Raw genomic sequence first — 54224 nt, 5'->3', positions numbered from 1 at the left:
CCATTTGGGGGGGCCCCCCCCCAATAAAGAAAAAAAAAAAAAAAAAAAAAAAAAAGGCCTTCTTGACAAGCCTCAGGTGATCAGCCTCCAAAAGAAGAGAACGGAGGCTAAGTGAAAGCTTTGGCAGCAAGAGAGCAAAACACAGAAAAAGGAGCGGATTTTGTGAAACTTATGTGAAATGAATAAAAAGTGAAACGTCGCCAGTTTTGGCTCAGATTTCATGTGGTGAATCCTTGCGATAAATTCTTCACTTTTATTGGTCTTGATTCTCAATTTGATCACTCTACGGTGCTCCTTCGAGATACCTACTTGGTGAGACCTGGATTTTTTCTTTTAATGCTATGCTGAAAATCCATCTTCATAGATAACAAGCATTATTGCTTAGCCAAGAATGTTGTATTTCTTGATGATTGTGAGCCTCTAATTTTATCTGGAGAGCTTTGTAAACCCATTATTGTTACTTTTATCTAGAGACTCGCAACATCTAGAAATATATGCCGTGTTTGGAATTTCCAAACGGGCCCATAATATTCTTGGAACATCAATAATGCTCATCATCTATAAAGATGGATATCCCAACACATTATAAAAAGTTTTTAAGTCTCGCCAAGTAGATATCTTGAAGAAGCACCTTAAAAACTCCAAATTGAGGGCAATATCGATAGAAGTGAAAAGCACGTCACAACGTGAAATTTGAACTAAAACCGACAATGTTTTGCCTCTTAGCTGTTTTGCACAAGTTAACAAACTCACCCCCTTTTCTTACTCTTTCTCTTCCCCCCTCGGTTTTTCCCTGATTCTTTGCTAAAGCTTCATTTTGGTCTTCCTTTTCTTTCCTGATGCTGCTCACGCTAGTCTTGTTAAGCAAGCCCCTTGCTTCCTTTTTTAATATGTTTAAAGCTAATTGGGCCTAGCCCATTTACTAGTCCAGCCAACAGATGGGAAGGACAACCTAATGACACGCTACTATGATATGCATCAGAGCATGTCTAACTTATTATGTGACACTTTGTCCAAGCGATCGATCTCCAAATGGAGAACATCTTTCCATAAAGTCAGCTGAAGCTCAACATTAAAACTTACTCGAGCCAAACAATCTTCTACAAATTTAAATCTCACAGACCAGTAACTTTGAGCAAGATTCAGTTTTTACAAGCATGACATTATACCTTATCCATGTTTGGAACAAGCTCTTGGAGTTTCTTCAATTTCCCACTTATTCTAGTTCTTCTCTCCTGTATATAAATAAGTATGAGTTATCTGAGATCAGTACAATTTTAAGCATATAACCATATGCAATAGCATGTTGAGAATAATGCCTTCCCAAAAAAAAAAGAAAAGACTTAAAACACATACAAATAAATAAATAAGTAATAGTAACAAATAAAGATTATGTCGTTCATTAGATGTCATGAACACAGAACACAATACCATGACAGCCAAAGAGAGTCTTATATCTGAAACTGTCCCTTTTATTGTCATAGATTCAAAAATGAAAAACAATTGATCCTTTCAGAAAAAGGTGATCGTATTATCTATAACATATTTACTAACCCTTTCAGCAATACTTCGTGGATGCGTTGCACAACCTCGCTTGGCTCGAATTTTGCAGGGAACAGAATCCTCAGGGATTTGAAGTAGCTTCTCCACTGCTGCCATTTCTAGAGTTGTCTGTGGAAGGCTAAACTGAAAAAAAAAAAAAAAAAGAAAAAAGGAGAGAGAGAGAGAAATGGAATAGAACTATGCAGTGAGCTTTATGTGAAAATTAAAATAAAGCTATTAGCGGAAACAAAAAATGGTTTTTAACAACGAGCAGCATCGTTTATTTTTTCAGCGAATAGTCCTGCTGGAGAAATAATATAAATGCTTGTAGCTTATCCCAATGTCATCTTTAGTTTATTCAATCTTTAAAACAGTCCAACGGATTAACACAACATCTATTAGGGACGTCCAGCAAGGTTAGAGAACTCTATAGTTTATTATAGTACCTGAGATTCTAAAACATTAAGACAGTTATAGAAGTCTCCGTCCATAGTCTTAGCTCGTTTGCCTGGTGGAGCAGAAAAGACGATAGAATTCGTATTGTCCCAGGAGTCCATTCCAAAGCTAGTTGCAAAAGAATGTGTGGCGTTATGGTGGCCATTATCGGAGTTGACGCCATCAATAACATCTTCACTTACTTCAGAAATTTGAGAAAGAGAATCTTGTCTGGTGAAGCTCAATTGAGACTTCAACCTTGACACTCCATGTCCACAATTATCGCCACCTTGGGAGCCATAACCTCCAGTTCCCCTTGTAAGTGAAAACCCCGCTGCTGTTGACATTTTCAGAAAACAGAGAAGGCATTCAACATTCATTTACAACTATAATCGTGTCATTTACAAGTCTCAAAACGTACTCAGTAGTTACATAATAAGAATTTCCAACTTAGATCAGAAGAACGAAAGAGCTACATATTCCAATTTCAGAAGAGTATTTAGCAGCTAACTGACAGATGGCCACAACTGATCATAGGGAACATTTCAGGAAACTAATTATAAAAGAAATGTTGTCAATTGGTTAAAGAAGAGGATAATGTTGGGCTTGGTGAGAAGGAAAGCTATAACACTTAGGTGGGGAAAGTAAAAAGGAAGGAGAGGTTCTTTTTTTTTTTTTTTTTAATAAGGATTTCTTCCTCAAATTCTTTCCACTTCAGAAGGATCAAGATTGTAAAGGATTTTCAATCACTCTCTCAATTCATTCTCCCTCCTACTAAAAAACAACCATAAGTTTTAAAATCCAGCCACTAATCCTCCTTTCCCTCCAACCAAATAAGGCCTGAATCCTTTTCTTTCTTCCTTTTTTTTTTTTCAAGGATCAAACAAGGGCTAAATCTTGGGACCATGTTATAAGAACTGAAAATATGTTTCTTTAGTTTGCTAATTAACGTAAGGTATATGCAAATTGCAAACACAATCCTCTCTACTGTTGGACGAAACTGGTTGATATTGCTATCCCTACTTCTATAAAAGTTTAACTTGATTATACCTGAATGTAATAAATAAATAATAGAACCTCAATCTCCAAATGTCAAATTATGCCACAAAAAAAAAAAAAAAAAAAAAAAAAAGCAAAAGCGAAAAACAAATTGATGAAAATCAAACGAGTAATTTTAATGGATATGCAATAAATAACTGATGATAGTAATTATTTTTAGGGAAAAAAAAAAGTTCAACACGTGAATATTCACGCGGTTCATTAAAAAGTCATTTATTACACCATTAAGTGAACTTAAAAGCTTAAAAGGCTCAACTGATTTAGTTAATAAATGTTACAAAAACTATCTTGAAATTCCTAAACCCAATCACTAGTTAAGAAAATAAAAGCTTTTATTATCAATAAATAAATTTCGCGAATTCCACCATTTCACAACCCAACCTCATAGTACCAAATTTAACATTAAATATTTACATTGTTTATAGCTTCTTATAACAAGTTTTTTAGAAAACAAAAAGAATAAAACTTAAACTCAAATGAAGGAAAAAAAAAAACAAAAAAAACTATTAATTCTCAGCGTTCATACAATTCAATTCAAGTGCAAGTTAGAAGTCCTATTGGACCAAAACAAGTGGCTAAGTGGTCCCCATGTCGACGTGGCAGTTTTCTTCCTCCTCATTCGGCAGGGACAAAATCGTCATACTATACGGAAAAAAATAAACGAAAAGAAAAAAGAAGAGAAAAAAAAAAAAAAAAAAAAAAAAAAAAAAGAGAAAAGGAAAATACAGCTGACTATTACCGTTCTTATCATGAGCAGCAGTGAGATGGCTGAGGAATCCCGCCGGAGAACTCCTCTGCCGGAGCAACGAAGAAGATGGAGAATCCGCCGACGACGAAGAAGAAGACGAAGATCCGATCCTCGCGGCTATCTCGTTGAGGCCGTGCGATCTGTGCAAGGCCTTGTGCTGATGCTGATGTTCGGAGGAAGAGTTGACCTTGCAGGTTGACTCCGTGGTGATCGACGACGAGTCGCCGGAGAAGTAGTTGTTGTGGCTGTGGACGTGGCCGTGGCCACCGGCGAGCAGCGAAGGTGTCGATCTGAGGACGGCACCGAACTCGCGCTCCGGTGCGATGACGGCGTCGACGGCGTTGGCTAGGAGCGAGCTCGGAGCCGAACCGTACCGAGTCAGGCCGGTCGGCTTCTGAGAGGGTGAAGATGAGGTCGAGGGGTACATCTATGGCCTCCGAGGATGACGAATCGGAGATGATGAGAGAGAGAGAGAGTGAAAGGGAAATGAAGAGAATCGGAAGTTCGTGCTGGGGGAGAGAGAGAGATGATGCTTGATGGGGAAAAGTCTAAGAGCGGTGATGCGATGACCCGCAGGTGAGGGAATATTTTAAATGTCACTCAGTTTACGATGGGAGAACCGAGCCACCGAGGACGGACGGAGGAGATTTACCCTGTACGGACTTCTTCACGTGTGGGCTTTATTCGGCGTGTTGTTTGCTTTTCTTTTACTGGAGTAAATTTTGCTTGTTCGTATTGATTAAAATTTTTTATTTAAACAGAAAAATATAAATTGTATAGTTTATATTTAATTTAAATAAAGAATAAAATTTAAAATTATATTTAGCAGATATAAAAAGTAAAGAGAGTTGATATTTTTTTACTGTTTAAAAATGGTTTAAACTGTTGAATTTTATGAGAAAGTTAAATCCTAAATTGTATAACTTAACTCAGTTTAAACGAAAAATATAATTTAAAATGCGTGCTTATTAAACATAAATTCAAATTATGATCACTATTCATTGTTATCTCTAAACTATTTATTTATTTATTTATTTTTGCATAATAATGGATCCTAAATTTTGATTCAGACAAGTTGTACCTTAAACTTTTAAAAAGTTGTATGAAATAGCCTACATTTGAAAATTATGAACGTAATTGGTCAATTTACTAATGTAGTAAAATTATTAGATCATCCATGTTTTTAGTTTTTTATCTTCCAATTTTACCCTTTTCTTACTGTTTTTTCACTCTTTCTCAATCTTCTTTTCTCTCTACTCTCTCTCTCTAACTCGTGTATATCCTAGATTTATGATTAGAATTTGTGCGGTTCTTGAAAAAATGATGTTAACTTAGTAAATCTTGGATTTACAAAGTATATTAAGGATTTACCATTAGAGTTTGTACATGTTAACTTGATAAATCTTAAATTTATTGTGTATATTTAGGATTTACCATTAGAATTTGTACGGTTCTTGCAAAAGTAATGCTAACTTGGTAAATTCTAAATTTACCGTGTATATTCATGATTTATCATTAGAGTTTGTACTTGCTAACTTAGTAAATCCTCGATATACTTGGATTTACCAAGTATATACAATATTTACCATTAGAATTTGTATTGTTCTCATTAAGTGATTTTAATTTAGTAAATCCTTAATATACCTGGATTTACCGTGTATATCCAGAATTTATTATTAAAATTTGTACAGTTCTTAAAAAAATGATGCTACCTGGATATCCTAGATTTACTGTGTATATCCAGTATTTACCATTAGAATTTGTACATGCTAACTTTTACCATTAAGGTTTGTACATGTTAACTTGGTGAATCCTAAATATTTTTGGATTTACCAAGTATATCAAAGATTTATCATTAGAGTTTGTACTATTCTTTTTCAAGTGTTTTTAATTTAATAAATCCTGAATATACCTGGATGTACTGTTAGTATTTGTACGGTTCTTAAAAAAGTGATGCTAACTTCGTAAATCCTGAATTTACCGTGTGTATCTAGGATTTATCATTAAAATGTGTACGTGCTAACTTGGTAAATCCTGGATATAATTGGATTTACCGTGTATATCTAAGATTCACCATTCGTTACAGGAAAGTATATGAGCTAGCAAAATGACCCGATGGACATAAATAGATCAAGCTCCTACAATCACGATAGGCATTTCTTTACCGACAAGCTCATCACATGATTACAAACTCTAGTGCTATTCAATTAAAAGTCTATAGCTACATTCTCAATCTATATAGTATATCTACAAAGCTCTGATTAGCTCTTGTCTATGACTTATTATATTAGGTATCATTCTCATAGGATATTCCTAATCGACTTGATGTCAAGTTCCATTTAATCTTCCCAATTATATTTATCTTATGTTCTATTATCACTCAATCAGAAAATCTACCATTTGTACCAAGATAAATAGTAAACCATTAGATAACACAAAATAGTCTAATAACCGAGTACTCGAATTTTTCAATACATGGATAATGCTATAAGAGGATATCATTGACTCTTTATAGAAGCTATAGATTCCCTGTCTTTGAATAATAATCTACGCACACAAGAGTCATATCTCTAATGTACCGGTATGTGTGTTTTTACATAATATCAAGATGTCACCCTTTAATACATCAAAAAATACAAGTCAAGTATACGGGTTTATTATTCATGTGAGAATTAAAATGATCACATACAACTCGTCAAAAGTGAATTGTTTTATTTAAATGAAATTATTAATTAAAACAATTCAACTTTAGTCCAATTCAAAATAGATTCCACCACTATGAACTATATCAATGTCTCTACCCATAAAGTCTCACTCCGATGATCAAGACAAGCCGTCTCTCTTAGAAAGTAGACAATGTAACAATCTTAACATGAATAAAGCGTCAAATTTTATTCCATCGACTGCGGATCGAATGTTTAGACTATCATCTGTAGATTCATGTATTCTACATGTTCTTCACATTACGTGCATAATCTAAAGACTTAGAACGACAGTCTCAAACTTCTAGTTTGCTTATCATATATTTAACAAATATGAACACAAAGAGGACAATACATAGATATATAAAATAATTAAACTTTATTGATATCAAAAATGTCATAAAGGCATTGTTGCATTTATTCTTAAAGACATAAACTCTAACAATAATTTGTTAGAAAATGGCATTTTGAGGCACTATTTTTTACCTTAATATTGAGCGGGACCTGCATTATCTTAATGACGGGTCGAGATGGGTTCGAGTTCTCCTCTCAGAGATCTTCATAAGGGTATATCATATACTCAAAATGATGCATGAAAAGCTTAGGGAAAAAAATGAGAATTCCTTGTCCCACATGGAAAAGGAATTGAAGTCCCTTGGTGATTATATATGCTTGCACATTTGTTGTTACATAATCTAGTAAGCAAATAGGCTTCTCACGAGCGCCTGTGTGCAGAGGGTGCAAATTCCAGACCGAAAATTGCAGAGGGACCCCTCGTTTAACACACAAAAATTTGAATCTTCTTCCTCTCTTCTTAAGGAAAGTTCTCAGAGTGTTCTATAGTTTGATAGAGTTTCAGGCTAATTTCCATAGTTTTATGGTGTGCCAACTCTACTCTTCTGCCGTTGTTCTATCTTGAGAGATAGATGCCGAAAAACCTCATGCCCTACGGTGAGGGGGTGAGTCTTATAGTGTGCTAACTCTATTCTTATGCCGCTGTTGTTCTCAAGTGTTCTAGAGTTTTTAGGTTCAGTGTGATAGAGTTTCAGGCTAATTTAATTTCATCGACGGGGTAGTCTTATGGTGTGCCAACTCTACTCTTCTGTCGTTGTTCTATCTTGAGAGATAGACGTCGAAAAACCCCATGCATTACGGTGAGGGGGTGAATCTATTTTATGGACACTGTGTGAAACACAAGTGTCGGGCTTTGATAATTCCGTTTCTAAATTTTCATTGTCGTTGTTTCATATTTACGTTTCCATAATTTGTTTGCATTACTATCAATTATATTATAATCTCTAATTTCAGTTATGCCTATTTCTGTTCGTTGTTATTTCCATATTTTTTAACATAATTTACCTACCAATATCAACTCGTTTTATCACCTTTTTAGGTTAAAAGGAAGAAAAGAGCTAGCAAATACTAGGCAATATATCCGTACCATATATCATTCATATTGATAATTGGACTTTTGAAATATTATGGAACATAATTGTTTTGGGAATAAAAAGGAGGTTATTGGTGTCATTAACCGTTTTTGTCTCTTTTGTTTACGGTAAAAATCTAGAGCCGCACCAATAAAAACAGAGAATTTGACGCAATTATACTCAATATATACAAAGCAGTAAGTGTTATTATTATAATTTTTAATTTTTTTTTAAGTTAGTACCATTCATTCTCAGTGGAGATGGGGAGCAAAATGAGTTCTCTTAGTTGTGGTTTTGTGCCTAATTGGAACTGCTTACATAACAAATCAAGCTTTCTTGGCAATTTTTTAGATCTTTATAGGTATGCTAAGGACATTTATCATTATTGGTTTTATTCAATCAAATTTCTGGCGTAATAATGAGGCTTGAGGGGTCATTGGATATTATTATATAGCTGGCTCAGTTTTCTTTAAGAGTTAACAACAAAGTAAATTTCGTTTATTTCACTGATTCGAGTTTGTTATAATAAAAAATTCTCAGAAATAGTTATATTTAATTTTTTTGTTACAGTAAAAAACTCACATAAAATCACATCTTAACTCGAATTAAAAATTTAAATCAACGAACTACACAGACCTTAAGAATGTTTTTTATATGCATATCAATGTACTTTGCCAATTGCCAGCTTGCCGCCAAACAGCAAGTGTAAGATTTGTCCCACGATGTTTAAATTAGGGCCAGCGATATGGGTCACGACACGACAACACGACTCGAAAACGACACGAATTTCGCAGGTTAGGGTTGAGAAAAAAGAGATTCGGGTCAGAATTGGGTCGACCTGAAATTGACACAAAAAACACGGGTCAATTTCGGGTTTGACCTGTATAACCCGAACACGACACGAAACTCGTAAAAAACTAAAAAATACATATATTTTTCATTACATATTTTTGATTTTATTATGAACTTGTGATATCATGATAGTTATACTCAAAATTTATACTATTATTTACTAAATTTTAATGGATGTTATTGTATTTCAGTGTTTTATGAATTTTAAGTTATTTCTAATAATTAAAAAACTAAATAAAAGTATACAATTTTCGTGTCAATTTCGGATTCACGGGTCAATTTCGTGTCACGTGTCATTTTCGTGTCGTGTCGTGTCAACCTGTAGAGTAGTCGTGTCGTGTTCGTGTTGCGATTTTTAAAAAATTTCGTGTCACGAGTCGTGTTCGGATTGACTGCAAATTAAAAAAAATGATCAAAACACAACACGAACACGATACGTGACACGAATTGCCACCCATAATTTAAATATATAGCAGTACTTGATCTCCCATCACAATAAATAAACAAAAATGTATGCGTATGGATAACATGTCTGTACATACTCAGTACCATTTTACCAGTAATTACAGCAACTGTTTTTAAAGAGAATTAAATGTTGTAGCATGGCATGCATATGAAAAACAAATACTTTATAGGTATAACATAGTTTTTAATCAACATATGAGATCACATAACGTCCTATCGGATTAAAAAAAAATTAAAAATTCAATGATAAATAAAGGTATAACGGTTAAGAATTGCGTGATCTGCAGGTTAAGAATTGTCATATTGAGAGGTATATTTCATACACCGCCAAGAATTCTCCATCATTTTAATTTGAAGTAAAAAAAATATATAAATTATGATATATGTGTTATCTTAATCATCTCATCACATTGTTTATATTTGCCAAGTAATTATAGAAAAACGAATATGTACCATTACTTTTCCACATTTACCAAATAAGGGTACCTGTTTTTTTCCCTCGAATATATCCGTGATTAAACTAACATCTTTCTAAACTCAATCTCCATTCCATCCTATTCCATTCACTACTTGGTAGTGTATATGTACGAGGCCAATAACAATAGCTTTGGACAAACCATAATCACCTTTTAGGACAAATTTTGGATTAGAACAATAGTTATGGATTAAATTTTGGACAAACTACCTTTTAAGGGCACGGGTGCTAGAAAAGCATAATCATTTTGTTAAATTTTGGACAAAACACCTTTTAGGCCCCTAATCCCGTGACAGATTATCCACCAGCACTGTCTGAATAATTTGCCACACATTCATTTGCAAAAAGAAGACCGTGAAAGTGATACAGAAAATCAACTGTCTTGACTCCGAATAACGAACTCCAGAGGAAGAATCAGAAGAAGAGGGCTTGTTCTTTTGATGTTTTTGAGTTAGGTAACTTGAGTATAGATTTTAAGTTTGAGTTATAACTTGAGTTGAAATTATAACTTGAGTTTGTGTTTAATTGTGTACATTTGAATTATGGTTTGAGATAAGAATCTTTTTTAAGTTTGTATTTGAGTAAGTCAAAACTTAAATTTATTTTTAGATAATATTTTAATAAAAACTCAATGCTGATGAAAAATTTTAATATGGTATATGGGTCTAGTTTTATTCGTCTTTTCGTTGTTAATGCATAGAAAAAAAAATCATCTCAATCAGAATTAAAACGAAAAAGTTATAGTATTTTTAAGAATAGAAAAAATATTGTTCATTAACTTGAGTTCGAGTTTCTGAACTCGAGTTGAAGGGGAAACTTGAACTCGAGTTTTAGTTCCAAACTCGAGTTCAAACTTAAAAGAACATAAATTCGAATAAAGTTGTAACTCGAATTGCCTTTTTTTGAGTTTTTCACTCAAAAACTAGCTCTCCGAACAGCCCGGAAGACACTTCAGTCCATTTTATGACCCAAGAAACTGGAGCAGCGTTAGGAACTACTCGGAGGAAGCCCATCATTTCAGATGAAGAAGAAGAAGCGTCAACCCTTGAATCAGGATCAGGAAAACGCCGCCCAAATAAGACATCAACAAGTAAATCCCAAATATTTACTCTTGATGACATCTCACCAACAAAAATGGAGAGATCGTTTTCAAGAATTCAAGGCATGGACTCTTCTTGAAGCACAACAAACTAGAGTGCAAACTAGGGATGTCCTCCTCCACCTTGTCTCACGATTTACAACTTCTTTACAAGACTGGTGGAATAGTTTGGGAGAGTATAGACAACTCCAGTTCTTGCAGGAAGAATCAGTTGACCGTGCTTTAAACCACATCTACACAGAATTTTGTGGTCAACAAGCACAGATCACTTAAAGGCTTAGAGCGGAATTCTTCAAAATGAAATGATGCTCTGTGACCAAAAAATACCTCGAGAAGCTTTTATCTCATTGGCGGAGTTGATGATCCCAACCTCAAGCAGGCGTTTCTCCCCTCAATGACGAAAAACTTTACAGACCACTACTCTGGGAGAAGTATTCCAAAGAGAAAATCCGCCGAAAATGAACCAATTGTGCTGTCGAGCTCTTTGTGTCGAGAGAGATGAGCACGCGAACAGGGATGGACGTCTTTGCTACTGCTGCTGCCATGGGAGGTCTTGTCGACAACAACGCCGCCACAACAAAGCCCGCCACCTACCAAACATCGTCACCGTTGAACCCACGCCAGCTCTGACTCGTTCCAGCCCTCTATCGTCGACGTTCGCCGTCCAAACTTGACTTTTGAACCACTACCCCCACCGGATCAAACCCCCTAATTTCGAACCCATTTGCAGTCAAGATCCCATCGACAGAGGCAGCGAAGCCATCGGCCTGGATGAGAGATGATGAACAGAATTCATTGGCATGGAGTAGAGAAAGGCGAAGATGCAAGGCGACGACAAAGGTCGTCGATTGTTGGGTTTTCCGTCAATCTGCAGTCGTGTTTGACGGCGTTCACCGAGATCTACATCGATTCCAAGGTCTCTTGGTGGTTCCCATGTGGTGTGTGTTGGTGGCTTTGGTGAATGTGGACATTGATAGAGGCGAATGAGTTTGGATGTAGGTATGAGGTGGTTGTGAATTAGTCGGTGGTGATGTGCTGGTGGTGAAGAAGGTATAGGTTACGTCAGGAAGTATGGTGTTGGTGGTGCTTCAGTAAATACGGAGATGAAGGGGCGGTGGAGAAATATCATGGTGAAGATGAAGTGGTGGTGGAGAAGGTGGTGGAGATCGAATTCGTTAGTATGCACTCCACCGTCGAGAGTTACAACCTGTAACTCTGGTAGTGTGAAATTTCACGCTTATCGGCGTCGAAGTGGCTCCAGTCACCGAAATGGTGTCGAACCTCGGTAAAGATTGAGAGCTCTGATATCAAATGATGCAACGGAATGAATAGAGATAAAATTATACAGGCCTAACCAGGACGGAGGATTCTCGAATCCACCTAAAGGAACCCCACAAGGTGAAAACCCCTAAATTGGAGTCAATTACCAATATATTCAAGTCTTCCTTTTACAATAGGCAAAGTGGCTACTTATAGCTCACATAGAAATGATAACAAAATAATAACTAAGATAAACGACATACTAATAACAAAACTAAGTTAAATTAGAAAGCTAAAAAAAGACAATAAAATATAAAAACGATTGCTTATATCTAGAACTCTCTACATCAATATTACTATAAAGTTGCAAAGTTAGGTGCAAAGCTGAGACTAACTGAGGGTGGAGCTAAAGAAATTAATCTCGGGGCGGGGACGGGGGCTTCAGGCATGACTGAACTAATTAGGAAGGAAAAATAAAGAGGTAAAATTTTAAGGGGCAAAATACCAATTTTATAAAATTTCATATATAAAATTTTTAAAATAAAATAAAAAAAGAAAAAGAAAAAAGTTCAGGTGGCGCGGCCGCCCACGCTCATCCGTGGGTGGCTCCGCGCCTCCACCCCACGCTTCAAGAGGCAACTTTAGAAATTAATCCTAAAAGTTTTTTGTTGCTTATTAGTTCGACCAATGACCTGAAGACTAGAAAACTGGATATCTTTTTTTTTTTTTCGGAAATGAAAGAGCCAAAAAGCAAGAAAATTGGTCACTTCTTCTTTGTCCCTTTTTTCTTTTTGGGCAAAAGTAGTTACTTCTTTTTTTCTGATCACGTGTAGAACAAGCTATTTACGATATTGTTTCAAAGTTAACCTTCCAAATATCATGGCATAGAAACTCACCAAATGCAGAAGAGAAGACATACAATGAAATCGAAAAGGCATGCAAATTATTGAAGCAAGAATTTGATTCATTCCATGCTTAGCTAGTTTTTTTACTCAAACATCCACCAAAACAGAAAACATAAGTCACACAAAATTGAACAACACTAGATGACCATAACTTATTTTATACACAATTCTTTAATGAATCCCCGACACCCTGGAAAAAGAAATAAGACAATACGAAATCTGCAATAAAAATACCGACAAGAGAGATGACGACGGATGAAGTTGTCGACTCACCAACACCTTTGGCTCCTCCCAAGGTGGTAACTCCCCAAGCACAGCTAACAACAGATATAATTGCACCAAACACCTGGGACTTGATCATTGCACTTATAATGTCCCATGAATTAAGAGCTCTCCGAGCTGAATCCAAGATGATGTTGATGCTCACACCGTAAACAGCATCAGCGAGAAGGGAACTCGATGCCATCCCCACTGTGAAGCACATTAGTGTCAAAAATGGCAAAGCAACACAAGAGGCAATCACCCTTGGGGTAACAAGATAATCGACAGGGTTAGTTCCGAGAACTCTCAATGTGTCGGTTTGCTCCGAGACCTGCATTGTTCCCAACTCTGCAGCGTATGCACTTCCAATACGCCCCGCGACAACAATTGATGTAACTACAGGACTCAACTCCCTTATGAAGGCCAAAGCTAGAACTCCACCAACGGATCTGCTTAAACCCAACCTGGTAAATTCTCTAACAAATTGGATGGTGAAGGCCATTCCAACAAAAGCTGAAGTTAGGAGACATACACCAATGGATTTTGGCCCGACTCTCTCCAACTGTTGGAGAGTATTCCTCCAGTGAACTTTGCCCTTTAAAGTTCTGACTACCACCTGCCCTGTAAGAACAAGAACCGATAATCCTCTCCACACGAACTGGGGAGGTGACCATTTGTGCAACAAGGTTTCCGCTTCAGAGTCGGGTGAATGGTTTGTGTTTGACTCTTCTAACTTAGAAATGGTTGGGTAACCATCATCTGCATTGGGAACTGCAAGCAATTGGTTTTTTCGCAGCGCAAATTTACAATCCTGAGGCCTTGGAACGAAGACAATGTTTTTAACTGGTTGATTTGAACATGGGATTTGCAACTTGACCCGCCCATCTGATTTTACAGTGCTTCCTCTGCATTGCATATTGAAAACATCAAAACGAACTCAGGAAATGGGAATCCGCAAAGACATAAAACGAGAGAGAGAGAGAGCGAGCGAGCGAGAGAGAGTTTAACCTGTTAGGAAAACAAAAGTACAGAGGCCTAGTAACTGATTGCATAGTTTTTTGCACCGAATACCCTTCTCTTTGCACAAATCAGCAAACTAGAATTCCAATGCTTGCACGGAGAAGTAAACGCTGCGGGCGGGATGAAAAGGCCAAAAGCTTGAATCCGAATACGAAAATGGAGAACTTGATATGATTTCATGTAATGGGTTCTCCACAAAATATAGCGCCACTGCCAAAGATACCTGAGGTCATCTGATTAAACCGGAAACACACAAGAAATTCAGATTGATGAGAATTTTTCTACTCAATTCAGGGTACCAGAAAAGCATTGTCTTCTTTCAAGATAATCCAACAAATATTAGACCATTTTAGATTTTTCTCCAATAATGCAAAAAGGCAAAAACATCACTATGTAAATACAATACAGAAGTTACAACTTAAAGTGTTTACAAAAACACACTAAAGTGGAAGCAATACGATAACCCAACATTACTCACGAATTTGTATTTTGGACTTCAAGAAAAAAGACACGAAATTGACAAAGGGTTCAAAAATCTCTGCCCAAAAAATAAAATTTCATAAGAAAAAAGAGGAAAAATATGTCGACATCTGGTTGAGAAATTTTGACAAACAGTCGGTGAGCATTGAAATAGTTGTACACCATATAACAGTTATCGACCAAAAGAAACGGTGAACATGCAAAATCTGCCATATGGGTATTCTCAAAAGAGACGAGAACAAATCAGAGCAAGAGTATTGGAATCGAATTGAAGAAACTATTGGAGCAGGAAATTGATTACCTTTTCGTTCGTGGCTTAGTACCCAATAAGTATTGAAATTGAAAGGCTTAATAGTTCCTCCATTAATCTTTCGCTCGTTTCGATTTAGCTGAAGAAACTGAATTCGGCAAATAGCCGACCAGGTACGATTTATTTTCTGTCGTAGACTTATGAGTAGTGTCGTCCGCCCTGCTCCCACCTAGGAAATATCTCCTCTTCTTCTTCCTTTTATGTCGCCTTTTACTTTTATTTCTTTTTCTTTTTTCACATCTGAAAAGTGAACAAAGAGTAAAGATGTTTCCTTTCTCTCACACCCTCACTCTGCTTTTTTTTTTTCCTTAATAAAATCATTTTGATATTTATAGTGAAATATCTCAAAGTAATATGTATTTTTAATAGCACTAAAACGGTATTACTTTAAACCCATTGCAACAAACAAAAATCAATATAAACATTCATAAATAAATACAAACGTTTATTCCATACAAATTAAATATTACATATTTAATACAATATTAATTATCGCATAATTGAAACATAAATTAATAGTCTATAAACTACTCTATAGCAATTGTTAGATTCCGAAACGATTTTGAATGCGGAAACGTGTGTTTAACGGATCGTATATAACCAAAAATTTTCATAAATCTTTAAAATACTCTATAAATTATATTAATTTATGCACGAATAAATTAATTAAATTAATTTACTTACCTAGGGGACGATTAGGACGATAATTTGAATTCTTTGACCTCGAACGTTCCTCGCTCCAACCTAGTTTAGAACACCCGAACGTTCCTCGTCAATTCCTTGAATCCACGAAGACGTGTGTGTGGGCACACTTGAAATAAAACGGGATTAGCGATTAAACACTTAATGTTTCCATGAATACCAACACATGTACGGCATGAAATTTTTGGAGAACATTTTCCTTCCCACACTCTATAGAAAACCGGCCACACTATGCTAAGGAGAGCAAAAAATGTGTTTTCTAATTTTCTGCAGTCTTCTATTTATAGAGTAGTAGTCAGACTCCAAGAAAAAGTTTAATCTTTATCTTCAAGATAAAGCTTGATAATTATCTCCAACTGCAAATTTGATTTTAAAACAAAATCTCTCTCCCTTATGCACATGTTAATTTTGACTTAAATTCAAATTTCAATTTAAGTCAAACTTAAATTAATTTGAATTTTAATTCAACAACTTATCAAATAAGTCAAATGGATAACTTAGAGAGCAAGCAACTAAATCTCATATGGATTCACACTGTAGTGTGCGTTCACATTATGTGAACACCTTTACGTGTGTGTTTCAAAATTCAATTTAAACTTAAACTTAAATAATCACATAATTTAATTTATAATTAATTCTCAATTAATTATCCTTGAGTGTTTTATTTTAGAATTTCATAATTCTAAAATTTGTATTTTGCCCTTAGTGTCTATAGAATTACAAGGATGACGCGGAGACTCATAGACCTATAATTCTGAGCTCTAATAAAATTAATAATTAATTAAACTCTTTAATTACTTAATTAATTCTATTAATTCCAAAAGTTACACCACTATAAACTTGGAATTGTACTCTTGTAATTATAAACATAAATTACTTCTAAACTGTGAAGTATCTATTTGATATAGTCATTATATATAGATCAATCATCCATTAATAATTAATAATTAGAGCCAGGTGAAATCTGTTAACCTCTCTAATTATATCTTTTTCCTTGAGTACCATTGATTCTCTAATGGACCATGATTCATAAATCAAAGCTCCTACTGGTCCAAGTACCGAATCAACCCTTAAAGGAATTATTTATCTCATTATTTCTCAAGAAGGAATGGATTTCATCTTGTATAATAACATTCACGGCTACTCACTTCATCATGTCTCTAAAATACAAAGAATATGATTCAGGATCTCAGAATCAATACTGAGTAAATCAAAAGACACAAATCCATAAGTAGGAGTCTACTAATAACTCAATATTAAGGTCATTCTATATATGACTATCGGTAGACTCAACTAAAATTTCTATACTTAACGGAAATAATTATGGAATTTTTATCGATATTCATAAAATATTCATCAATATATGCACATAAAATAATGAATAAACTCTTTTATTCAATAAATAATAAATATTTTATTACATCTCATGCTTATAAGACACAATTCCTAATAGTATTACTATCACTCGATGTCACACGCACATTACGATTGTCTTACAAGAAGCTATTACTAAATATCTCCTTTTTGGGTTTCAATTTAGGTCTTATAAGCAAATGAAATATTGGCAAGATAATTGAAAGCATTAAGCACAGTAAAAAAAATAACAATCATGAATAATAAACGTTTAGTCAACTACTTCATTGAAAACAAAAACAAATTAAATTAAATTAAAATATAATTAGTAATCTCATAGCCCTAACAAAAGAAATTTGAAACATAAAAATAAAAATAAATAAATAAATGGTTTCAGCATCTCAATTCACATAATTCTCCAAACTTAACAGTCTAATATTCAATCTTCTATTCTTAATCTTCAAAATATTTTCTTTCCTGCAAATTCCTAAAACCTAAAAATAAAAATCCCTAAAAAGTAAAAACTACGCCAAATTTCTCAAAAATAAATCCCTAAAATTTTCTCTTCAACTCTGCAATTGCCATTAGTTTTCGTTCACTTCACCAATTCGAGTTTAGAATTTAAGTTTTACTATAGTAAAAAGTTATCAGAAATAGTTATATCTAATTTTTTTATTATAGTAAAAAATTCTCATATAAAATTATATGTTAACTTAAATTATAAACTCAAATCAATAAAGTGAATAAGTCGGTATCTGCTCTGTGGAATAAATTCTCATCCAAGGGGTCTCTCTCGATTTGCGGCTCAAATGCCTTTTATAAGCCTCATTAATTCACGAATTTCCACGCCAGTAGAGAGAAAAAAGCAGCTTTAGGGCTTCTGAGGTTGCAGGCCACGTGGTGGAACAAGACTGGCGGGAAGCTGAGAAGAAACAGGCTTGGGATACTTGGCGAAGAAAGATTCGCCAAAGAAGTAGGCGCACATGAAATGGTTGTAACGCTCCGCACTAGATCGGAATTGCAACTGGGGAAGTTGACACACTCTAACGGACGCGTGCGGAAGAGAGAGTGAAACCCACTCTCGATCTGGACTGCTCTGAGCGCAACGAATAGGGCTGTTCATAAACCCGAACAACCCGTAAACCCAACTCACCCTGCTCCAATTCAAGCTGAAAAAAATAACCCGCAGCATTATTTTTAAATTTGTGGCTCATTATACCTTTGGCCCGAAGTGTTTGAGGCGGATTGCGGGTTGGGCCCATAACAACCCGCAATCTTCAACCCAACCCGCACAACATACTCCCAAACTTTCGGCCCAAGCCGAACTGCCTAAGTTCTACCCTAGGATCGCTAACATTAGGGTTCCCAATCTCATTCTCGGTCTCTCCTCCCGTGAACCCCCTCTTCTTGCCTTTTCTTTTTCAGTTTTCCTCTTCTTTTCCTCCCGTGAACCCCCTCATAACTCTCTCATCATTACTCAGTCATCTCGACTGCCGTCTTGTCCACTTTCTCTGGTGCTCTCTCGCCGGACTGATAAGGATGGTTGCTATTTCTATTTAATGATGAAGTTTGAATATTATATTGAACTTTAAGTCTTTGATTTTTTAAATGTTGAAACCGACCACCCAACCCACCCCGCACCGCCCCAACCCAACCCGAACATTGTTGGGTTGTAAAATTTTTCTAATATCGTTGGGGCCAAATATGTGCAACCCGCACCCTTTGAGACGGGAAAAAAAAGTCCTACTCTGCACCAACCCAACCCATGAACAGCCCTAGCAACGAACGGGTTCAATTGCATGTTATAGGCATGCTGCTCGCCTACATGTGGGCATGATGCTGATCCGAATTTCTTTTGATTTTAGATGCATTTTTAATCCCAATTAAATTCCAAATTGCATTTTTCACCTAATTAGGATGTTTATTTTATGTATTCGTCTCTAATTCTGAATCATGATTTATAATTCTCTACAGTAATTTTCTCTCACAAAAAATACACGAAAAATGAAAATAATTTTGAATCATGATTCTGAATTTATAAACTAAACGTATTACGCAAATAAGGATTCACAAATAGACAAAGGGAAAACTAAAATAGAAATAAAATAAAGGGTAAATCGCAAAAATAGGGAGATGTTTGGTTCATGGATTAGAATAATGAGATTCAAACCATTTTCGATTTACGTGTATTTTTTGTGAGAGAAAACACTGTAACGAACCATGAACCATGAACCATAATTTAAATCAGGGTACGAATCCCCTTACCAAACGTCACCTAAACTCTTTAGTAAGCGATAATTTAATTTTTAATATTTTTTTTAACAAAGTGACTTCTAAATTCTTTAAAAGAGTCTGTTTGATTGGAAAATTTGTATCTGATTTAAATTATGGTTCATAGTTCGTTATAATATTTTATTTCATAAAAAATACACGTAAATAAAAAATTATTCTAATCTATGAACCAAACGGTCGTAACAGTTTGGTCATTTTCATTAAATTCTGTTAAATTTTTAACAAAACATATCACGTGACCTATCAAGTGATTTTTTTAATAAAATGACTTAAATGCCCCCAGAAAAGCCTTCTTTTCTCCAAATTTCATCTCTAAAATCCAAACTGGATTTTGCCCATTCCTCCGACCAAAATTTTGCCCAAACTGGACCATATGCTCAAAAGCAATTATCATAATCCAATACTTGAGTTTCGCCGCAAATATCCGCCTCTTGGGTTTCTCCTCTGAAATCCGTGACTTGGGTTTCACTCGCAAGATCTACCATTTGGGTTTCAAATGCATCTTCAACCATCTCAGTATCATCAAGAAGCATGGTACTTTGCAACAAGTCATCCCCGTGCCCAACTTCCTCCATTCCCCCACCTAATCAAACAATTTTTTCAAGGCAAATCCGGTTTAATCGGGTCGTTGTTACCGCCATTGTCGTCGCTGAGGGAGTCCATTTCTGCACACATTCTGAAGCGAGAACAAATCCACATGAGTCAAAGAGCAACAAAGCAAGAATTTTGGGGACACAAAAAGATAAAAAAAAGCCCAAGCAAAAGACAGGCCAGCTATCAACTTCAGGAAATGTATCGATGAAGAAATAGAGATTGATCGATGAAGAGAGAGAGGGCGTGCAGAGGACGAGAGAGAGTAGATCTGAGAGGGAAATTTGGGGAAAAAAGAGAAGAAGGCTTTTCTAATGCGGACATTTAAGTCATTTTATTAAAAAAAGAGTTACGTGATGAGTCACGTTACATGTTTGGTTAAATTTAATAAAATTTGATAAAAAAGATTAAATTTTCACTTTTTAAAGAGTTCGGGAATCATTTTATTAAAAAGAATTAAAAATTAAATTATCATTTATTAAAAAATTTTAAGGACCATCTATACAATTTATCTTAAAATAAAATACACTAAACTACAGTAAAAATAAATTAAAACAACACAATACAAAATAAAATATGCTAAAAATCAAAATAAAATTCTAAAAAAAACCCTATTTAAATGTAAATAAGAGCAAAAATATCTATTTTTTTTATAGAGTTATCATGACATTCCATCAAATTTCTCAAAATGATACAGCACCTACACTAGAAAGACTATAGTTTATTCCAAAATAAAATTTTCATAATAGTAAAACTGTAACCTTTTTTAATTTAAAAATTTATTTGATAGTCCTTAAAAAAATAAATTATTAATAGTTTTTTATTTTTTAACTCTTAAATTTATATTAAAATTTATTTATACTGTATATATTTTTAAATTAACGTGACTAATAAAATCTATTAATTAAAAATTGAGAGTACCGGTAAGCTGCCAACCAACTGGAGTACATCCCTTCTAATTTAAGCTGAAAGATAAGATTTCTTTTCCATGTCCTTACTAACATTGACACGTGATCGAAGAATAACATTTTTTTTTTTGCTGAATCCAAGAATAGCAATTTTGAAACTAAAGAAAAGATATAAAACTTGTGATAACCTTATTCGTGGTCCACAACACGACAAGGTAAACGAAATACTTTCCCTTTAGATTTAGTGCGTATCTGATCTGAACTGACGTCAAGTTTATCACATTCAAAAAACAAATAAATAATAAAAAGAAAAAAGTTTATGATATTTTAGAACGGTCTTATTCTAAGAAACACCATTTATTAATAATAAAGGGATTGTTGTTTTACAATAAAATTTAAAAAAAGTTTAAACTCAAGTTATAATTTTATTTAAATTTACATTCTTTTAAGTTTAAATTTTATTCAATTTTATTCAATTTTATTCAAGTTACAACCTCAACTCAAGTTATAACTCAAATTTAACTCAAAAATTACACTCAAATTACACTTCAAAAGAACAACCTAAAAACTTTGTCGGGGAGTTTTTTTTCGGATATGACTAGAAAAAATAAATTATTAATAATTTTTTATTTTTTAATCATTAAATTTATATTAAAAATTATCTATTATATATATATATATTTTAATTTAATGTGATTTTAATTAGATCTAACGATCAAAAATTAATACTATTTTTAAAGAAACTTAATATAGAAAGTCTCAACTTTATGAACCATTTTCTTAAATGTTGTCACTTTTATTGTCAATAATAGTTTTTCCAGTAGTATGTTGTCAATAATAATACTTAAACGATATATAAAATATTTGATGAATTTGATAGCTTACAAGTAAGGGACTTTCTCCGTTAATCTCTGTAAAAATAGATTACTGATAATCTCTTATTTTTTCAGTCATCAAATCTGTATCAGAATCTATTTATTTTTCATACTTTTTAATTTTATGTGATTTTAACCAAATCTAACGTTAAAAAATTGCATACGTTGTTTTGGTTCTTTTTGACCCTTTTTTTTATTTTTACTCTAAAACTATTTATTTTTATTTTAGTCTATTTTATCCTAAAATTTATTTAATTCTTGATATTTATCCTCTTCTGACCCTTTTTATTTGTCTCAAAATTTTATTTTATTTTTCTGTTTTGGTTCTTTCTATTCTAAAATTTATTATTTTCCATTTTGGTCCATTTTGAAACCTTTTTATTTTTACCTCGAAACTTTAATTTTTTCCCTTTTACCCCCTTTTGGCCTTGAAACTTTATTTTTTTTCATTTTGGTAAATTTGAAATTTTTTTAATTTTTACAGAAAAGCTTTATTTTTTTTTCAATTTAGATCCTTTTACCTTAAACTTTTTTATTTCTTTGTTTTGATTCTTTTTTGACCCATTTTTTTTAAAATTTTTTGCTCTAAAACTTAATCTTTTCATTTCATTTTAGTCTATTTTACCCTAAAATTTATTTAATTCTCAATCTTTGTCCTTTTTGGATCCTTTTTTTGTCTTCTAATTTTATTTTTTCTTATTGGTTACTTTTGTCCTAAAACTTATTATTTTTTCATTTTGGTGAATTTTTGATACATTATTTTGATTTTACTCCTGAAATTTTTTCGTTGTGGCCCCTTTTATCCTAAAATTATTTATTTATTTATTTTAGTCCTTTTTTAAATCCTTTTATGTTTTTTTACCCTAAAATTTTAATTTTTTTTAATTTTGATTCTTTTTAGGATTCTATTTTATATCTAGATGTTATACTTTAAATAATAACAATGTAATTAAAAGTTGAAATATTTCAATTGCCTCCCAATTTTTTAAAATAGTTCAAAGCATGTCGGATATATAGAAAATAATTTAAAATATCAATTTTTCCACTTTCATCTATAGATTTGACGTGGCATAGTTTTAAAGTTTTTTATGTGATAAATTAGTATTAGGGTTAATAAAAAGTATTATTAAAGATTAATAATATGAGGCGTTTAGTTCATGGATTAGAATTATTTTTGATTTATGTGTATTTTTTGTGAGAGAAAATATTGTAGTGAACCATGAACTATGATTCAAATCATGATATGAATCACCTTACCAAACATCTCCATAATTATTGAAACAAATTATTCGTCATGTGAAAAGAGATCAAATAACTCTTTTTTCTGATCAATAATGAGAAAGCTCCCTCCTAAAAAAATATCAAAAAATAAAAAGACCCCTCAAAACAAAAATGACTCAAAACTCAAAAAAACAAATTACATATGATTCCGTTTTTCCACATGGTGAACTGAGGGAGTTTCAAATTTTACGGGCTTTTTTAATTTATTTATTTAAAATTTTAATTTAAATTGAGATATGATTTTATATGAGAATTTTTTATTATAATAAAAAAATTAAGTAAGATTGTTTTTAAAAACCTTTTAAGATCCTGTTTATTTTATCGATTTAAATTTTATTACAATAAAAAACTCTCAAAAATAATTATATCTAATAATTTTATATAATAAATTTTTTTTTATATAAAATCATATCTTAACTCAAATTAAAAATTTAAATCAACAAATTAAATGGACCTTCGTATGACAAAACTCCAATTTTAAATTCGGATTTCACCTCCATTAGCTCACTTCCCTAATCCACCTTCCTGTGTAAGCTTCCCCCCCCCCCCCCCCCATTTCCCAATCACATGGATTCTCTGCGTGTATTTCGCAGCTCCGTCGCTTCGCAAATCCTTCACCGGAAGCAATTCACATTCGCCGATCGCCGCGGAAGGTCTCCGGCGGTTCCTTTCTCCGCCGGACGAGGCAGGATTTCTTCTTTTCCTCTCCGTCTCCGTCGCTGGCTTCCGATCATCTGCGCCGCCGTTGTTTCCTCTTCCGAATCCAAGTACTTTCTCGCTCCACAATATACCTCATTTTCTGTTCATTTATTTTTCTCATTTTCTTTGGCTTTCTCGGTTGCCAAGCATATTTTCCCGTGCATACGCACGTATATGAGATTGATGATGAAAATCTCGAAGAAACGATTTTTTCTATTATTATTTTTTACATCGTAGGGCTCGACCATGGCTTTCGCAATTGAATCTTCTTCTTCTTCTTTTGCATTTTACGTTTTTCCGGTCACAAAGCATAATTTGCGGAGTACTTTTGCAAAAAAATGGAATACATTTATGTTAATTGTATATATACACATATGTGTGTTTGTTTATATGTGTTTACGTATTAGGTGTTACAGATATGTATTGGTTGATGTAAATTTTCCGGAAAGAAACTTTTTTCTATTATCGGGGAATAGTCAAAAAATAATACAGAATAAATAGGCTATTCTTCTTAAAAAAAATATCATAATTAAAGATAAACTCTAACTTATCTTAATTAAAGATAAACTTTATCTCTAATGATAAACCCTTTATCTCCTTTTTTATTTAAATTTAAATACAAACCCCTTATCTAACCGACACTCCCCTCAAGTTGGTGTAAAGATATCTATCATGCCCAACTTGTTAACTAGAAACTCAAACTTCTGCCTTAGGAGTCCCTTTGTTAGAATATTTGCAACTTGCTGTGTGGTTGGAACAAATGACGCGCAGATGACCCCCCTTCTTGAAGCTTCTCCTTTATAAAGTGTTTATCCACCTCAATGTGCTTTGTTTTGTCATGTTGAACATGATTGTGCGCGATACTGATTGCAGTCTTGTTGTCACAATATAGTTTCATAAGACTATCGTGTGGTCTTCTAAGCTCCTTGAGGACTCTCAGTAGCCATAGTACCTCATATATCCCTAGTGCCATTTATCTATACTCGGCCTCGACACTACTTCTAGTTACTACACTCTGCTTTTTGCTCCTCAACGTGACTAAATTTCCCCATAAGAATGTGCAATATCCAGAAGTTGATCTTCTATCCACTATTGATCCTACCCAGTCAGCATCCGTATAGACTTCAATTCTCCTGTGCTCACTTTTCCTGAAAAATAATCATTTTCCTAGATTTCCCTTTAAATACCTCAAGATCCGGTAAACTGCTTCAAGGTGTTCCTCGTACGGGGCGTGCATGAACTGACTAACCACACTTACTACGAATGCGATATCAGGTCTTGTATGAGGCAGGTAAATTAACTTGCCAATTAATCTCTGGTATCGGTTTGTATCAACCCGGACCTCTTTCTCTCCTTCACCAAGTTTTACGTTGAACACCATAGGGGTGTCAGCCGGTCTACATCCACTCATCCCTGTTTCTTCTAAAAGATCAAGGATATATTTACGCTGTGAGACGACAATCCCTTTCTTGGATCGATCAAATTCCATACCAAGAAAGTATCGTAATGGTCCCAGATCCTTAATCTCAAATTCAGTAGCCAAGCACTGCTTTAATTTATTCATTTCTTCGAAGTCATCTCCTGTAAAGATAATATCATCCACGTAGACAATTAAGACAACAATCTTCCCTTCAGAGGATATCTTCATGAATAGAGTATGGTCTGCTTGTCCTTGAGTAAAGCCTTGGCCTTTTAAAAACTTTGCAAATCGTTCAAACCAAGCTCTAGGACACTGCTTGAGCCCATAGAGAGACTTTTACCCTCGAACCAAACCTCTCGGAAAAACCTAGTGGAGCATCCATATACACTTCTTCTGTTAATTCTCCATTGAGGAAGGCATTTTTTACGTCTAGCTGGTGTAGGGGTCAATCAAGATTCACGGCAATCGATAGGAAAATCCTTATTGTGTTCAGTTTTGCTACTGGAGAGAAGGTTTCGGAGTAGTCAATACCGTATGTTTGTGTAGATCCCTTTGCTACCAAGCGAGCTTTATATCTTTCCAATGAGCCATCTGAGTTGTACTTCACAGTAAACACCCATTTGCAGCCAACGGTTGTTTTCCCGTGTGGCAAGTCTACTTCGTCCCATGTTTCATTTTTCTCAAGAGCCCTCATCTCTTCATAAACTGCTTCCTTCCACTCGGGAACAACTAGAGCCTCTTGTACATTTTTTGGAATGGCTACACTGGAGAGAGTTGTGAGATAAATGCATGGAAGGAGGGTGACACTTTTTCATATGACACAAAATTGGACAATGGATATTTGGTGCAAGATGTAATACCTTTTCTAAGAGCAATAGGAATTGAAGAGATTGGTTCATAATTACCTGGGACTTTATCTGACATGGGATCTAATCCACGGTTGGACTCTTGGCAGTGCTGCACGTTAGATTTCTCTGTTCCTTGTTGATGATTCCTTCTTGAGAAGACCAGCCCTTTGTACCGTTTCATACACATCTATAATTTTCCACGATTATGATCATGTGATGCCATTAAGGAAGGCTGTCCATGATTTTTAGTATCCAATACATTTGTTTCATTTGAATTTTCATTCAAAATTGTACCTACATCATTTATTTCCTCATCTGTTTCGGGTGTAAGTTCAAACATGGCTAGAACCATTTCAGTTTTTTTAAAAGCATCAATATTGACATTCGAATCTTCACAATTGTTCTCCCCCTAAAGATGAGAACTCATGTAGTAACTTTGGTTTTCAAAAAAGGTTACATCCATGGAAACAAGCAGTTTTTTTGAGAGTGGATCAAAGTACTTGTACCCTTTTTGATTTGATAGATAGCCAACAAAAATGCATTTTCTTGCTTTAGGATCTAGTTTCCCTCGTTTATTATCATAGATATGAACAAATGCAGTACATCCAAATATTTTCAAAAGGATATCACCAAAAAGTCTTGAAGTAGGAAAGCACTCTTTGAAAACATTTAAAGGGGTTTTAAATTTCAAAATTCTAGTTGGCATCCTATTGATCAAGTAAGTGGCTGTAAGGATAGCTTCCCCCATAAATATTTTGGAACATTAGTTGAAAATCTTAAGGCCCGGGCAACTTCGAGGAGGTGTTTATTCTTCCTTTCAGCCATCCCATTTTGTTGAGGTGTATTATTACAAGAGCTTTGATGCAAAATTCCTTTTTCATGAAATTTTTTTTCCAGAATGGAGTTAAAATACTCTTTTTCATTATCACTCCGAAAGATTTGAATTTTGGTTTTAAATTGTGTTTGAACCATGGTGTAAAAATTTTTAAACACTTGTTCTGCATCAGATTTTTCTTTTAGTAAAAATACCAAGAAACCCTTGTGTGATCATCAATGAAGGTGATAAACCATTTTCTACCTGAGGGGGTTGCAACTCTAGAAGGACCCCAAACATCACTATGTATTATAGTAAATGGTTTTGAGCTTTTGTAGGGTTATGGTGGAAAGGGGACACGTTGATGTTTTGCCAACTCACAAATTTCACATTGAAAAGAAGAGGGATTTTTATTGATAAATAACTTTGGAAACAAAATGTTTCAAATATTTAAAATTTGGATGACCTAATCTATAATGCCATAGCATGATTTCATTTGTATTAATAACAGAAATAGAATTGAAACAAGTCTTCCGAGCTTGCCTTCCAATTATAGATTCACCTTCAAGTATGTAGAGTCCTTCAACTTGTTTAGCACTGCCAATCATCTTCCCCGAGGTTAAATCTTGGAACTCACAATGAGAAAAAAGGAAGTTAACTTGACAATTTTGATCATGAGTTAATTTACTGACAAATAAGAGATTGCAAGACAAATTTGGGACATGGAGGACATCATTGAGAGTAAGGTGAGGAGAAATAACGATGGTTCCTTTCCCGGCTATTGCTGAGGGAACCATAAGCTATTTTGATTTTTTGATTTCCTGCACATGGTCTATAAGATGAAAATAATTGTGATAATCCGGTCATGTGATTGGTTGCATCAGAATCGATTATCCAAGAACAATTTGGATTGACACTGATAAGAGTGGCTGTGAGTAATTATCTTTTTGTGCCACAGAACAAGAAGGGTTGGAATTTACTGGGGATTGTAAGGGTGGCTGAAACATTTTGTACAGGTGGTCAATTTGTTCCTTTGTAAATAGAAGAGTTTTTGAGGAGACTTGTTGTTGCCTTGTTTCATTATTGTTGCTGGCTTGGAATGCCCGAGTGTCACCATTCTACTTCTTTTTCCAGTTTGCTAGCTTGCCGTGAATTTTCCAGCAGTTCTCACGGGTGTGCCACAGTTTTTTGCAGTGATCACACCATGGCTTATGTCTTCCATTCTTCCTCTTGCCCACTAGATCATACCCTTTTGTAGCCAGTGCTGAACTTTCAGCATCAAGGCTTGGTCGAGTGTCTTCTGCTGGTTTCATCATGACATGTCTACGAGCTTCTTCTCTGCGGACTTTGGAGAAAAACTCTCTAATTGAGGGGAGGGGTGTTCGACTCAAAATTTGACCTCGAACTTCATCTAATTCTTTGTTTAAACCTGCAAGAAATACAAACACACGGTTTCTTTCAATTTTTTTTCTTGTATCGAACACTATCACTTGGACTCTCCCATTCTTCTTCTTCGAGTAGATCAAGTTCCTGCCATAGTGTCATCATCTCATTATAATATACAGTCACTTCTCGATCTCCTTGCTGGGATCTCCACATCTTGGCATTTAATTCAAACATCTGGGAATAATTTTCCACATCAGAGTATGTATCCCGCACTGCTTCCCAAACATCTCGGGCAGTAGGGAGAAACATGAAGGGTTTCCCAATCATCGGCTCCATAGAATCCCAATCATCGGCTCCATAGAATTAATCAACCAGGCAATTACCATTGAGTTCTCTAATTTCCATCTCCTTTGCTTTGCATCATCAGTAGGTTGTTTTATTTCTCTGGTCAAGTAACCAAGCTTTCCTTTACCATCGATCACAAGTTTGACAGATTGTGACCATTCTAGATAATTTTTTCCATTCAGTTTATGAATGGTTATTTGAAGGGAATGATCGGGCATATACATAGGAGACTGATGAACAGCCTCATCAGCAACCTCGGAGGAACTCGTGCCTTTGGCGGCACCAACCATGGCTGTTTTTGTCATGGCTCTGATACCATGTAAATTTTCTAGAAAGAAACTTTTTTCTATTATTCGGGAATAGTCAAAAAATAATACAGAATAAATAGGCTAAGGAAGAAACCTTAGAAGTTGTTTGGTTGCTAGATTCATGCCATGATTCGAATAATGATTCGTGGTTCGTTACAGTATTTTCTCTCACAAAAGACACATGTAAACTGAGAATGGTTCTGAATCATGATTCTAAATCCATGAACCAAATGTTCACTTATCTTCCTAAAAGAAACTATCCTAATTAAATATAAACTCTAACCTATCCTAATTAAAGATAAGCTCTAACCCTAAAAACCTTATCTCTAATGATAAACCCTTTATCCTCTGTTTTATTTAAATTCAAATAAAAAACCCTTATCTAACCGACAGTTGATTAAAAGAATTTTGAGGGAATGAATGTCTTTTATATGTCGTAAGTGAATTGTTTTGAGTGCAATTGGGGAGTTTTACAAGCACCTTTCGTTGTTACTGCTATTATAGTACATATGAGCTATGTGGCCACAAATGAGAAGCTAATGCAATGGCTCAGGATCCTATAAGCTTAGTTCTTTGAAGCCAGGACAAGTAGTGACAAATTCTTCTGTCCCTTTTCTTTTTTCTTTTTCACCTATGTTCCTCTTTTTTTTCTTGGTAGAGTGGAGGAGAAGAAGAATAAGAAGATGAAATCAGAGTCAGGGCGTGACAAAGTGCAGTTAAGTATACGGCTGGATCACCAAGTTAAATTTGGAGAGCATGTTGTTATTTTGGGATCGACGAAAGAATTGGGTTCATGGAAGAAGAAGGTGCATTTGAATTGGACGGAGAGGGGATGGGTGTGCCAATTAGAGTTGAAAGGGGGTAACTCTATTGAGTATAAGTTCGTTATCTTGGGGAAGGATGAGAGTTTGTTATGGGAAAGTGGTGAAAATCGAGTTCTGGGGCTGCCCGAACGAGGGATTTATGGAATTGTTTGTCATTGGAACAAAACGGGGGAGGCTGTCGATTTACTGGCATTGGAGGAAGAGGATGATGTAGGTGAAAATGGGTCTTTAACTGCTGACACTGCTGCTCCTTTGGGGGTGGAGACGAGTCCTTTTGTTGGGCAATGGCAAGGAAAGGCTGCCTCCTTCATGCGGTCAAATGAGCATCGAGCTCACGAAACAGAAAGAACATGGGACAGGGACACCTCAGATCTTGAAAGACTGGCTTTAAAATTAGTTGAAGGTGACCGAAATGCAAGAAATTGGTGGAGAAAGGTATTATACTTGATCAAATTTGTACTTATTATTTATTTATTTTATGGCATATGAGTTAATGTTTATCTAAGCTAATCGTTGCATGCTCAGTTATACCACATAGATGCAAGCCTTAAAGTTTATACACATTTTAGCACTTCTATAGTCTAAATAAGGAGTTCAGTGTTCTCTTGTTACAACTTTTAAATTTAGTGGTCTGTGGATGAAATTATCAAATAGTATCTCCTACATTTTAAGAATTTTTGGGTCGTTTTGAGATCAATGCCCCTATTTTCTTACTAATCACACACCTTTCCTTGTTGAAGCTTGAAATCATACGTGAGCTAGTAGCTGAAAACTCAGAAAGTGAGGATCGGCTGGACGCGCTCATATATTCTGCCATCTACTTGAAGGTTTTCTTGACATTTTCTTTTACCTTTTATCCTTAATTGGTTCTTGCATGCACTTCTTAGATCCTCTTCTTATGCAGTGGATAAACACAGGCCAAATTCCCTGCTTAGAAGATGGAGGTCATCATCGGCCAAACAGGCATGCTGAGATTTCCCGACTTATATTTCGGGAATTGGAATGGATATATAGTAGGAAAGATACTTCACTCCAGGTTTTTTTTATTCGTTTGAATTGGACTTTTGATGGCCGTTTCTCTTTATTTTATTCTGTCATGGTGATTACAATTACAAAGAGTTGGTTATCTTGAATTTTGTTGAAAGAGGTCTTTGAGGCACTGCTTCATTAGTTTATTGTTTCACTTTAACGCCATCTATTTTCATTCTTCTGTTGTGATTCTTGTGAAGCCAACTGCTCAATTCTGTACAAATCACAGCTAGTAAATAATTAAAATGTGAAATAGTTTAAAAAGTGATAGACCTCTATATTATCTGCATTTCTTCTTATACTCTTTCTTTTTATTAGCTCTGATTAAATTGCTGCCTAGCAGTTATTCAATTTTTGCTTCTCCCAATTTATAAATTTATATTCTATATTCAGGAAAGACTTGTTATCCGCAAGATTCACCCATGTCTACCATCTTTTAAGGCTGAATTTACTGCATCTGTACCACTAACACGAATAAGGGATATTGCTCATCGGAATGATATTCCTCATGATCTCAAGGTTATACCTCTCAAATGACTCGGTAATTTTATTGTTCGGTTTAACAGATGAGTATTAATGTACATAAGTTCTTACATTTCAGCAAGAAATTAAGCATACAATACAAAACAAGCTTCACCGAAATGCTGGTCCTGAAGATCTGGTTTCTACAGAAGCAATGCTTGCAAGAATAACAAAAAATACAGGAGAATACAGTGAAGCATTTGTGGACCAGTTCAAGATATTCCATCAGGAACTGAAAGATTTCTTCAATGCTGGAAGGTTTGGAACAATGCAGACAAAACTTTTAGAATTTCTTTATCTTGTGGTTGATCTTAGTAAACTTACAACAAAATTTGTGTTGACAATATTATTTCATTCTTCTTCTTTTTGTTTGTTTTTTTTGTTGTTGTTAGTTGGCTTGCGAATAGTAATATTAGTGAATGCAAATTAACTTGGTCAGAAAGAAAAAGAATGCAAAGTTCTAACAATTTTTTTAAAACAAACGCTAAAGTTATCTAGCGGAACCTTGTTAACCATAACCGTAATCTTGGAATAGTTATTCGTGAACTTATATTGCATTCACTCTCCGTTCTGATTTAACTTTTGCGTTGGACATATTTTCTACATATGTTGTCTCCATAATCTCTATTGTGTTGGCATGTCTATTAAGTCATTTCATTTGGATAAATTAACAATAATTAGATAAGAAAATAAAATGAAGAAGAAGAAGAAGAAACAAAGAGATTTTACATCCACGGACTAGGAAAAAAGAGAGTATTCACTAGTAAGGAGCACTATAAAGGGGGCTCCATATAAATAGACATTACAAGGCACATAATCGGGTAAGTTAACCAAATCTAAAATCAATAAACTTCCTAATTTGAAAATAAATACTAATGAAGTCAAAACTATTAATAAAGATACTTTACCTAATATACTTTCCCTGATATAAATCATCTAGATCTAAATAACCAGACTCAAAAACTGCTAATATTATCTGCATGATGATTTTTTTTTTAATTAATTTTGATTAGGAAGCTAGTCCACATATGTTCCTTCGCTGCTACACTGCTCCTATGGTTGTGGTATATGGTTGTGTGTATACTATTGGTACCTGCCATGGAAGTTCAATGAAAACATCATGTGGAATACCAATTAACTTATCGTGAACTTTGATGTTGTTTTTATAATTCAAGTAGCAAAGAATTTCCCCCGTAATACGAAGATGGCTACGTTACTGAAGAGGGCAATTTTGGTTCAGCTGAACTAACCAGAATTTATGGAACTGTCAAGTTTATTTTTTCTTAGTCTTTTACTTTTAATCTCATTAACCGTGCTATTTTGTGGGTGTAATACCTGAACTTGGCTAACTCTTTCTGTTTATTTCTTCATATGCAGCCTTGCCGAACAACTTGAATCCATCAAGGAATCTCTAGATGAACGTGGCCTTTCAGCCCTCACGTTGTTTTTGGAGTGTAAAAAGGTGGATGCTTGTTATTTAATAACGATATTAGATCCACGCAAATTCCTCTATGGTGACATTAACTAATCTGACATGGTACTATAGAGAATAATATTAGACCCACCAGCTCTTACTACGTGCCATAAGTACAATAATCCCTAGTGCTTATTGGTAAATCCTAATAATGAAAAATGAGATCTATGGGATTGAAATTTGAAGCCAAGTCAGTGGAGTTACCAAAACTCCACTTTGGAAACTAAAAAAGCAAAACTTGGGAGCTAATACTTATTTTGATTTTTGGATTCGTTGAACCATTGGGTCTGCACCACTTGTCATACATTTGTCTTTTATCCCATTAGATTCTACCTAAGTGAGTTCACTGAGAGCCAATTAATGTTTAGACAACATTTGGCATGAAGCTTAAGCTAGTTATTGGGTTGATCTATACCAATCTCTTAATTTTCTTATAACTTTCCATCATGGGACTATGTCCTTAAATGCGCATTTTCAAAGAGCCAGCTTGGAGATTAATTTTGAAAGGGGGAGAAACCCTTTCCTTAATTGAATCTTTACAATCTTAAAGTGTGTAATTTGACAGGGCCTGAAGGCGATTATATTAGGAGAAATGATTGGTTGGTTGTGGCTTTCTTTCATCATCTTGAAATTTCTTCTAAACTCCATCCATGGGTTAATCACCGTTTTTGTGGTGACACCATCCCTTCTATCCCTTGTCCCTGGGGCCATTTAATTTGGTGGAATTGAGGCAATCATAATGTTTTCCAAACATTGTTTGAACCTACATGATGGTTCTAACCACCCAAAATCCATATACCGAACTAGGATGTAGTATTTATTAAAGAGGACCTCGTGCATTTTCTTCACTTAGTTCTAGGTCATCTGAGTTTGTCATTTTATTTTCTTGTTACTGTCATTCCTAGAGCTTAATATACACATCTTTGCAAGATGACGGACTATGTTTTCCAAAGTAATGAATTCCTGACACCCGCTTCCTCCTATCCTAAAGAAACAGAAGGTGCAAGATCTTTTCTTATATTGTTTAGGATTAATTGTAGACATTACTTAAATGTAAGTGTGGAGTTCATGAAACTTACTCTTTCTTGTTATGATATTTTTTGATCCTATATGGGTTTCCTAATTTGGTTGATATTTTTTAATCTGATTGAGGCATAACCATAAAGGCAAATGTCTGCTTATTTCTAGAGTCTGGATGCTGAAGAAGAAGTAAGTAATTTTGCAGTGAATAATACCAGTGGCTTGTTGTTCCAAACCATGCAATCACTGAATGTTCTGAGAGGAGTAATTGCAAAGGGTCTTGAAAGTGGTCTTAGAAATGATGCTTCTGATGCTGCAATAGCCATGCGTCAAAAGGTGAGATCATCTTCAGTTATTATGTAGAATAAGCATAAAGTGAATCACACACACACATATATGGACGAGTTTTAAATCGTTACGTTTCCATCGGTAGTCACCTCCAAATATAGAAATTTGATGAAGTGGCCTGATAAAAATCCAATTTCATTAATTGGCATTAATATTTTTGGTCAACTATTCAATTTATTACGACCGTCGCATTAATATCTTGTGGCTAAAATAATAATACCCATTGATGGGTAAAAAATTGGAGTAACCATTAAAACCATACCTATATATATATATATATATAATATATATATATATAATATATATATATGCTCATGTCTGCTAGTTATAATTAATAATTTAATGGTTGTTGTTGGTTTTCCCTTTTTTTTTTCTTTTTTGAATTTCTTTGTTCTTTGTATTCTGGAGGACAGTGGCGCCTCTGTGAGATTGGGCTGGAGGACTATTCATTTGTTATCTTAAGCAGGTACGCATAATATTGGCGTTGAGAATTTTTTCTTCCTTGTTCTTTGATAAAAATGTTTCATTGTCTTTTTTTTTTTTTCATTTTTTCTTTTTTGCCTTGTAGTTTCCTTAACTTTCAATCTATTTGTAAAACTAATTTATTTGGTACCTCTTCATTAGTAATACTCTAGTAAATTGATGTTTCTTTATGTGTTAGTTGTTGTATTCTCAAATTATAAGGGACTTTTATAAATAGAATTGTGTCTAGCAAAATATGGATTGTCTATAAGGTGCTAGCAATGCGTTACAGTTTAGATACGAAACTGATCGTATGTTGTTGCTTATTGGCAATGGGACCGCCAGTGCACTATTAACTGTCATTATTGTTTTTAGATTTCTCAATGTGCTTGAAGCTACTGGAGGTGCCAATTGGCTAGCAGAGAACGTGAATGAAAAGAATATAAGTTCTTGGAGTGATCCGCTTAGTGCTTTAATTGTCGGGACTAATCAGGTAAAATTGGCTGGTTGGAAGTCCAATGAATGTACCGCTATTGAGAATGAGCTGCTTGCCTGGAAGGAGAAAGGACTCTTGGAAATGGAAGGTATTCATTTATGCTTTCTTGGTCTAGTTAGTTCTCACATGGGTGATTTTTGTTGGAAGTTTTTAGACTAAATTTGGGTTTTACAACAAAATAAGGAAAAAAAAAATAGAAATCCAAAATAACACAAGGATTTACCTGGTTCAGCTTTTGGCCTGCGTCCACGGGCAGAGATGGAGAAGAAATTCCACTATAAACAAGGAGATGACAAAAGCTTGACCAAATTCCCACAACCCAAAATGCTCACAACCCAAATTTCGAATAATAACAAAAAGGAATAATTAGAGGCAAGCTTCTAAAATTGGCAAAAAGAAACTCACTTAAACAGAATTCCGTAATTCCTAAAAAGAGACAAAACTAATCGGCAAACAAATAGTTTCTGATTTTGGGATGACTAAAATAACAAACTGATCTCTTATTCATAAGCCTCCAAAAGACAAAAGGCTTCGTGCACGACCGATGTTGGACAAAAGACAATATGTATAAGCCATAAAAGACAAAAGGCTTACTCCCTAACCAATGTGGGACTCAGCTAAAGAGCCAAAAAAGCCAACATGTGCTGACTTGTGCTCACCTATCCACCTCTCTCTCTGTGTATTTTTTCTTTCCTTTACTGAATCATTCCTACCTTTTTCTCTGAAGGAAATGAAGATGGAAAGACAATCTGGGCATTAAGGCTCAAAGCTACTCTTGATAGAGCTAGGAGGTTAACTGAAGAATATTCTGAAGCACTTCTTCAAATATTTCCCCAAAAAGTCCAGGTTTGTATTTCTTTCCCAAATGTGAAACATATGATAGATTTGTATGATTCATGGGAGTCATCTTACGCTGATGATCTTGGCCAATTCTTTTATTTTATGTTTGTTTTGTGGACTAATTCTGAGTTTAGAATAAGCATCCACTTGGAAAATTTGCTTAGAAACAACATTTGAGCACACAAAAATATTTGGAAGAGCCAATAATTTACATAAATATCTTTGTCTAGAACGCCAATAGAGTTTAAACTATATCAGCTAATCTAAAACTGTTACAGATTACTATAAGAGCGGAACAAAGTAACCTATAATTCTGACAAAATTGTTTTCAATGGCTCTATTAGATGTTAGGCAAAGCTTTTGGTATCCCTGAGAACAGCGTAAGGACATATGCTGAAGCTGAGATTCGTGCCGGGTATAGTTCAATTTGTCATAGTAATTTTTATTTCTTTTACATCACAAGCTCCATTATTGGTGATATAGAGTCTATTGTTTCTAAGCTTGGTTGGTTTCGTAGGCCAACATTTGTGGGTTCTACATTAGTCCTTTGGACCGTACATCTTATTTGTTGATATGACAAACGTTGTTTTCAAACTTTTTCTATATGCTTCCTCTACAGAGTAATCTTTCAGGTGTCAAAACTTTGCACCCTTTTCTTAAGAGCTGTGAGAACTACAATTGGTTCTGAGGGGTGGGATGTCCTCGTTCCCGGATCTGCTGCAGGAACATTGGTTCAGGTACGCTCGAAGTCTTTGGACAATGTGTTGGAAGATTTTCGGGATCATTGTAATTATGTACTATAGTTAGTTGATTGATCATTTGAGCTGTAATAGAGATGTTAGGAATCAGTAGTTACTTTCCTCTTAATTAGGGAGATTAGTTTCCTCTTTTTACTCTAGAAGGGATCCTTAAATTCCCGTGGACCTTTGCATTGCAATTCTGTCAGATTGATACAGCTGTTGTCAGATTTGGCAATAGCTGTCATAGTGTATAGTTGACAATTGAAATGTATATATTTAGGAGAATTAGGATTCTTTCCTAAGATAGAATATTTCCCTAGAATAGATATCAATCAATATATGTAATTAGGCAGAGTTTCCTTTTTTGTTTGTCAAATCAGCCTATATATGAATGTAACCATTGATTGGAATGATATACAGAAAACCATTTCTCTCTTTTTCTGCGTTAATTCATTCAAGACTTGGAGTATCATTGACTTACCCGCAGATAAGAAGACAGTTGGTTGTAAATGGGTGTTTACAGTGAAATGCAGAGCAGATGGAAGTGTGGAAAGATACAAAGTACGACTCGTAGCAAAAAGATTCACTCAAACTCACGTTATAGATTACCAAGAGACTTTTGCTCCTGTTGCTAAAATAAATTCTATCATAATACTTCTTTCTCTTGCATTTAATTCCAATTGGCTTCTCTATCAGTTGGATGTTAAAAACACATTTGTTAACAGAGATTTGCAAAAAGTATATATGGACCTAGCACCCTCATTTGAAGAGAGGCTCAGGAGAGGTAAAGTGTGCAAGTTGAAGAAATCTTTATATGGACTAAAGCAGTATCTAAGAGCCTGGTTTGAGCGCTTTAGGAGTGTTATTAGAAGACATGGCTTCTCACAAAGCCAAGCTGATCATACTTTGTTCTTCAAGCACTCCATCGAAGGTAAAGTGGCCATTCTGATAGTGTATGTAGATGATATAATCATGACTGGGGATGATTTTCTTGAGATCAACCATCTGAAAAAGAAGCTCGAGGCTGAATTTGAAATCAAGGATCTCAGAAAGTTAAAATATTTCCTCGGTATGGAGTTTGCGTGATCCAATGAGGGAATTTTTATCAACCAGCGCAAGTACATTCTTGATTTGCTCAAAGAAACATGAATGACTGGTTGTAAAGGCAGCAGGTACTCCTATCGAGCCTAATTTGAAGTTGGAAGCAGCGGCTGAAAGTGAAGTGGTAGACTGCGAAAGATATCAAAGATTAGTTGGAAGACTGATCTACATGGCCCATACACGACCGGACATAGCCTTTGCAGTAAGCGTGGTGAGCCAGTTTATGAATTCACCTGGGTTTGCTCACTTTGAAGCCGTGTTTAGAATCTTGAGATACCTTAAAGGAACTCTGGGGAAGGGACTCCTATTCAAAAGTAGAGGCCATCTTCAGGTGGAAGCCTACACTGATGCGGATTAGGCAAGCACTTTAAGAGTAAAAAACAGAGTGTTGTGTTAAGAAGTAGTGCCGAAGCAGAGTTTCGCATAGTCACACACGGATTCTGTGGAGTGTTATGGATCAAAAGACTTCTGGTAGAGTTGAATGTTCTTATGACAACACCTATCAAAGTCTATTATGACGACAAAGCAGCAATCTCCATTGCTCACAATCCAGTTCTACATGAAGGAACAAAACATGTAGAAGTCAACAAACATTTCATCAAAGAAAAGCTGGATAGTGGCGTGATATGCATGTCGTACATACTAACCACTAGCCAAGATGCAGACATACTCACCAAAGGGCTTCCTAAGGCGTAGTTCGAAAACTTGGTCAACAAGCTTTCCGTGAGTGATATCTTCATACTAGCTTGAGCGGGAGTGTTGGAAGATTTCGGGGATTATTGTAATTATGTACTATATTTGATTAGTTGACTAATCATGTGAGCTGTAATAGAGATGTTAGGAATCAATAGTTATTTTCCTCTTAATTAGGGAGATTAGTTTCCTCTTTTGTACTCTAGATAGGGATCCTTAATTTCCCGTGTACTTTTGCATAGTAATTCATTCAACATTTTTCATATTTTCTTCTCTGTCTTTTCAATGAAAACTCCAAAATCTTAGATTTTTGCCAAACATTTCATTGTAATCTATGCCCTTAGCACAACAATTTATGTTGCGCAAGTGTTTGGGGTTTCTTCTTTCATTTAGGACAGATATTTAAATGAACCAATTGTCTCAGATTAGTTTGGTTATTGATAATTATCATAGACAATGCTATTTGCCTTTTCCTTTCATCTTCTTCTTTCAATATTTCTCTCACTTCTCTATGTTCTATTTCCTTCTTGTCTTGCATCCATTCCAAGTGATACTATCTTATGGTTGAGCGTCTTTGTCTGTCATTAATAAGCAAATTACTAAGAACACAGACCCCTTTGTAGAAAGCACTCGGCATGTTCGTGATCGGAGCTGACAACATCTCAAAACAATCTAAATAGTCCGCAACCGTCCCACTTTGTCTGAGCTCCATCAACCTCTCCGTAGGGTCCCTTGGCCCTACTAAATCGCTTCAAGATCACCGCCTTCAAATCCTACCATCCCACGAACGAATCTTGGAAGTTGGTCTGCCCAAGCCAATTCAAAGCTCGTCCCTCCATACACATTGAAGCCGCCGACACTTTGTCTCTTTCCGGCACCTCATACATGTCGAAATAATGCTCCGCTCTAAAATGCCAGCCATACGGATCCTCTCTCGAGAAGATTGACATTTCCATCATTTTTCCTCGAATTTCCCCTCTTGTTCGCAACCCCTCTGGAGTTTTGGGACGTCAAATCCTACCATCTTCCCTTCGACGGCCACCCTGATCTAGTTTCGGCTCATACTCGCGTCTCCAACAGAAAGCTCCAGATTGTACTCTAGGTCTAATTCCTCTCTTCACTTCAGCCCCAATCAGGTTTGGATCGGGTCCTCTAACCGGGCAGCCCCCTGTTGGTTCAGGGTCCGGACTTGGCTCCCTGTCCCGATGAGGTCCCATCTGTCGTGGGAAAAATCCAAGCTGCCTACCCCTTTCATCCAAGTCCAAATCAGCCATCCAAAAAGCCCTTCTCCGCCTGAGCTCTTCTTCGATCGGCCACCCCACCTCCGGCGCTCCTCCGTGAGGCCCCCGGTCCCTTTCCGGCTGCCTTCCACCCCCAGCCGGTCCATCCCACAGTGGATCCCCACGGATCCGGTCAAATTCCCCAAGTTGCCTAACTCCTTCACGAAGCAGATATGGCGCCTATGCCCCTAAATCACCTCCGATTTGTCCTACGCGGCATTGTTCCGCTTGATTTCGACCAAGATTGGGCTGACCCAAACTTAGATCGTCACCGATTTGCACGTCCCGTCGTGGAACCTCTCGGTTCTATTCAAATCTTCCAACTTCCTAACGCCTATTGTGCAGATCCAGTTCGCCTTCTCCTGGCTCCTAACCGTCGTCGCGAACCACCTTCCAAGGCGGCCCTACAGCCTCTACGATTAGGTTGGCGCCGAGCTGGGCTCCCCTTTGCGGATCTCCTCGGATCTGCTCGTTACCGGCTTCTTTGCGCACCTTCTGAAACCAAAATTAGGTACCTAAAATCCAAGCCAAACAACCCCAAACACATTCAGAGACCAGAAATTGATAATAAAATTGGATGAAATCAAAAATATTTTAGAGCACGTTTGGTATAAGGGTTCTAGAATCCAGAATTATGATTATGGTTCAAACTAGTGTTTGTTTATAAAAAGTAAAAAGTGGGTCTGATTTGACTCATCCAGATCAGTGTTTGGTTTGGATCGTTCTTCTTCAAGATTTGAACTTTGATGTGATGTTTTAAACTAGAATCACCCTTGATTCTAAAACCACCTCCCCCCTTGGTTTTGGGTGGTTCAAACCTCTGATTCTGGTTCTGGTTTCAGAGCCATGATTTTGACCCAAAATTATGAATCATGGTTCTGATTCCAAAATTAAAACTAGAATCACCCTAATTTGAACCGTCATACCAAACGAAGCCTTATTGATCACTTCACTTCAGCTGGCACACAGAACACAATCAAAACAAGGAAAATTAAAAGGGTACACTAAGGATAGCCTGGAGTGTTCGAGGACTCTGGAGAAGTACACTCGGTGGTATTCGAGAGACCACCAGCTCTCCAAAGTTTCCCAAAATCCTCCTAAATCACAGTGAAGCTCTGCCATTACCTCCCTTTTATACCTTGCCTCTAATCCTAGTCAAAATCACGACAAATCAGCACTAAAGAAATTACATCCAAACCCAATTCATTTTCTTTCTCTCCACTTTACTCCTCAGTCTGTAACTTCGTAAGAGCTAGTATCTAACATGGTACTAGTGAAATTCAACATATGCATTTTGTAATTGTTATCAACTTCCATGTATTCGGCCCTCCTAACATAAATCTTTGGTGTTTGGGGCTTCTAGTTAAAAATAAATATTCCTTATATTGAGCTAGTCCAATTGAGGTACAGGTTTGGCCAAAATTGTGATGGCAAAGCGCTAGAATGTAAAGACACGTTTTAGGATAAATAATTTCCTAACATGTGGTTTGCTATTCAATAGTCTGGTTCATTATTTGTTTGCTTCTTTTCATGAAGAATGCTTTTGACTTGTGTAGATGTCTTGGTCAAGAAAAAAAGATTCTTATGGTTGCAAGCCGTTTTTCACTTTCTTGTGGAATTCTCACTTAGAGTTAGTTAGGAATTTTAGGGATTGTATGTTTTGTATTTCTAGTAAGTAGTAATAAGGAGGTTATGGTAGAATATTACCAAATCTCATCGTTTATTTCCTTCCCAGTTTAGTGGAGGATTTTCCTTTATTAGGTTGATTTGGTTCGGGTCTCATGGCTCTCATATTGGAGCGATCTTTTCTATATCATCTTGTATTTTTTATTCGGTTTAATAAGTGAAAATAAGATCAATTCCCTCAGAAAGACTTAATGGTATCAGAGCTGGTCTCTGAAAACCTAATTCTTCATCATGGCAAAATACGGCATGACTCCTGAGGGCCAAAGCCAAACATTTGAAGTAACCTCTAGCCAAGAAGCGGCACCTGCTGTAAGCAATCATGGAGGATCAGAAGGTACTTCTCTTCTCATCACGAATCACAAACTTAAGGGGCATAACTATCTCAAATGGTCCCAATCTGTAATGATGTTTATATGCGGAAAGGGCAAAGATGAATATCTCACCGATGAACTCATCATTTCAGAGAAGAATGATTCCAAATTCAAGGTGTGGAAAGCTGAGAATCACATGGTGATGACATGGCTGATTAATTTGATGAATCATGACATAGGAGAAAATTTTCTTCTATACAAGACAGCGAAGGAAATCTGGGATGCAGCGAGGATGACTTACTCGAGTTCTGAAAATACTATAGAATTTTTCAAAATTGAAGGCAAACTGCACGACCTACGCCTGGGAGATCTCACAGTTTCTCAGTATTATAACAGTCTGATTCGCCATTGGCAACAAATGGATACGTTCGAAGTCCACAGCGGGAAGTGCCCGGAAGATACAGCCTTGTATAGGAAAATTGTGGAGCAGAAACGGACATTCAAATTTCTTCTCGGCCTCAACAAAAATCTGGATGAAGTCAGAGGGAGAGTAATGGGGACCAAACCTCTTCCGGGTGTAAAAGAGGCATTTATAAATGTCCGTCATGAGGAGAGTAGAAAGAAACTAATAATGGGATCTCTATACACTGCTACAACACTTGAAGGATCTGCACTTGTGGCTCAAGGAAACTCGTAAAACAACAACAATCGGCAGAGAAAAGGGAGATTTTGGTGCGATGACTGCCGTAAACCAGGACACCTCAGAGAAAATTACTGGAAAATTCATGGCAAACATGCTGATTTGACACGACCAGCCCATGACACCAATGCTGGAAACCAAGACATCTAAGAGAAAATTACTGGAAAATTCACGGCAAACCTGCCGATTGGACACGACCAGCCCATGACAGAGAGAACCGTGCCAATGCTGTTGCTACCACAGATGACAGTTCTACTTCAACAGAGACAACCCTTTCACCAAGGAGCAGCTCGAAGTCCTATAAAAACTCTTCACTCAGTCAAGTACTTCTGTCCCTGGAACTAGCATGTTAGTGCAAAAAGGTAATTTCTCCAATGCCCTTACAGTCAATAAAAGGCTCTCATGTCCATGGATCATTGACTTTAGAACGTCAGACCACATGACGGGAGATGCAACCCATGTAGCAAGAATTATAAAGTCCGAATAGTTGATGGATCCTTGTCTAAAGTTGCGGGAACAGGCTCAATCAGGATTATAAAGGACTTGACTCTAAATTCTATTCTCCATGTTCCTAATTTGGACTGTAATTTACTCTCGATAAGTAAATTGACTCTTGATCATAACTGTGTCACTATATTTTTCCCAAACTTGTGTGAATTTTAGGAATTGGATTCGAGGAGGAAGATTGGCAGTGCTGAGGAGTGTTTAGGACCCTATCTTCTCAAAGATGATATTCCTCTAAGAAGACAAACTCAGAATGCAATTTGTATGTCTTTTAAGAGTCTGTCAATTTTAAATTCCAGTGTCAATAAAGATAGCGAAGTCATGTTATAGCACTATATTCTTGGTCATCCAAATTTCGTGTATCTTGAAAAACTATTTCCTTCATTGTTTATTAATAAAAGTCCAAAGTTTTTCAATTGTGAAATTTGCCCACTTGCCAAACATACTTGTAACAATTATCCTAGTCTTTCTTATAAACCATCTCATCCATTTGCCATGATTTATAGTGATGTGTGGGGTTCGTCAAAGAGTTAAAAATATAACAGAAGCACGATGGTTTGTATCTTTTGTTGATGATCACACTAGGCTTACCTGGATATTTCTTATGAAAGAAAAGTCAAAAGTTGGTCAAATTTTTCAAAATTTCAATTCCATGATACAAACTCAATTTCAAACCATAATCCAAGTCCTAAAAACTGATAATGCCAAAGAATACTTTAAATCTGTCCTTGGTACTTATCTCCTAAGTCAGGGTATAGTTCACATAAGTTCTTGTATTGACTCACCCTAACAAAACAGGATTGCAGAAAGAAAAAATAGGCACCTGTTAGAAGCCGCTCCCTCTTTCATGTTCTCTACTCACGTTCCAAAACATTTTTGGGGAGAGGCAGTCCTTACAGCTGCATACCTTATGAATAGAATGCCCTTCAAAATTCTAAAATTCCTAACTCCTTGTCGAGTCCTCCAGACCTTTTCACATACCAAAATCATCTCTTCACTTCCTACTAGAATATTTGGGTGCTCAGTATTATTTATTCATATACATAAAAAACATCGTAGCAAATTAGACCCTAAATCCATCAAATGTATCTTTCTCGGATACTCACCAAACCAAAAGGGTTATAAATGCTACTCTCCTATCACCAAAAAGCTGTACAACTCAATGGATGTGGCATTCTTTGAACATCAATCCTATTACCCCAAATATGAAATTTAGGGGGAGAACATGAGGGAACATCAGCTTTGGGACACTCTTCATGATGTTGAATCTCATCTTGATCATACACTTCAGCCCGGGGACTCCTCACAGCCATCACAACCGAATTCCATTCATCCTGAAGTCACTGATCATATCATTCAATCCCCAACCATAGACCAATATGTGAGTCTCCCTCCTACAAGCCCACTTCAAACCATTAACCAATCCGAGAGTCATCTTCCTACAAGTCCACTTCAATCTCCAGTCCGTAACCACTCCACATCACCACAAATTGGAAAAAAATGAGTTTCGTGTCTATGCTAGAAGGCATAAACCTGAGAAGGAAACAGAGCACTCAACACCTCTCACACATGACCAAGAATTTGAACTAAGTCCGAAACTTATTGAAATTCACTCAGGTAAGGGCACTTTTGATCCTGAGAATGTTGAACCTGTTATTGATGACCTGAATATTCCGATTGTGTTAAGAAAGGGTGTTAGAACATGCACAAATCATCCCATCTCCAATTTGGTTCGTATGGAGGATTGTCACCACCCTACTAGGCATTTGTTTTGGCTCTTGATAGTGTGTAGGTCCCTAATTCTATTCAGGAAGCTCTCAAACACCCAAAGTGGAGAAAAGCAGTTAGTGAAGAAATTGGAGCTTTGGAAAAAAAATGGCACTTGGGTAATCTTAGAACTTCCTTATGGAAAGAAACCTGTTGGTTGTAAGTGGATCTTCACAATCAAACATACGGCTGATGGAAGTATTGAGAGGTTAAAAGCCCGTCTCGTTGCTAAGGGCTTTACTCAGTCATATGGAATAGATTACCAAGAAACGTTTGCTCTAGTGGCTAAACTCAACACCATCCGAGTCCTCCTCTCCCTTGCAACAATCCAAGATTGGCCTTTACATCAACTGGATGTTAAGAATGCATTTCTGAATGGTGACATGGAGGAAGAAGTGTATATGGAGATACCACCAGGACTAGGAACTTCACTTAACAACAATAAGGTATGCAGACTTTGAAACTCTCTATACGGACTCAAGCAATCTCCTCGTGCATGGTTTGACAGGTTTGCAAAGTTAGTAATTAGATATGGATACACCTAATGTCATGCAGATCATACACTATTCATGAAATACTGATTGTATACGTAGATGACATCATCTTAACATGTGATTATGAGGAGGAATTCCTGAGATTGAAGAAGTTTTTAGCCAAGGAATTTGAAATCAAAGACCTTGGTTATCTTAGATACTTTCTTGGCATGGAGGTGGCACGATCAAAGAAAGGTGTATTTGTTTCCCAACATAGTATGTTCTGGACTTACCGAAGGAATCAAGTATGCTTGGATGTAAACCTGTAGACACTCCAATGGATTCAATCAAGAAGATAAGGACTGAGAAAGAAAGTGCACCAGTCGACAGGAGGAGATATCAAAGACTTGTGGGACGACTTATCTATCTCTCACATACTCAGCCTGGTATTGGTTTCTCTATTAGTGTTGTAAGTCAATTTATGAACAACCCAACAGAAGAACGTATGGAAGCTGTAAATAGAATCTTCAGGTACCTTAAGATGACTCCAGGGAGAGGTTTGTTATACAAGAAGAATGACAATAGAGATGTTGAAGTCTTCTCAGATGCAGATTGGGCAGGAAATGTGTCGGACATGCGATCTACATCTGTGTATTGTTCCTATGTTTGGGGAAATCTCGTGACATGGAGAAGTAAAAAACAATCCGTAGTCTCAAGAAGCAGTGCAGAGGTTGAATTTAGAGCTCTAGCTCTCGATATTTGTGGAGGGATGTGGATAAGGAGACTACTTAGTGAGTTGGGAATAACTATTGAGAAGTCCATCAAAATATTCTGTGACAACCAAGCTGCCATAAGTATTGCAAAGAACCCTGTGCACCATGATAGAACAAAGCACATCGAGATAGATCGGCATGAAATGCTAGAGAAGATTGAGAAGGCAATTGTACATTTGGTATACACCCCTATTAGGTCTCAAACTGCAGATATACTCACTAAAGCTCTTTGAAGAACTAACTTTGAAGAACTGAGTAGCAAGCTGGGCATGTAAAACACTTACAACCCAGCTTAAGGGGGAGTGTGGAATTCTCACTTAAGAGTTAGGAATTATGTTCTGTATTTCTAGTAAGTAGTAATAAGGAGATTCTGGTAGAATATTACCAAATCTCATCGTTTATTTCCTTCCTAGTTTAGTGGAGGATTTTCCTCTATTAGGTTGATTTGGTCCGGGTCTCATGGCTCTCATAGTGGAGCCATCTTCTCTATATAATCTTGTATTTTTTATTCGGTTCAATAAGTGAAAATCAGATCAATTCCTCAGAAAACCTTCATTTCTAAATGGTGTAAGCTTAGGGATTTGGTTGAAATGTGAGCATTTAATTGTGGCTTGATACATTAGGGATTTTTCCTCCTCAAGTGAAAATCTGTGTAAAATCTGCCTTTATCTAACATTCGATGCCTTGAATTACGTCAACTTATAATATGTGCTGCCAGAACATTGAGTGTTACAGATCACTGTATAACATTCTTATGACAATACCAGGTTGATAGAATTGTCCCGGGGTCAATGCCATCATCAGTGGAAGGATCAATTGTTCTTCTGGTCAAAAAAGCAGATGGAGATGAGGAGGTTTTCAATACTTTCTGTCAGATGGCAGATCAGACATTCTCATTTTGAACAAAAGGTGTATTTTTACGGTTTTTCTATTTGGCAGGTGGCAGTTGCAGGAAGTAATATAGTGGGAGTTGTCCTTTTGCAAGAGCTACCTCACTTATCTCATCTTGGTGTTAGGGCCCGGCAGGCAAGTCTCAACTCCTTAAATGTTAGTTATATTATCTGCGACTGAATTCGTTACATATTAGTGGTATTTTACAGGAGAAGGTTGTCTTTGTGACATGCGAAGACGACGATAAAGTTGCTGATATAAAAAAGCATATTGGAAAATATGTGAGGTTATTTTTCTGGAAGACCTCCTGATTTAGAGAACATATTATTCATTCTTTAAAATTGCATTGCTTTTTCGGATATGCATTTTTTTGAACTGACAACCCTTCTTATGTACCCATGTGGAACACTGAAGGCTGGATGCGTCCTCAGCGGGTGTTAATCTTCATCTGTCTTCATCCGATAATAGCAAAAAACACTTTGCTGTGAAAGCTCTTTCAGGTGATGACTCATCAACAGTTGAAGTCCCCAGACCTGAAGATCTGTCCTGGTCGTCTACAAAAGCTCCTTATTCTAATCGGGTATCACGTTGTTGTTCTTCCTTATATTTTCATTAAAATTTCAGCCACTTTACTATTTCTTTTAGAGTGCCAAGTCCAAGATTTGATGATCATCAATTTGTCAATGGTTGTGTTTCCAACCAGGGTTCTGCTGGAGGAGTTCTCTTACTTGCTGATGCTGAAGCTGAGAATTCAGGTGCAAAGGCTTCTGGTTGTGGTCGTTTAGCTTCATTGGCAGCAGCATCTGATAAAGGTAGTCGTTTTGTTGGTCAAAACTTCTATCTTTCCTTAGGGTGCAAAGTCTTCTGCTTCTGGTCATTTTCTGTAAGGATGTGTTACTAATTCATATCTTTTGCAGCACAAGGCCAGTAATTCATCCTTTTAGGTTTTGTTTGTCACCCTGTATTGTATAATTTGTATTATTACACTGCCAAAATAATGCATGAAAGGTTGTCCTTGAACAAAATTGGAGTTGCCAGCAATGTGGACGGGCTAATCATCATTTTAAATGTTAGAATGTACTAGAGACACACGTTGTTATATTTGGAATTGCATATCTAGTTTATGTTAATGATACATATATGCCTTATATGCCTTATATGCCTTTCTTCTTCTCATCATGCTCAGGTTGTAGCTGTTGTAATTGGTTCATATGTTTCAATTACCTTGATTGAGAAGGACTGGTTATATATGGTACAATTTTTGTTTTTAGTAAAATTTGTGATGTTACTGAAGATGTGTCTCTTCATTGGCAGTTTACAATGACAAAGGGGTCCCAGCATCATTCCGTGTTCCTGCAGGGGCAGTGATACCATTTGGCTCTATGGAATTGGCATTAGAACAAAGCAAGTTGATGGAAACTTTTAAGTCATTTCTCGATAAGATAGAAACAGCAAAACTTGAAGGCGGTGAACTCGACAAATTATGTGGTCAGCTCCAGGAACTCATCTCTTCCTTACAGCCCCCGAATGACATTATAGATAGCATAGAGAAAATATTTCCCAGGGATGCACGATTAATTGTCCGTTCAAGTGCTAATGTTGAGGACTTGTCTGGACTGTCAGCTGCTGGACTCTATGAATCAATTCCCAATGTTAGTACTTCAAATCCAAGCATCTTAGGAAATGCTATTAGTCGAGTATGGGCTTCACTTTACACCCGAAGAGCAATTTTGAGCCGCCGAGCAGCTGGTGTTCCACAGGGGGAAGCTTCAATGGCAGTTCTAGTGCAGGAGATGCTTTCACCAGATCTATCCTTTGTTCTCCACACACAAAGTCCAACAGACCAAGATAATAAATACGTGGAAGCTGAAATTGCTTCTGGCCTTGGTGAAACACTGGCTTCAGGCACTAGAGGCACAGCCTGGCGTCTATCCTCCGAGAAGTTTGATGGGACTGTAAGAACGCTGTCATTTGCAAATTTCAGTGAGGAGCTTGCAGTTCTTGCTGCAGGTGCTGCTGACGGTGAGGTTATCCATTTGACTGTAGACTACAGCAAGAAAGCATTGACCGTTGATCCAATTTTCCGCCGACAGATTGGTCAGCGCCTTGGTGCCGTGGGTTTCTTCCTTGAGCAGAAGTTTGGCTGCCCCCAGGATGTAGAAGGATGTGTTGTTGGAAAATATATCTTTGTAGTTCAGACACGTCCACAGCCCTTGTAATAACGCCTCCCGAGATTCTTTCCCTGAAGATCGATTGCATGTGCAGACTGGTCTAGTAGATGAATTAGCTGTCCTTAGTACACTGCGCATTTGTATATCCTTGTGAACAGCAGTATGCATGTTCACAGATAACACGAATGCAGAAGGTTTGAGATGACAAAATGCGTTGCATTTATACACATGCTGCTGAAAGATGAGGGGAATGTGAATATGTTATAGTTCTGAAGAGGTACAGTTGTATGTTTTACGCTTTATAAATTGTTTCAACAAAATTTAGATGCTGCCAAGAAAAGGCCTTTATGCCTTGCGTTATTCGAATAAAGCATGGATAAAGAAATTGGGGATCTTGTAGTTTTAACATTTTAGTTTATCAACACAGTTTCAGATATCCAAGCATGTAAAGCATAAATGATAATAATACTAAGACTTTGTTCACCAAACTACATGAAACCTAAACCTTGTGCTAATATTTTTTATGCTCAAATGCCAAAACTTGATATTGGCTTGTTATCCTTTGATTTTGACCTATTGGTTTTTCACTAGAAAGTTACACAGTGGCCTTCTTTGGGGCCGTAGTTTTGAACAATATAGCATGTCTTGCGATATTCACATTTGCACTTATTTGGGGCCGTAGTTTTCAACAATCTTTTAGTTAAAACAGGTTATATTTACTTATTTATTTATTTTACGAAAATTTCTACAGTAAGGATTTAAAAATAAACTATCAGTAAATCTATGTTTTTTTACTGGTAGATATGTATAAGAAATTGTCTGTTTTGTATTTTTCTCATGTAATTTTGATCAAATTTAAATTTGAAAAAAAAAAAAACACTACTACTAGAAGCTTCTACCGTAAAAAGACCCTTTATTTGCAATGTAATATCAAACTCGTACCCTCTTAAATCCTTCCCCGTCTCAGCAAACTCATGCCGTTTAACCTAGTGTTCATTGACCGCCAAAACAAATGATGTCATGTCAGTTTCAACATCTCAAACAAAACAATTCAATTCAAACCGTAGTTCAATATTGAAATTGATGTTTGAGAGAGAACTAAACGAAGATAATTCAAACCATTAACAATGGTTTAAACTTTTAATTTTAGAATTGAGAGAATTACAACAATCCTAATTATTTTCTACATTGAAAATAATTTAGATCTTACTTTTTCTCTCTACTCAACTTTAAGTTTAAAAATGTCATAATTTTTTCATTTAAATTTCGATTGAGATGATTTTATTTTCAGTGTATTCATAACGAAGAGAGAAATAAATTCATATCCATATTGTATATTTTTAATGTCATTTACAATGAGATTTTATAAGATTTGTTACAAAATTCTAATAATTATTTTTAACATTTTATCCAAATACATTTCATATTTTATTTTGAATTTAAATATTAATTTATATATGTATTTAAAGACCGGTTCGAATCGCAATTTAAATCACCACAATTAAAATCAAATCACACAAATTTTACGGCAAACTAAACAAGGCCTCAAACCATACTATATCTTAGTGCTAAATACAACATTCATGTTTGCTTTCACCTAAACTGTTTTTCAACATTTAAGATGAAAGCAAACGTTGTTCACCACTGCAGGATTCGAGGAGAAATATTTGGATGGAATGTTGTAGCACGTGATGAGAGACTGAAAATAAAAGGATTTTTTTTTTGGGGGGGGGGGGTTTTTTTTTTTTTTTTTTTTTTTTTTTTTTTTGTCATCAACTTTTTTCCATGACAACGCAATACGAAGCTGTCTAACACAAAGACCATTGTTGCTTTTCAACTAATGCCAACTTTTCCATGGACTTGCTTCAACTTTTACCATTGGATCTTTAAAATAGTAATAGTAAAATAAAAAGCAGTGTTAGGAGCTGGGTTTAGGCTTTTTATTGGGTTGTCCACTTACAAAAATTTAACTTTCATGTGAGCAAGTTAGAATCTTATGCTTGGTCTAGTAAACATGGCCAGTTTATAAGAGAATTCAAAGATAAGGTATAAAACGAATTCTGTTTTTAATCATCTTTATTAAAAATCATCGTTTCAGCATATTTTATTTTAATGTAGTCTTGATCAGATCTAGTTTACTAGATCATATTCATTTTGAAGTCTTTTTTTTGGACATTTTAAAGTCAACAACATATATATTTTAAGAGGGCTCTCTTTATCGACATTATTAATTTTTAACAGACAATTTTTAATACAAATCTAACAGTTAAAAAATAAAAAATTATCAATAGTTCATTTTTTTTTTTTTCTAATCCTCCTGCGAAAGAAACTCCCATTTTAGAGACTCTTTTTAAAAAAATTAAAGGACTAATGCAATCACTCTATGAGAAATTCGATGCACGTTTGAGAAAAATTTCGAAATCAATATCATCAAGTATGTCATAAATAAAAAATTATGTAACAAATAGAGAAATACTATACCTAAGAAATACCAAGAATTTGTAAAATTTGTTAAAACTTTTATATAGTTTTGCGATTATATTATGTGTCCTTTCCCTGTCTTCATCAAATACTTCTACACCTCGAGTATTGATCCTAATTCATGATTGCTAAGTCATGATTGCTAGGTAAAAATTTATCATCCTAAAGCGTTTGATGTAAAGTGTCGGTACTCATTTAGTTCCATTTTTCTATATAAATATGTTAAAAGTAAATTTCTCCACAACAAAAAAAAAAAAAAAAATGCTAAAGCAAATTGACAAGTCAAAAAAGTAAAAGAGCAAGTATATGTGATATTGTGGCATCATTGGATGGGCACGGGTGGTAGGAGTAGTTTATAAGCAAACTTCCACGTCCTAGAAGTCTTCTGAAATTTCTACCAAAAAATAAAAAATAAAAAATAAAAACTAAAAAACTAAAAAAATAAAAAACAAAAACAGAAAAAAAAGTCTTTTGGAGTTTATAGTTACATGTCTGTCAATCTTTTATATCACTTCATCACTTATATTGGGTTTTATATACTTATTTTATATACGTGTCAGTTGAATAACACTAATCATTTGCAATAATTCAATTACCACCTCACCTTCTCATTTTCAATTTCCTTCAATTAGAAAATTCACCAAACTCAACAAAACCAAAATCAGTAAAGGTGTATGTATAATTAGTACAAGTATGGAAACACCTACCATGGGAAATTACCAAAAGGAGTGGGGGCATTTTGTAATAAAATGTAAGTAAAGGGACTCCACAAAAAATTGAAAGGACTCATTTTATAACATTATCTCTCACCGTGCACCACACTAAAAAAAAAAAAAAAAAAAAAAAAAAAAAAAAAAAAAAACCTCATTGGTTTGCCTTTAAAATTTATATATATCTCCAACAAGTCCCAACTGCCTTCATTACACAACCTTCGTCTTCTTCCTATCTTCCAAAAACTTCCGAGTTCAAACCATAATTAAAATATCTTCTCAACCAGTACTACTACTACTACTACAAAAACCTTTTATCTCTCTTTCTCTTTCTCTTTCTCCAACAAAAACAGTGAAAAAAAAGTATTAGACAAGCGTCTATAAATTTTGGCATTAATCTTGAAAGTGTCACATAACCCAGAAAAGATTTGAACAAAAGTCTCAACTTCTTCCACTTCTTTGAGTGTTTCTTTTGAACCAAAAAATGTCTGCTGCATTAGAAGCCATGATCTCTTCAGGCAGAGAAATGACTTTCAAGCCCCAAATGGAAGAAAAAGAAGATCAGATGATCAAGGATAACATGAAGAAGAGCATCAACGCCGTTAAATGTGGTGATCACCAAATTCAAAATGCTGAGACTGACCATGAAGATCATAATAGCAACGACTCTGATGAAGAGACTGAGGAAGAAGGTGGTGATCTTACCAAGTTGGAATCTGAGAAAAATTTGCATCCTGGCCCTTTGGTCTCTCTCAAGGACCAGCTTGAGAAAGACAAAGTAAGTCATTAATTAGTCTCTCGTTATATTCTTTTTGCATGTATATTATTGTTAATTATGTGTATTGAAAATGTGTTAGTGTAATTATCTCATGCATGCAAATTTTGTTAATTTTTATTTTTTTTTTTTCCTTTTTTTTTTTTTTTTTTTTTTTAAAGGATGATGAAAGTTTGAGGAAATGGAAGGAACAGCTTCTTGGGAGAGTCGATCTCTCTACTGTTGGAGGTACTCTTTTACTATTTTTCTCATAAACACTGAATCTTTTTTTTTTCCCCCTCTTTTTGCAAGATAGTTGAGGTACAAAATACCCTTTTTTTTCTTTTTTTTTTTCCCATAAAAATCATAATATTGCAGACAATTTCACCAACCAAAGCAACCACCCAACCCATTCTCTTTCCACTTTTCTTTTCTGATTGATTGAGATAACAGAAAGCACATTTTAGTTCTAGTCCTTTTGGGCATTCTCCAGTGCTAATTTGGTTGTCACTCTGTAATTGGTCAATATTATTTTGAAATTAGTAGTTCAATAAATTTTGGCTGTTACACAAAATCAATGCCACAATGCCCTCACAAGAGGGGTATAGTTCAGCTTGACTTTTAGCTCCAAAAACTTGTTCAATTTCTTTTAGAAAAAGAAAACTAATAATAATAATTTATTATAATGATCATGATTTACATCCATTTTGCTGAATCAGAGATCAAAGAACCGGAAGTGAAGATACTGAGCCTCACCATTCAGCGCCAGTGTAGGCCAGATCTTGTGTTGCCAATTCCATTCACTAACAATTCCAAGAGCAGTCTCTTCACTCTCAAGCAAGGCAACCGTTACCGCCTGAAATTCACTTTCACCGTCGCCAACAACATTGTTTCCGGCCTCAAGTACACCAACTGCGTCTGGAAGTCCGGCCTCAGAGGTATTGTGTCCGAAAAATATGAGTTGTGCTAAGAAAAATCATGCATAATTATTTGTCGTTTTCTAGCTATTGGTCAACGTGAGATTTCATATCAGACCTATACTGATCAATAATAGAGAATGACATGACAATTATATTAGTTGTGACTATCCAATTAAAGCACTGCGTGACGTGGCATGATAAGTGATGTTAAGTCGTTATAATTTGTGATCATAAGTAGACCCTATACGCACACCATTGAGCAATTCTTAGTATTAGTAGTGTTATTTAGCAATTTTTATCCTAGAAGTTTGCCAGAGAATTCAATTAAATTGGTTGATATTACAGAGCTTCTTTAAATTTAATTTTGTTATATACAATAATGGAAAAAAAAA

General features: G+C 35.6%; 4 protein-coding genes across 5 annotated transcripts in view; 2 read left to right on the top strand and 2 right to left on the bottom strand.

The window, feature by feature from the left end:
* Nucleotides 1-4384, bottom strand: part of LOC21404569 (transcription factor bHLH128) — a 5828-nt gene extending 1444 nt beyond the window's left edge. The window contains exons 1-4 of one of the 2 annotated variants that reach the window (XM_024172766.1): nucleotides 3776-4384; nucleotides 1989-2311; nucleotides 1555-1686; nucleotides 1170-1235 (exon numbers count right to left, since the gene is read on the bottom strand). In XM_024172766.1, the coding sequence (XP_024028534.1) occupies nucleotides 1170-1235; nucleotides 1555-1686; nucleotides 1989-2311; nucleotides 3776-4211 (957 nt within the window). In that variant the 5' untranslated portion in view covers nucleotides 4212-4384. Of the gene's footprint in view, nucleotides 1-1169; nucleotides 1236-1554; nucleotides 1687-1988; nucleotides 2315-3775 lie in introns of both variants that reach the window. The other variant, XM_024172765.1, reaches the window with a different exon arrangement.
* An 8659-nt stretch (nucleotides 4385-13043) lies between these two features.
* LOC21404565 (protein TRIGALACTOSYLDIACYLGLYCEROL 1, chloroplastic) lies at nucleotides 13044-15316 on the bottom strand. Its single transcript, XM_024172772.1, has 3 exons — nucleotides 15032-15316; nucleotides 14239-14483; nucleotides 13044-14135 (listed from the first exon to the last, which is right to left on the bottom strand). Exons 2-3 carry the CDS (start codon nucleotides 14280-14282, stop codon nucleotides 13127-13129), a joined length of 1053 nt encoding a protein of 350 aa, XP_024028540.1. The 5' UTR covers nucleotides 14283-14483; nucleotides 15032-15316; the 3' UTR covers nucleotides 13044-13126.
* An 8290-nt stretch (nucleotides 15317-23606) lies between these two features.
* LOC21404562 (phosphoglucan, water dikinase, chloroplastic) lies at nucleotides 23607-49359 on the top strand. Its single transcript, XM_024172760.1, has 19 exons — nucleotides 23607-23809; nucleotides 29521-30121; nucleotides 30427-30513; nucleotides 30591-30722; nucleotides 31109-31234; nucleotides 31317-31495; nucleotides 32615-32699; nucleotides 33900-34067; nucleotides 34493-34545; nucleotides 34917-35125; nucleotides 35765-35883; nucleotides 36222-36292; nucleotides 36497-36614; nucleotides 46673-46759; nucleotides 46845-46931; nucleotides 47006-47082; nucleotides 47211-47376; nucleotides 47500-47608; nucleotides 48111-49359. Exons 1-19 carry the CDS (start codon nucleotides 23610-23612, stop codon nucleotides 49013-49015), a joined length of 3579 nt encoding a protein of 1192 aa, XP_024028528.1. The 5' UTR covers nucleotides 23607-23609; the 3' UTR covers nucleotides 49016-49359.
* A 3116-nt stretch (nucleotides 49360-52475) lies between these two features.
* On the top strand, nucleotides 52476-53850 carry LOC21404558 (rho GDP-dissociation inhibitor 1; the record flags this gene model as incomplete). The annotated part of the gene is made up of 3 exons (XM_010108891.2): nucleotides 52476-52936; nucleotides 53095-53161; nucleotides 53632-53850. Coding segments are annotated over exons 1-3 (580 nt in total), but the record flags the coding sequence as incomplete, so codon positions are not given.
* Nucleotides 53851-54224: the final 374 nt, after the last annotated feature.

The sequence above is a fragment of the Morus notabilis genome, unplaced genomic scaffold, assembly GCF_000414095.1.
Source record: "Morus notabilis unplaced genomic scaffold, ASM41409v2 Scaffold63, whole genome shotgun sequence".
NCBI lineage: Eukaryota > Viridiplantae > Streptophyta > Magnoliopsida > Rosales > Moraceae > Morus > Morus notabilis.
The sequence above is the reverse complement of the archived record's forward strand: the minus strand, read 5'-3'. Positions and strand labels throughout refer to the sequence as shown.

Coding starts and splice junctions, on each gene's coding strand:
- LOC21404565 (XM_024172772.1), bottom strand. CDS start 14,282: ATGCAATCAGTTACTAGGCCTCTGTACTTTTGTTTTCCTAACAG. Junction 14,136..14,238: donor TACTTTTGTTTTCCTAACAG/GTTAAACTCTCT, acceptor TATGCAATGCAG/AGGAAGCACTGTAAAATCAG.
- LOC21404562 (XM_024172760.1), top strand. CDS start 23,610: ATGGATTCTCTGCGTGTATTTCGCAGCTCCGTCGCTTCGCAAATCCTT. Junction 32,700..33,899: donor TGTTTTTGGAGTGTAAAAAG/GTGGATGCTTGT, acceptor GCTTATTTCTAG/AGTCTGGATGCTGAAGAAGA. Junction 34,546..34,916: donor TCATTTGTTATCTTAAGCAG/GTACGCATAATA, acceptor TATTGTTTTTAG/ATTTCTCAATGTGCTTGAAG.